The following is a 72,089-nucleotide window of genomic DNA, read 5'->3' as shown; positions in this document are numbered from 1 at the left end:
ACTGAATTCCCCTTTTTTTCAAAGAATTACAATGCCACTATTGGCCATGATTGGGATTTCGAATCTGGACTCTGGCTCATTCTTGGGTCCGGGCATTAATACCGCGAGACCATTGCATCGGCAAACAGCTCCACTGACGATAGTGGCGTTGCTGTTGGTGTGGTTGTGCTTGAAGAGCAGATTTTCTTAAGGCAAAGAAATGATTAGGCAAAAGTACCACCCTTGTGATTTTGTCTATGTGACATTGTCAAAGGATCAGAAGAACACTTGGCGAAAATGAGCTGTGTGTCCCTGGTCATGAGTCACGAACATAATTCATACCAGGCAGCAAGTAATCAGCACAGTAAATGGTATATTGCACTTCTTTGCAAAATTATTAAAGTTTAAGAGTGAAGACACCTTCCTGCAGTGGTCGAATGTTGTTCAGAAAGTAATTGGAGAAATGTGTATAGCTTGTCTCTCCTTTATAAGAAATGATCTTCTTGCCACAGAGATACAGTGTATAGGAATTGCTGGAGATAATCACTGCGGTGATGGTGCCATGAGGAGAGTTTGAAGGAAATAATCTGTATCGCTCGATAAGAATAAAAGGTGATTGCATTAAAACTTGAGGGTTATGAAAAACATTCATTATTTTCAAAACAGAGCAGTAACAGCTCTGAAGTATAATGTGTTTTCCCGTGCTACATTGTGACAAGTATATAGATAGGAAAGGATTAGAACGACATGGAACAAGTCCAGGGAAATGGCTGGATTCCTTATCTTCCTGATTAATAATAGACAGGCACGGGCTGAAAGACCAGAGCAACTAAGGCAATATTTATTTCTCCAATTTCAAATAATCTCCCTTTCAATGTCCCAACTTCTTCCGAGCCCCTTGGTTCCCTTCAATTCCTCTGATCAACCATTCTTTCAGCTACTAATCGGGTTCATTCCTTCCATCGAGCAGCCGGGTGGTACTCTCTTCCTGTGTTCACCGATACCCACCTCACCTCCCTGCCTCCTCCTCCATCATTTCGCCTCTTTTTCTGTAGCTCCCTTACCCCGACACCTAAAAAATACTTATACCCAAGGTGGTGACTTCTCCACCTCCTGACGCTGCCTGACTTGTTGTGCTACTCCAGACACCTGCCTGTCTATTTTGAAGTCAAACATTTGCATTTCTTTGAAGAACACTCTTCCTGTATAATATGCAGGAGACCCTGCACGGGCTGTGCGTCTTCTTATCCAACAGTTTCGACAGGCTTAATGGATTTGTAATGTCTCGTGAAACCAGTTTGAGATGCGGAATGAGCTCCTTTTTTAGACAATTGAAATGTGCAATGTCTCGTGGCACTGTTATTGGCATGTTACCGACATATTAACAGCACAAGATTGAATGCTGTTCAGGATTTAATATTTCAGCACCTGAGTGGGTGACAGATTGTTTTGAACATTGTGCGATCTTCACTGAACATCCTCATTTCTTTTGGAATGATGTGGGGAAATACATTAATGAAGCAACTGAAGATGTTTGTGCGGACGAATCTACACCGAGGAATGCACATAGCTATCTGCAGGTACTGAGAGGATTGATGTCCACCAGTCACATTGTGTTCTGAATGATCCAACCAGTGATGACTGTACAACCGATGCCAGTTAAGATCAATTTTGTTCAGGCTCCTTGACACATTGCTTTGTGAAACCCTGCCGTGATACCATTTACTCTTATGCTGTGTTCATATATTTTGTTCATGTCAACAGGACAATGTATATATGTTGGGAGTGTTTCATGTTGTCGGAGGGTTGTGACTGTTGGGGCCACTTTAGCCAGATAGTTAGGGGAGCTACGTCACTTAAATGTTGGGGAGCGTGTCAACGCATTTTGACACGTCAAAAAGTTGAGGTTTACAAAGAATTCGGTATGAAAAAGAAATTGCCTACAGGCGATTATCAATAATCTTCCTGAAGTGAAAGGTAGGTCTGAGAGGCCTGAAATAATATTCCGTTATTCCCCATACTCCAGTCATTTGTTCGCCCGTGTTACTGAATTGAAGAGGTTGAATGGACTGATCCTGTTGCTGTGTAACAGGATACGGGTATCTCATGGCCGAGACTTGGTCCAGTGTTCTCGGCTTGAGAGGTTGACTAACCCCCTCTTGTAACTATATATTAGTGTCCAGGGCTGAACCGCCTCATCCTGTTCTGTTGTAACTGAAATCCATAAACTAAACCTACTGCTCCCGGTGAAAGTGAAGACAGTAGATGCTGGAGCTCAGAGTCCAAAACTTGGCGCTGGAAAAGAAAAACAGGTCAGGCAGCATCGAGGAACAGGAGAATCGAAGTTTTGGACATTCCTGATGAAGGCCTAAAGCACGAAACGTCAATTCTTCTGCTCGTTGGACTCTCCCTGACCTGCTGGGCTTTTCCAGCACCACATCTCCGGACATCCTCCGCGCGCTAGTAAACCATTCTGGTCACTTTATCAAACTTCAAGAAATCTGTCAGGTATGAAGTTCCACACACAAAGCCATGCTTACTATTCCTAATCAAACTTTTTCTTTCAAATGCATGTATATCTTATCCCTGGGAATCTTCTCAATTAACTTACCTACCACAGATGTTAAACTTAGTGGTCAAAAACTACCAGGCTTTTTTTTTTCAGTCTTTCTTGAACAAGGTCATTTTGCTTCCCACCTATTCGCTCCACTCTCCGACCTATCACCCCGACCACAGGATTGACAATGTTTTTGGCATAAACCCTTCATCGGAAAGGCATTGGTGCCTTCCCATTCTTTACCACTATTACAATATGCAATGGAATTGGGAACTGTGCTTGCTCAGGAAGGCGGCTCTGAATGGAAAGCGGTCTACCAGATGTTTGAAGGAGGCATTATGGAGTAGAGAATTGGAGATGAAGAATAGACTGTTTGAAGTAAAAACTCGAGGATACATAAATCTTCTGGGCCAGACGGGATATAACCCAGATTATTACAGGAAGCAAGGGAAGAGATTGTTGCTTCTTTGTCGATGATCTTTCAGTCCTCACTGTCAACTGCAGTAGGGCCAGATGATTGGAAGGTGGGAAACGCTCTTCCCTCGTTCAGGAAAAGGAATAGGGAAAATCATGGGAATTATAGACGAGTCAATCATACGTCAGTGCTGGGCAATTTATTGCAGATAATTCTGTCAGACATGATTTATAATTACTTTTAAATTGAGAGGTTGATTAGGGATAGTCAGCATGCCTTTGTGACGGGCAGGTCATGCCTCACAAACATTATTAAATCATTTGACGATGTGGCAAGACACATGGATGAAGGTGGTGCAATGATATGATGACCATGGATTTTAGCAAGGCTTTTTATAAACGTCCACTGGTGGGTTCATTCAGAAGAAATGACGCATGGGATATACAACTGGTATGGAAATACACGTTGTTTGGATACAGAATTAGTGGCCATAGAAGACAGAGGGAGGGGTAGATGCAAGGTATTCAGCCTGGAGCTCGGTGATCAGCGGTGGTCCGCAGGGTCGATTTTGGGACATCTGCTCGTTTTGAGTTTTACAACTGAGTTGGATGAGTCGAAGGATGCGTAGTATGTTTGCCGATGACACAAGCGTTTGTCGAGTTGTGGATAGTGTGAAAGCCTATGGTCTGTTGCAACGGGACATTGTCAGGATGCAGGACAGGGCTGAAAAGTGGCAATTGGAGATCAAAAGGAAAAGTTTGAAGCGTATGATTTTGGATGGTCGAATTTGAATTCAAAACACGGGATTAAAGGCAGGATTCTTGGCAGTGTGGAGGAATACTAAGTTCTTGCAGTCCATCACCGCAAATCGCATGAAGTTGATAAGATTATTTAAAATTTTGGATTAGTGGTGCTGGAAGAGCACAGCAGTTCAGGCAGCATCCGAGGAGCAGTAAAATCGATGTTTCGGGCAAAAGCCCTTCATCAGGAATACAGAGAGAGAGCCTGAAGAGTGGAGAGATAAGTGAGAGGAGTGTGGGTGTGGGGAGAAAGTGTCATAGAGTACAATACGTGAGTGGGGGAGGGGATGAAGGTGATAGGTCGGAGGGGGAGCGTGGAGTGGGTAGGTGGAAAAGAAGAAAGGCAGGCAGGACACGTCATGGGGACAGTGCTGAGCTGGGAGTTTGGAACTGGGGTGATGTGGGGGAAGGGGAAATGAGGAAACTGTTGAAGTCCACATTGATGCACTGGTGTTGAAGTATTCTGAGGCGGAAGATGAGGCGTTCTTCTTTCAGGCATCTGGTGGTGAGGGAGCGGCCAGGAAGTAGGCCCTGGACTTCCATGTCCTCAGAGGGGGAGTTGAAATGTTGGGCCACAGGGCGGTGTGGTTGATTGGTGCGGGTGTCCCGGAGATGTTCCCTAAAGCGCTCTGCTAGGAGCCGTCCAGTCTCCCCAATGAAGTGGAGACCGCATCGGGAGCAACGGATACAACAAATGATAATGTTGGATGTGCAGGTAAAAATGTGATGTATGTGGAAGGCTCCTTTAGGGTCTTGGATGGAGGTGAGGGACGAGGTGTGGGCGCAGGTTTTGCAATTCCTGCGGTGTCAGGGGAAGGTGCCAGGATGGGATGGGAGGGTGAGTTGAAGGGAGGCCTGGACCTGACCAGATAGTCACGGATGGAACAGTCTTTGCGGAAGGGGTAAAGGGGTAGGGAGGGAAAATGCCATCCCGTATTCCCAATTCCTCTGCCTCCGCCGTATCTGCTCCCAGGAGGGACCAGTTCCCCCACAGAACACACCAGATGGCCTCCTTCTTTGGAGACGGCAATTTCCCTTCCCACGTGGTTAAATTGCCCTCCAAAGCATCTCTTCCACATCCCGCACCTCCGCTCTTAGACCCCACCCTTCCAACCGTAACAAGGACAGAACGCCTTTGGTGCTCACCTTCCACCTTACCAACCTTCGCATAAACCAAATCATCCGCCGAAATTTTCACCACCTCCAAACAAACTGCACCACCAGGGATATATTTCCCTCCGCACCCCTTTCTGCCTTCTGCAAAGACCGTTCCCTCCGTGACTACCTGGTCAGGTGCAATTGCTCTTTGTCTGCCATGCTCGGTGTAAATTGTGGGGCAGCTCTGAAATGAGAAAGTTAAACTCTATGCACATTGGAGTTTTAAAGATGGTACCAGTGCCACAGATCACAAAATATTCCGGGGCATCGGGGAGATGGTGAGTCCCTGCAGCCATGATGTGTAGGAGAATCGGGCTGGCATTGAATGAGAGGGACACTATGGGGAATGCGGGAGGTGGTTAATGAAGTGAGTTCGATATGGTAGCACTCGGAAAATAGCTCAGCCTCTGTCACACACAATGAAAATGACACTGAGACAAATTATTGTTAGATTAAGCGAAATGAGTCCAAGACTCTGGTGAGCACATCCACAGTCACAACCCTGCAGAACAAATGGTTATTCAGAACTCTCCATCAACTGACCTCATACCAATATCCCGTTCACCTATCAGTTCTGGAAACAATCATTTCTGTTTTAGGATGCTATCGAAATGTCTGTATTTCAGCATCCTGAAACCAGAGAACATATTCTTGCATGACATTATCTCGTAATCACCCCTCTGTCTTGAGATTGCAAATCCCTACCATTTGTTGGTATTTAAACTGGTTCCCTCGTCATCTCCCTCTGGCGGTGCATTTCATACCAACAGCAGAACTTGTCAGGGCACAAAGCTGATAATGGGTGTGACCTGCAAATCCAGCACGAGCTGCAAGTTTCCCCACTTTTGACAGCGATCAACACAGCATTATTGAGCAATACACTGGGGTGGAATACAATGCTCCATACCTTTGGTGGATAACTGCTCCTGCTACTCACATCAAATCATTGATGTGAAGAAGAACATGAAATCTCGGAGCATGAGCATGCCATCTGGCCTTTGGAGACTACTCTGAAATTGAAAAAATATCTTTGCTGATCTTTTCATGAACTCAGATGCACTTACCCGTTCTTTCACTTAATCCCTTAATTTGTTTATTGGTCAACAACGAATCTATCTTTAAAGTCTTTCACTGAGCTCGCGTCAACTACTTGACTGGGAAAGATATTCCATAGAGTTTCAACCCTCTGGGTGACAAAGTTCCTTCTAAATTCATACCCTCATCTGTTCCCTCTAATTCTGAGGCGATTCCCTCTTATCCTAATTTCAGCTGCCACTGGAAACTTCATCTCTACTTATATATTATCTGTTCCCTTCATGGTTTTGTACATTTCTATAAGATTCTTCCGCATTCGACTGAAATCCAATAAATATAATCCCAGTCTGCTCGGTCTCTCCTCATAGGCAGTCCCTCTCATCTATGATATTAAGCTAGTGAAACACCTCCGTACCCCCTCTAGTGCCAGCATATCCTTTCACAAGTAAGGAGGACAACATACCATGCAGTACTCCAGGTGTGGCCTTACCAGCACCCTGTATAGCTGTGGCATTATCTCCTTGTTATTAAACTTAATCATTTTCACAATGGAAGACAAAATTACATTTGTCTTCCAAAGTAATTATAGTCCCTGCAGACCAACCTTCCGTGACTCATCACCAAAACTCAGGTCTCCCTGCACAGCAGCATCCTGCACATTTTTAACATTCAGGTAATAATCCTTTTTCCTGTTACTCATATGAAAATGGGTGACCTCACATTTATTATAATTGCACTCCATGTGTCAGACCTTCACTCACTCATTAAAGTATCTATGTTCCTCTGCAAAGTTTCACAGTCCTCTGTGCACTTACTCTGCCACTCATCTCAGTGTCATCTCCAAATGTTCGCACACAAGACGTGATCCCCAAGTCCAAATCATTTATATAAATTGTGAATACTTGCGGTCACCACACTGACCCCTGACGGACACCACTATTGACTGATTGCCAACAAGAATAGCACTCATTTATTGCCAAACATTTCTGCCTGTTCGTCAACCAATCTTCTGTACATGCTAATACTTTCCCCGTAACACCATGCATCTTTGTCTTATGCAACAACCTTTTGTGCGTCGCCTTGTCGAATGCCTTTCGAAAATTAGTTACACCACATTCACTGGGCCCACGTTGTCTACCATCCTTGTCATGTCTTCATATCATTCCAGAAAATTTGTTAAGTATTACATACGCTCCATGATCCCATGCTGTGTCTGTTAAATGGGACATTTTCTATCGAAAATACCTGTTATTTCTTTCTTGAAAATAGACGCAAGCTTCTTCCCCACTATCGAGGTTAATATAACTATGCTCCATCTTTTGTGTAGCTCTCGTTTTAAACAATGGCATCGCATTTGCTGTTTTCCAATCTGCTGGGACTGCCCCAGAGTCTAGAGAATTTTGGAAAATTACTGAAAGTGCACTTACTATTTCTCCCACCACTGCTTTTAGTACATTGAAATTCATTCCATCAGGACCATGAGTGGGCGGCACGGTGACACAGTGGTTAGCACTGCTGCCTCACAGCGCCTGAGACCCGGGTTCAATTCCCGCCTCAGGCGACTGACAGTGTAGAGTTTGCACGTTCTCCCCGTGTCTGCGTGGGTTTCCTCCGGGTGCTCCGGTTTCCTCCCACAGTCCAAAGATGTGCAGGTCAGGTGAATTGGCCATGCTAAATTGCCGTAGTGTTAGGTAAGGGGTAAATGTAGCGGCATGGGTGGGTTGCGCTTCGACGGGTCGGTGTGGACTTGTTGGGCCGAAGGGCCTGTTTCCATGCTGTAATGTAATCTAATCTAATCTAATCTACCCTAATCTCCATTAGTTTGCCCAACTCTACCTCTTCAGTAATAATGATTGTTTCCAGGTCCTCCCCTACCTTTGTCTCTTTATTAATCACTGGCATAGTATTGGTGTCCTCCACTGTGAGGATAGATTCAAAATGCTTAGTTAACTCCTCAACCACTTCAACATATCATTAATTAAATGTCTTTTCACATCTTCTGACGTACCAACTTTCACTTTATCCTTTACCTTTTCATTTGATTTATTCATAGAAACGTTTGCCATCTGTCATTATATTCAGTACCAGTGTTTTTTCTCATGTTCCTAATAGCTCTGTTGTGACTTTCTGTTGACTTTTTAAGTGTTCCCAAACTTCTTGTTTTCTGATGTTCTTGGCAACATTGTATACCAGAACATTTCAATTTGATATTCTCACTTGCTTCCTTCCACAGCCATGGCAAAATTACTCATTTTGTTAGTCCTTCCTTTTCACTGGTCGATATTTCTGTTGAGTAGTTTGGAAAATTCATTTGAAAGTGCTCTCCTATTCTTCAGCTGTCCCACCATAAAATCTTTGCTTCCAGTCTACTTTAGCCACGTCCTCTCTCATTTTATTTAGTCCCTCTTTATTAAGCACATGACCTTTTATTCGACTGTATGTTCACACTCTCCATCTGTGTTTGAAATTCAACCATTCAGTGATCGCTCCTTCCAAGTGCATCCCTGCCTATAAGGTCATTAATTGTTCTGATCTTATTACACAGGACCAGATCTTGGATAGCTTCTTCATTCGTAGGTTCCATTACTTTGTGGTCAAGAGGATTATAACGGAAGCATTCAAGGAACTCCCCCTTTAGTTTACCCTGACCAAGCCGGTTCAACCAATCGACATGTATCTTTAAATCTGCCATGGTAATTGCCATACAATCTTTACAGGCAGTAGTTATTTCTTTGTTTATTACCTGCTGTACGGAGATCTTATTATTTGGTGGTCCATTGACTAAGACTCTCAGTGATTATTTTCATCTTCGGAATTCTAATTTTCACCCAAATGGATTAAGTAAATTGAATTGAATTGAATGTATTGTCACGTGTACCTATGTCATCGCTCAGCACTGCCCTGATATCGTCCTTGAAGATCAGAGCTACACCACCTCCCTTATATTTCTGTCTGTCCTTCTGAATAGTCTTTTATCTCTGGACATTTAACTCCCAGATGTAATGGACTCGGTCAGACCATTCAAAATATTCTGAAGCAAACAGACCAGGCCAGAACTTTGCAAATTGTTTCCTTACGTTTACAAGATTTTAAAATAAGCAAACATTTATTCACGAAATTGCACAATTCAACATAAAATAACCACAGCAAATAACTCCGACAGGACTCAGTCTTTCCAAATTTACTTCATTATGCTGTTCCGAATATAAATATATCTGCCAATACGCAAATCCCCTGAAACAACAGTAAAAATAGAACAAATGATTATAGATTGAAGTTACAAAGTCAGAAATAGAGAGTGCAGCTGTATTTCATCACAAGGCCGAGTGCTTAACTCCTGAACTAGTTCTGGACTGAACTGCTCAGCTAGAGAGCTGACCACTCCCCATTCATTATCCTGGTCACTTCTAAACCATGACAACTTTGGCCTGAATTCTCATCAGTTGACACTTAATCAAAAGGCTTCTCAAAATCATTCTTCACCTCTGTTCCAAACTAATTTAATCGGAGCCAGGACCTGTTTACGCCCCAACTGAAAGAATACTGAGGGCACAGTATACTTGAGAAAAAGAACAGTTTTTAGAAAAAATTCCAGCTTTGTGACACAGTCATAACCATTCTGTAACCGTGTCTCCATAATTGCTCATAAATCATATTCATTCGCGATGATTCGTGTTGTTAACTCATCGACCTTTTTTACGAATGCGACGAGCATTCAGGGAACGTGCCGTTATGATAGCTTTCGTAACTTCATGATTTCCAAAATATCGAAGAATATCTCTTGAGTTATCCTTCTTTTTTCAGTCGTTTAATCGTCTGCCTTAAACACTGTTGCACACATGCTAACCTGCTGCCTGCCTTTTTATGTACCATTGCACTTTCTGTGAATTTTTCCTTTCCCTTCCCCTGACACTGACTAATTGAAAGATCGATTGATCACCCTATTTATCCTTTTCACATGAGAACTAATTCCACATCGGAGACCATCCCATCTGTACAGATCCAAAACAGATGTCAATATCCAATGAATTGGACCCCTTTTCCCACATCATTTCCTTAGCCACGTGTTTAATCCCACAGTATTCTTATCCCTAAACCAATTTGCACGTGTCACAGGCAGTAATCCAGAGATTATAATCTTTGAGGCACCGTTCCCTAATTTTGTTCATCGTGTTTGATAATCCCCAAACAGATCTTCCATCCTCGCCATGCCTGAGTTGTTAGTCCAAACGTGGATCACAACATTTGGATCCTCATCCCCACCCCCCGACCCATTACACTTTCAAGCCTGTCAGAGGTGTTCTGCATTGTGGCACCGTTCAGGCACCACGTATAAGGGGCTCTTGATCTGGCTCATGCACCCTGTAGCCATTTTCCTCATCCAAAAAGGGAGCAAGCATTTCATAGCTCGCGGATAAGTTCAAAAGCTGAATTTCCTCTATTTCTGAACTCAGAATATCCTTACTTGCCTCATTTGCAACCACACCCTGTTGTTACTGATCACTAACTCAAATTCAATTGCGTATTCGACTAGGTGTGACTGCCTCCTGAAATAAAGTTTCCAACCAACTCTCCCACGCTTGGACCTGCTGCAGTGTCTGATGCTCAGATTCCAGATCAGCAACTCTGAGTTGGAGTTACTCCACCAACTACCATTTGCTGCAGATGGTGTCACTGCCATTCATATTGAGATTAGCCCGCTCCCACATCCGACAGCTGCAACACATCACATGCACAGCCACCTCTACTTCGTTAATTACGTTATTAATTTATATAACTGTGTTGGTTAATTGTTTTCTAACACTTCCTGGTCACACTCTGTTTCAAATGTTCTTGAATAGATAAACAGAAAAAGTAATCAAAAAGTAATTTTTAAACCAATCTCACGATCGAACAGAAATAGAAAACCCTTGCCCTTTCAACCCACCACTGTCTTAATTGTTAGAGGAGAAGGGTGGGTAGGAGAAAGTGCACGTGTCGTGTGTTGGCTTCAGCTGCTGCCAAAATATAGCATTTCATTTACCTTCTCAACAGCTCCTGTTCCCCGCTCTCACCACGACCGCTTCAACTGCAAAATGAAACTATGTTCCACATACTGAATACTTGTCTTCTTCACATTTATAGAGAAAAGCACTGCTGTGGTCTGCATATCTCCCCATGCCAGAGAGACCGTTTCGTCCTGCTTAAGAATTGAATGTAGCCGTGTGTGCTCCACTGCTCCCCATGTTGGACAGATAGCTCGTCGACTGGTGAGCACTGTACAGTGTTCCTGAACAGATGGCTGGGTTGCACTGAGCCTGATCTGCACATTGTTCCATGCTAAGCAGATATCTCATCTGGCCATCCATGTTTCTGAACAGAATCTGTGAACTGGATTGAGTATCGGATATAACCCTGATATCGATATCACTCCTCCATCTCGACCCATTCTGCTGTTTAGCCCCATTATTCTGCAACATGTTGTCCATTAAGTAATTATCCAATTATATCGTGAATTTAGGTCCTACTCGTTATGGACCAAGTAGAGTCCCTCAAAATGCATGCAGATGGTAGACTTGACCTGCACGCTTTCTTAGTAACAAGGTAGATGTGACGTGCTGAGTTTCAGACAAAATTCGATTGGTCAAAATATTCGACATTAAGCAAACCAAAGTTTATTCAAACATTGTCGATAAATTAGAGCAAAAGTAAGAGGAACATTGAATAACTTAATTCTATTGGAAAACTTAACAGAAAACTACGTAATTGAACTACAAAACAGTAAATGAGGGAAATGAAAACAGGCTTAGAACAACAGGCTGAAATGTTTTCAGAATGGATCAGAATCTGAGAACGTTGACTGGAATTTTCGAAAAATGGATCAGAATCTGAGAACATTCGACTGGAATAATCCAACAATGGACTGGAGTTTATCCTTGGCTCTTTCCTGGTTTTCTCCGGGCTGGACATGTTTAGAGGAGAAAGTGAGGTCTGCAGATGCTGGAGATCAGAGCTGAAAATATGCTGCTGGAAAAGCGCAGCAGGCCAGGCAGCATCCAGGGAACAGGAGAGTTTAGAGTTGAAGACAGAAGCTGTACTGATGATTGTTCACGCCCTCGTTAGTATCACATCCTCTCTATTGTTGGTGTACCTGGTGAGTCTATCTCTGCCAGTTCAATAAACGACGGTGACTGTTATTGCTATTTTACATATGTATATTTAGCACATACATAAACTGTTATCTTAAGTTTTACTGACAAACTCCCCCTCATTTCCATGAATTTCAGACTCCTCGCTCACTCATTTCAGAAGGAACAACACTGGTCCACCCCTTCAGTCTCCCTTTTCCCTGATGTTTTATGACCCGTATACTATCTGTCATCAAACATGCCGACACCCAACTCTATAATATCGACAGTCTCCAGTTCCGCCTCAGTGCTGTTGTTGCATGAGCCATCATCTACTCATTTGTTAACCTCAGACATTACAGTTCCAATTCTCGTCTGACTACGTTTCCATTTACTTATGTTTTGACCACAAACTTGCTCTTAGCAAACTTGCAAACTTGCTCTTTTTTTTTTGAGTGGGAGCAGCGGCCGAGTAAAGGCGAACCCGGGAGACTACAGCTAAGGTAAAACAGTTTGTTTCAAAATTACTTACCTGTAGCGGGCAGCGGTGTTTTTTATTCTCTCTTCACAAAAAGAGCGGGAGCAGCAGAGGAAGTGACGGCAAGCAGAAGGGCAGCCGGGAAGGAGAACTGTGAGTATAAATACTCACCCTTTAATCACCAACGGTCATTTGAGTGGGAGCAGCGGCCGAGTAAAGGCGAACCCGGGAGACTACAGCTAAGGTAAAACAGTTTGTTTCAAAATTACTTACCTGTAGCGGGCAGCGGTGTTTTTTATTCTCTCTTCACAAAAAGAGCGGGAGCAGCAGAGGAAGTGACGGCAAGCAGAGGGGCAGCCGGGAAGGAGAACTGTGAGTATAAATACTCACCCTTTAATCACCAACGGTCATTTGAGTGGGAACAGCGGAAGTGAGGTTGGAGCGCATAGCTGGGCGGGAAGGTAAGTGATTAGTATTTGAGTGGGTGTGTTCGAAAGGCTGAGAGGATGATTGATAGAAGCTACAGGGACATAGTTACGCCGGAGAACAGAGGTAGCTGGGTAACAGTTAGAGGTGGGAAGGGGAAGAAGCAGGCAGTGCAGGGTTCCCCTGTGGTCGTTCCCCTAAAAAATAAATATACAGCTTTGGAAACTGTTGGGGGGACAGCGTTGCAGGTGTAAGCTGCAGTGAAGGGGTCTGTGGCTCTGAGACTCAGAAGGGAAAGTGGGAGAGGAGGAGAGCGCTAGTTATAGGGGACTCTCTAGTTAGAGGGACGGACAGGCGGTTCTGTGGACATGGGCGAGACTCACGGATGGTTTGTTGCCTCCCGGGTGCTAGGGTCCGAGACGTCTCAGACCGTGTCTTCAGAATCCTTAAGGGGGAGGGTGTGCAGCCAGAAGTCGTGGTGCACATTGGCACCAACGACATAGGTAGGAAGAGGGGTGGGGAGGTCATTCAAGAGCTCAAGGAGTTAGGCTGGAAGCTAAAAGCTAGGACAGACAGAGTCGTCATCTCTGGGTTGTTGCCGGTGCCACGTGACAGTGAGGCAAAGAATAGGGAGAGAGTGCAGTTGAACACGTGGCTGCAAGGCTGGTGTAGGAGGGAGGGCTTCAGATATTTGGACAATTGGACTGCATTCTGGAGAAGGTGGGACCTGTACAAACAGGACGGGTTGCACCTGAACCAGAAGGGCACCAATATCCTGGGGGATAGGTTTGCTAGCACTCTTCGGGGGGTTTAAACTAATTTGGCAGGGGGATGGGATCCGGACTTGTAGTCCAGCAAGTAGGTTAGCTGTTTGTCAGGATGCCCAAGACTGTAGGGGGGCTGTGGAGAAGGTAGCACTGACAGGGACTACTAGCGGACACAGAGATGGGCTCAAGTGCGTATACATCAACGCAAGGAGTATCAGAAATAAGGTGGGTGAACTTAAGGCGTGGATCGGTACCTGGGACTACGATGTTGTGGCCATCACGGAAACGTGGATAGATGTGGGACAGGAATGGCTGTTGGAGGTTCCTGGTTACAGGTGTTTCAGTAAGAATAGGGAGGGTGGGAAAAAAGGAGGGGGGTGGCATTGCTAATTAGAAATGGTATAACGGCTGCAGAAAGGAAGTTTGAGGGGGATCTGCCTCTGGAGGTAGTATGGGCTGAAGTCAGAAATAGGAAAGGTGCAGTCACCTTGTTGAGTGTTTACTATAGGCCCCCCAATAGCAGCAGAGATGTGGAGAAACAGATTGGGAAACAGATTTTGGAAAGGTGCAGAAGCCACAGGGTCGTAGTCATGGGCGACTTCAACTTCCCAAATATTGATTGGAAGCTCTTTAGATCAAGTAGATTGGATGGGGCGGTGTTTGTGCAGTGTGTCCAGGAAGCTTTTCTAACGCAGTATGTAGATTGTCCAACCAGAGGGGAGGCCAAATTGGATTTGGTACTCGGTAATGAACCGGGACAATTGGTGGGCTTGTTAGTGGGTGAACATTTTGGTGATGGTGACCACAATTCTGTGACTTTCACCTTGGTTATGGAGAGAGATAGGTGCGCACAACAAGGTAGATTTTATAATTGGGGGAAGGGAAATTACGATGCTGTAAGGCAGGATTTGAGGAGCATACGTTGGGAGCATAGGCTGTCAGGGAAGGATGTGGTGGAAATGTGGAACTTTTTCAAAGAGCAGATACGACGTGTCCATGATATGTATGTACCTATCAGGCAGGAAAGAAATGGTCGTGTGAGGGAGCCTTGGTTGACGAGAGAGGTTGAATGTCTGGTAAAGAGGAAGAAGGAGGCTTACATAAGGTTGAGGAAACAGGATTCAGACAGAGCAGTGGAGGGATACAGGATAGCCAGAAGGGACCTGAAGAAAGGGATTAGGAGAGCTAAGAGAGGGCATGAAAAATCGTTGGCGGATAGGATCAAGGATAACCCCAAGGCATTTTATGCGTATGTGAGAAACCAGAGAATGACGAGAACGAGGGTAGGTCCGATCAAGGACAGTAGTGGGAGACTGTATATTGAGTCGGAAGAGATAGGAGAGGTGTGAACAAGTACTTCTCTTCAGTATTTACGAACGAGAGGGACCGTATTGTAGAAGAGGAGAGTGTGAAATGGACTGGTAAGCTAGAAGAGATACCTGTTAGAAAGGAAGATGTGTTGGACATTTTGAACAACTTGAGGATAGACAAGTCCCCCGGGCCTGACGGGATATATCCTAGGATTATGTGGGAAGCAAGAGAGGAAATTGCAGTACCGTTGGCAATGATCTTCTCGTCTTCACTGGCAAAGGGGGTGGTACCAGGGGACTGGAGAGTAGCGAATGTTGTGCCCCTGTTCAAAAAAGGGAATAGGGATAACCCCGGGAATTACAGGCCTGTTAGTCTTACTTCTGTGGTAGGCAAAGTAATGGAAAGGGTACTGAGGGATAGGATTTGAGTATCTGGAAAGACACTGCTTGATTAGGGACAGCCAGCACGGATTTGTGAAGGGTAGGTCTTGCCTTACAAGTCTTATTGAATTCTTCGAGGAGGTGACCAAGCATGTGGATGAGGGAAGAGCAGTGGATGTAGTGTACATGGATTTTAGTAAGGCATTTGATAAGGTTCCCCATGGTAGGCTTATGCGGAAAGTCAGGAGGCATGGGATAGAGGGAAATTTGGCCAATTGGATAGAAAACTGGCTAACCGGTCGAAGGCAGAGAGTGGTGGTAGATGGTAAATACTCAGCCTGGAGCCCAGTTACAAGTGGAGTTCCGCAGGGATCAGTTCTGGGTCCTCTGCTGTTTGTAATTTTTATTAATGACTTAGATGAGGGAGTCGAAGGGTGGGTCAGTAAATTTGCAGATGATACGAAGATAGGTGGAGTTGTGGACAGTGAGGAGGGCTGTTGTCGGCTGCAGAGGGACTTAGATATGATGCAGAGCTGGGCTGAGGAGTGGCAGATGGAGTTCAACCCTGCCAAGTGTGAGGTTGTCCATTTTGGAAGAACAAATAAGAATGCGGAATACAGGGTTAATGGTAGGGTTCTTAGTCAGGTGGAGGAACAGAGGGATCTTGGGGTCTATGTACATAGATCTTTGAAGGTTGCCACTCAGGTGGATAGAGTTTGTAAGAAGGCCTATGGAGTATTATCGTTCATTAGCAGAGGGATTGAATTCAAGAGTCGTGAAGTGATGTTGCAGCTGTACAGGACTTTGGTTAGGCCACAGTTGGAGTACTGTGTGCAGTTCTGGTCGCCTCACTATAGGAAAGATGTGGAAGCTTTGGAGAGGGTGCAGAGAAGATTTACCAGGATGTTGCCTGGAATGGAGAGGAAGTCGTACGAGGATAGGTTGAGAGTTCTCGGCCTTTTCTCGTTGGAACGGCGAAGGATGAGGGGTGACTTGATAGAGGTTTATAAGATGATCAGAGGAATAGATAGAGTAGACAGTCAGAAACTTTTTCCCCAGGTACAACAGAGTGTTACAAGGGGACATAAATTTAAGGTGAAGGGTGGAAGGTATAGGGGAGATGTCAGGGGTGGGTTCTTTACCCAGAGAGTGGTGGGGGCATGGAATGCGCTGCCCGTGGGAGTGGTGGAGTCGGAATCATTGGCGACCTTTAAGCGGCATTTGGATAGGTACATGGATGGGTACTTAATCTAGGTTAGAAGTTCGGCACAACATCGTGGGCCGAAGGGCCTGTTCTGTGCTGTATTGTTCTATGTTCTATGTTCTATGTTCTAGCTCTTCACTTATTTCACAATAGGAACTCCGTATCAGATTTATAACGTCACTGAACGGATAATTCAGTGGCTCAAGTTATGACTCTGAAAGGCATTGTTTCAAATCCTACCGCAGCCGCTGACATAACTTAAATTTAAATGAGAAAAATTGGAACAAAAACTCATTTTACTAATGGCGACCAGAAACTATCGGGATTCATTTTATTATTTCACTGATAACCTTCGGTGAAGAAACTAAACATTATTGGCCAGTCTGGACGAATTGTGAAGACAGATCCGCAACACTCTGGCTGGCTCCATATTATCTTGACAAATGGCCTCACAATCAAGGGCAATTAGTGATGGACACGAAATGATGTCCTTGCCAGTGATGCTGACATCACGTGTCAAAAAAAAATACTAGAAGTGAAATAAGCCAAGGAACTGTGGATGCAGGAGATCTGAAATGAAATTCTTCAGCGTTTGGAAATGTTGGAGAATGTCATCTGATATGGGAACCTCGGTCGGGAGTAAAACAGATAACGTATCGAGTCCAGTGACCCGACATCGGAAATGTAAGCAACTGGGAAATATTCTGATTTATATGAGCGATGGCTGGATGACAGATGGAGAGGTTGGGGTTAAATGGAAGGAGAAATGTCCAGCGAGAAAGAGAGAGAGAAATATAGATAGATACAGACAGAGAAGAGAGAAAGAAAATGCAGGCATTGCTGATGGTGTACTGGAAGAAAAATGAAATAGGAGCTTATTCAAACATTTTTTTTCCCATATTCCTGAATATCGCATCAATTTATGTATGCCCCTATTTGAAGTGAGTTATATTCCCTCTCCTCTCCTTTCTGTATGTGGTAACGAGGTAATCAACGCCATTGTCAAGATTGTGCTGCTGTCATAGTTGCTGAGATGCAGAGGATGATAATTTTACATTTCAACTGTTTCTTTGGAGGAAGGAACTGTTACTGCGCGATCATGCAGTGATGCCAAGGCATTTTTCAGCCAGAAAGGAAAACATTATCAACACTGAATGGATGCAGCATATATTTCGGAATTTCACTTGCTCCTTTCATTGGAAAATATGCCGAGGTTCTATGGACGCTTTTTCTCGGGTTTGTGTTGTCAACTGTTGCATTCATTCAGGGAGAACCGAGAGTCTGTTGATCACACTCTGGACCCTGCACCTACAGTGTATTTGGGTCCATGACAAACAAATACAGCTGAGATCAACACATAAGGGAAGCCCTGTCCCAGGAAGGAGCAGGGCACTGCACTTCACGCACAGACACCTCCACTTCCCGAGTTTTCCACGAATATTGTTAAAAGCTGAACCAATTCCAAGTGTAAAATGTGAACCCAGCTTCTTTAGAAAATGTGGTGGTCAGTGTCTGTGTCCCATCCTTCAGAATAATGTAGTTTCACACGTGGGGCATGACTGTGCCGGGACTCGTCATGAAGTGAAATACATTGAGTTTAACCTTTCCAGGCAGGAGTGGGTGACACATCCATCTATTCCAAAGTGCAGCCTTTGGATGTATTCACGACTTGACAGAAGCCACCTGACCACTGAGAGGAATACATTGTTTCTATCTCCCACAAGGAAGGTGCAGCAAGTAACTTCCCGAAATACTAGGGAATAGAGGGACTGGTGAAGATGTGGAACTGCAGGCAGATAGAATTAACGAAGAGTATGTTTTTATATTCGAATTTACTTGAACCTTGGCGAGTTGATGCATCTGATGAGCTACATCCAAGAGTACTTTGGTGGGCGGCACGGTGGCACAGTGGTTAGCACTGCTGCCTCACAGCGCCAGAGACCCGGGTACAATTTCCGCCTCAGGCGACTGACTGTGTGGAGATTGCACATTCTCCCTCGTGTCTGCGTGGGTTTCCTCCGGGTGCTCCGGTTTCCTCCCACAGTCCAAACGTGTGCAGGTCAGGTGAATTGGTCATGCTAAATTGTCCGTAGTGTTAGGTAAGGAGTAAACGTAAGGGTATGGGTGGGTTGCGCTTCGGCGGGGCGGTGTGGTCTTGTTGGCCCGAAGGGCCTGTTTCCACAGTGTAAGTAATCTAATCTAATCTAAAATAAGTACTGAGGAGGTGGTAATAGAACTCGTGAAAGAATGACTCATTGTTCATTAAAGCCATTTAGATTCTGGAAAGGATTCTGCAGACTGGAAAGCAGCTATTGTGACACTAAATATCTGAAACAGGGCAAAGTGGGAAAACAGAAAACAAAATGGCTTGGTGTCAGCTGTGTGAAAAAATGGAACATTTGATTAGTAATATGACAACTAGACATGTGGAGAATAATAAATTATTTGGTAGAGTTGGCCTAGATTCAGGAAAGGGAAATCATACTTTATATACCTTCTAGAGTTGTGGAGATTTTTCATTGTAACATCGAATATTGGGAACCACTGGGATTGGAGTCTTCGCATATTCAGAAGATATTTGAGTTGGTTGAATACAGGTGAGTGGAGAATGTTAGAGTTCATGGGATTAGAATATATACTGTATGTATGAAAACTTGGATCATCGAGTGAATGTGAAGAGTCGTATTTTTCACTGGACTGAAGGCTTGTGTGTCATGAGAGGAATCAGTGCTTGGGCAATAGCTGCTCAAGATATAAAAATGATATGAATAACAAATATAATAATTCTCATTTATGTTAATTAAATGGTGAAATGTTGGGGAGTACTGTTGTTGAAAAGGAGTGGGTGCCCTTGATTATAGGTTACTAACAGAATTCATGTGTGACAGTAAGTAATTATTACTGTAAATGATATGTGTTCCATCATGCAAAATGATTAAAATACCAGGTTAAATGTATCTTACTCAATGGTAGCGTTTTGTTGAAACATTGTTTGGGATCTTGTGCACAGATGGAGTCTGCTTTAGAAATAATGACCTTCATGTGACCGAGACAGTTCAAGGAGTTTCACCAGACTAAAACCTGGCATGATGTCACCATGAGGAGAAAGTGTTTAATCTTCAGCGCTGTAAGAGATAAGAAGTTGAAACTTGACCGTTATGGACTACACTCATTATATCTCCAGCAGCCATTGATAAGGTGAGAAATTCCATACTTTCCGTAAGATGCTCGATTTCCGCTAATTTACATGCCTGTGTAGTGACCTCATGTCGAATGACAGAGTGATACAAGGTCTGAGTGAACTCGGGGCATTTTAATGCACAGTTACTGTGTGACGCTGCACTCAACGTTACATTGTTCACAATCCTGTCAGCAGCCACTATACCTGAATTCTAAAACAGTTAGCCACTCCACACAAGCTTCTGACCTCCAGAAGGAACATGGGTCTGCTCTCTCGGAGATGAAGATGTATTTGAGAATGGCGAAAACAATGGCTTTATTCCCAATGCCAGAAAGGCATGATAAAATAACACGGATGCATTATGACTAATGAAGCCACGAGGAACAACATGGAGCAGTCCATCTGTGCAGTACTTGCTCCATTTGTTTTTGACATTAAAGCATCTCTGACACTTTCCTGTTCATGTGTTAGTGAGAAGCTGAATGACCTTTATAAATGATTCCAAGTTTGAAATTCTCTCTTTCTGATCTCGCGTACGTGTTTTGTGGGGCTGAGCACACTCCTTGCCTTCATGTGTAATCGGCAGGAGGAGCTAATTGTGCTGTCCCGATTCTTGTCCAATAATTTTGATGGACTGAATGGCTTCTCCACATTCTTGTGAAGCCAGATTGAGGTACTGAATGAAAGTGACCGGACACGTTATTAGATTAGCTGAGAAATCACCAAGACATAGATTGTGTTCGTCGGAAATGTGCAGTGTCTGACACCGCTGTTCCAGGAATGTTACCAACACTTTAACAATAATGGTTTGAATGACGTCCAGATCTTTTTGCACACTGATACAGAATGTTCGGGAGCTGAAAGGGTCAAATTGTTCTGAACATTGCGTGTTCTTTAGTGATTTGGATCTATGTTGACTCAATAGGGGGAATGTCCTGCTTCCACTCTGCGGTCATTCCCCAATGACAAATTGGGAATGCTAGGTTGACGAAGCTACCCTGAGGATCCTGCAGGGATGATAAATGCCCACCGATGATAAACAACTGCTATTGTGCCCTGAATGACTCCAAACAGTGGAGAGGCCATAATCGATTCCCATAAAGTGACATTTTGCTCAGGCTCCATGATGTCATTCTCAGTTAAATAAAGCCTTGATGTTAGGGACAGTCGCTCTCACATACGCCTTTGTATTCACCTTTTTTGGCCGGGTGATTGACAGGAAAGCAGAAAGACTTATGTTACAGGATGATACAGATGGAATAGTCAAATGGGCAGATCAGTGGCAGGTGGGAAGCAAAAAAGTATAAATATGTGATGATGCACTTTGGAGGAAGGAAATAGACGGGGGAGTACAATGAATGACAGCACACTAGGTAGCTCAGAGACTGTTTTTCGATTAATCCCTGAATGTGACTGGACATGTTAATTGGTTAGTTAAGACGTCACACGCGAGTGTAGGCACAGCCTTTATTCATCGAGACATAGAATGTGAGAACTAGAAAGGACCTTGTTTAGGCCAGCTATTCCAATTACATTTCAGGGATTTGCTTGAGGGAATCAAGCAATGTTTCCAAGTCTGCTGACAAAATTAAACAATATCGGATTACGAGTGAGTGAGGAGGACGTAAGAAAGTTGCAAGTTGATGGAAACAAGCAGAGTGAATGGGCAAATACCTGGCAGACGGAGATCAATTGAGGGAGATGTGACGTTGTGTACTTTGGGCGGGGGGAGGGAATAGAGGATGGCAGCTTAATAGGTGAAACGGCATTGATTGTAAAACTTTGATCTATAAAGGGACCGGTGCTCCTTTCTTTTTGTTTCCTTCTGCGGAGACCTCTGAGAACCATACAGGGTATTATGTTCTGAAGCCAGAAGTCAATTCTGGGAATGGCACTGGCACGCTAAACCGTGTACATAGACCCACCTAGTGGGTAGCTGTAACATTGAAAACGATCTGGATCTCTTGGTATACCAGTCACTGAAAGCAATATTGCAAGATCAGAAAATAATTGGAATAATTAATGTTGTGTTGACCTTCATTTCAGGGCGTTCTGAGAACAGGGATAAGCTGTACAAGGCTTTGTTGACACTTGATCTCGAACATTGTGCAGTACTTGAGTAGTTTAGATCTCCTTATCTAATAAGGGACAAACTTGATACTGAGGGAGTGCAGCGAAGCATGACCGCACGGATCTCTGGAATAACAGGCTTATTGTTGGAGCAGCATTTGGTTCGAATGGGCTTTCGGAAAATGAGTTAAATATATAAAACGCTGACAGTCAGAGAGAGATAGGACGTAGGGGTGATAATTCCCCTGGCTGGGATGTCTAAAACGGGAGACTATATATGAGTTAAGGGCAGGTCACTCCGCATTGAGTTGAGAATACGTGTTTGCACTCAGAGACTGGGGAAACTGGGGAGCTATCTGCAACGGAAGACTGTGGAGGCCAACACACAGAATTTAAATCAGGATTTCGAGACACAAAAGTTATACGGAGAAATCAGGGGTACGATATGGAGATGGAGGGTCAGTCATCATTATGTTGGATAGAAAAGTCGACGGAACAAGGGGACTATTACAGTTCTTTTTTTTTCCCCCAAGCTGAATCCCACTAAGGGATATATACTTTGTGCGGGAAAACAGAATAATGTCTAATTATCCTAATAACAGAAGGATGTCTCTGCAGGGTCGACAGGACTGTATTTCCCATTCCCTTTTCTGCTATCGAGGCTGGTGCTGTGTGTTCTGTCCGGTTTATCCTTTGGACCTCGGAGCAGTTTAATACAATTGGGTAGCTTGCTTGGCCGTTTCGGAGACCATTGAAGAGTTTATCACAAATCTGTGTGTCTAGAGTCAGTTTTAGGTCAGACCAGTAATGCACGGATGATTTGCTTCCTGAACGTACGTTGGGGAAGAAAGTTGATTTTTACTACAGGCATTGGCTTTCGGGTCACTGTTACTGATACCAGATTTTAGATTTCAATGTTTTATTAACTGTGTTTGGATTTCCACCGCTGCCAGGCCATTAGCCTGATTTGGATTAGTAATCCAATGACATTTGGCAACAGTACCATCCCCACATGGGGACAAAACTGAAACCACACTGAACGGGTTTTTCTGTGCTTCTTTACAGCTCTGTCAAAATGAACACCCACCAATTTGAGTATCGTAATGGGACTGCAGGGGTGGTCGTCTCCTCTGCGGGGATTGGACAGAGTTGAGTAATGTTGCATATTGCCAGGTAAATGTCAGAGTTGAATATGGAATGAAACAGCTTCCACAGGGACACGGTTTGCTGTGCAACACAAATCTTCAGTCATGTTGGAGGAATGGTGCCAGGGACCATAACGTTAGTGGTATCTACTGTGTTCTGCAGTTTTTTCATGCCATGTGCAGCGAATCGAATTGATTGAAGTTTGACATCTATGATTCTGTGGGCATCATGGAGAGAGTGAGGAGGATTATCGACTAAACAATTCTGGCTGAGGATGGGACAGACACTGCATTCTCGTCTTTTACATCGATGTGAACGCTGTTTTCTTTTATTTTTGATGGAGAAATTTGTGGCCACATATCCTTCAGTGAATTGTTTCTTTATCCATCCACATTTATGACTGGATGTGGCAGGACTGTAGAGCTGTTCTGTTACTGTTGGGATGATTTCCCCCTCACCATCAAATGTTATTCCTGTTGTTTGTACTTTAACCAGTCAAGGGTGGTAGTTTTAAAGTTTTGTCATCAGACTTCTGCACACATGTGTCTGGCTTGTTTACCCCCACTCATCACTGAACCATAGGTGGGCTTGATGGTAATTGTTGACTGAGGGATTATCCCTGAAATAAAGTTAAAGTTTGTCGTTGAATGCAATGCTGCTTCTGTCCTGCTGTGGTCTACGTCACCACATCAATGTCTGGAATACTCTATTCAAGAAAGTTCGGAGAGTTAAAACATTGACAATATTTATACAAGATGTTTGACTTGGAAACAAATTGAGTGCAATGAAGAATTAGAGACGCAAGAGGAGTTATAGAGTCATGGACACGTTGAGTCATGCAATACATAAACAGACCCTTTGGCAAACTCGTCTGCGCTCACCAGTTTATGAAACTGAACTAGTTACTTTTTTCTGCATTTGGCACATACAGCTCCAAATGTTTCCTATTCATGGCTCCATACAACTGTCTGTGAAATATTGCAATTGTACTCTTCTGACACCACCGACTGTGAGAAACAGCTTCCCCTTAGTTCTCTTTTAAACCTCTTCCCATTCACCTGAAACATACCTCCTCCGGTTTTGGATACTCCTACCCTGGAGAAAATTCCTTAGCTATTTATCCTATCTATGCCCCACATGATTTTATAAACCTGTTTAAGGTCACCCCCCACCCTCCTACGCAAAGGGAACAAAATCCCAGCCCATCCTTACATCTCAAAACCTCCGGAGTCCGTCACATCATTTTAAACATTTTAGTCCCCTTTCCAGTTCACAACATTGTTCCTGTAGCAGGGCGACAAAGATTATACTCAATACTCCCAAAGTGGTCTTACCATTCTCTTGTACAGCAACAACATAATGCCCTTATACCTATACCCAATGCTCTCAGCGATAAAGATAAGTGTTCGTAATGCCTTCTTCAATTTCCTGTCTACCTGTGACTCCACTTTCACGGAACTCTGTACCTGCACCCCTGGGTCTCTGTTCGACAACACACCCTGGGGCCCTATCATTATCTATTACCTCCTGTCCTCGTTTGTGCAACAAAATGCAACATCTCGCATTTATCTGTTTAAAGATCCATCTGACATTCCTTGCCCCACCTGTCCAGTTGATCAAGATCTCATTGTCCTATTAAATGACACTCCCACCATCCTATATACCACCAATTTTGGTTTTGTCTACAATTGTACTATCCATGATTCCTATATTCTCATCCTTAATATTTATAAAAATTACAAACGATAGCAGATTGGTCCTTGTGGTGCACTGCTCGTCACAGGTCATCAGTCAGAACAACAAAACTCTCCAAGCATCCTCTGTCTAATACTGTCAAGACAATTTTATATATAATTGGCTAGGTCTCCCTGATCCCCTGTGATCTCACTTTGTAAACGAGGGTATGATGCAGAAAAGTGCGGGGCAGCACTAAGGTGCATGTAGATAACGTATGCCGCTTTCCCTTCATCTATCGCCTGGGTCACCTCTTGAAAACTTGCAAACACGTTTATGAGACATATTTTGCCATACACAAAGTCGTGCTAACTATCCAAAACCAGTTCTTGACTTTCTGAATGCATGTAAATCCTGTCTCTCAGTATCTACTCCAAATCCTTAACCATCCCCTGACATCAGACTCGACGTTTTGTAGTTCCCTGGATTTTCGTTGCAGACTTTTAAAAATTATTGTCTCCACATTGGATTAAATTCCATACCATATGAAAACAGGCCTTCTGGCCAAACAAGTCCGCAACGCCTCTAAGAGCAACCCGTCTAGGCCCATTCTCGACTCTATTTATTCCTGCTACTGCACCAAACACTATTGGCAATTTAGTACGTCCAATTCACCTGACCTGCACATCTTTGGATTGTGGTAGGAAAGTAGAGCATTCGTAGGTATCTCACGCAGACACGGGGAGAATGTGTAAATTCCACACTGACAGTCGCCCGAGGCAGAAATTCAACTCTTGTCCGGAGTACTGTGAGACAGCAGTGCTGACAACCGAATCCCCGTGTTCCAATCCTCCAGCATTTTCTCCGGATAAAAGAAAACAAAACTGAAAAAAATGTAGATGATAAATCAGAAAGAAAAACAAACATTTTCTGGGAAAGTTCAGCTGGTCTGGCAGCATCTGTGCAGAGACATCGGAGGTAAAGTTTCGGGTCCAGTGATCCTTCCTCAGCACCCTGAGGACTGATGCAAATATCTCAGTGAGGGTCCCCACAATTTCTTTGCAGCTTCCCACAATGACCTGTGATATCCTTGAACAGGCACTGGCCATTTCTGTACGGTGATGCATTTTAAGACCTCCAGCACTTCCTCTTCTGTAATGTGGCCGCCTTTAAAAAGTCATAACATGGATTTATTTCTCCCAGTTCCCCCATCTCCATGTCTTTGTCCACAGTAAGTACTGATACGACATATTTGTGTTGGATCTCACCCATTGTGCAGGAACAGGTTGTAAGGTCACGGAATGGTGGAGGTCGAATTCTTGTGAGTAGTGTGAACCCAGCATGAACAGGCACTTATGGACTGTGTTGTTCAACTTTTAACTGAGTTTCTGTGTTCTTCCAAATTTACAGGAAGGAATGTAATGTTTTGCATTTTAACTTTGCTTCCTTTTTTTCTGTTTTACACTGAGATTCTGTAACTGGTGGGGATTACAGTTGTCCATAAGTTTGCTTCACATGTGGCAACTTGTAAACTTTTCACTGTTCTCATGTGAGTACATGTGAAAATAAACCTGGTAAACCTAATTCATCTCGTCTGGAACTACACGCGGAATGCAGTTTTATTTTTATGGGCCCTATTATCTCCTTTTTTGTTTTTATTTTTATCGTTAATGTGCTGGCAGGATCTCTGTCCATTTGCCATAACCTTATCAGACTAAGCTGCCTCAGAACTCCTTTTTGTCCTTGTGATGTCGCTGCTAAGCGTACTCTTACAGCACGTACGCTCAAGGGATTCCCTTGATCCCGATTACTGCGCCTGAAATATCCCTCCTTTTTTCATTGATCAGAGCCTCAATATCTCCTGTTGTATCCTGTTCCCTACTCCTGCTAGCGTTGCCATTCATACTAACAGGAACATGCTGCCCCTGAACACATATTACCACGCTTTTGTAAGACGCCTACTTGCCAGACGTCCCTCTATCCATAAACAATTTCTGTCTACCTGTACCTTTAAAGTTCCTGCCTAATAACATCAAAATTGCGCAAATTTACAAACGTTAACTTGTGGACCAGTCTTATCCACTTTCAGAACTGCCCGAACTACTTTCAAAATGAGATAATTACATTCACTGATTCCAAAGTGCTCCCAGTCTAACAGCTCAGTCACTTGCCCTACCTTATTTCCCAAGAGCAAATAAAGTTGAGGCTTACATCAGCTCAGCCATTTCTTAATAAATTGCAAGGAAGGAATGAGAGAACGAATGTCTGCGTATAATTGTTTGTTTATGGGTGCGTTTGTGTGTGTGTTTGTGGGTGTGTGTTTGTGTGTGTGTGTGTGTGTGTGTGTATGTGTGTGTGTGTGTGTGTGTGTGTGTGCATTTGCATATGTTTTACTGTATTAATGTGTGCACCTTTGCATCTGCTCCTCTGAGCATTTGGTTTCTGATGTTATGAGAGTGAATACATTCAACTGAGAATCAAAATATCCCTCCTCGCTCTCTCACTCTCTCTCCATCTGTCCTTCCCTCTTGTGCTAGTGTGATGTCAAACCACCCTCTGCTCGCCGCGCCATTCCACTGCATAAGTAGCGGCCTTATTTCGAAAAGGCATCAAAGACAGCCTTTAAGAGGCCTTACACTCTCCCTCGTTACCCTTCTTCTCTTAACGTATTTGAACAATATGATTAGATTACCCTTAACCTTTTCACCTCATACTATCTTATATCCGTTTTTGCCTTCCTGATATTTCTCTCAATAATGATTAAGAGGTCAAATTGAACAAAGTTGTTTTTATATAAAGAAAGATTCGCTTTTATTCTGAGTAGAACCGCAATAAATTTCTTCATCCGTTGTTCCTTAATGTAACCAGCCTTACCGTTCACCCTAACAAGAAGATAATACCTTGCAACTCTCGTAATCACACTGTTGAACGCTTCCAACTTGTCAAACCTTCTTTTAACCTTTTACCAGTGTACATCAATCAAACTTGGAAAGTCCTTGTCAGATGCCATTAAAATTTGTGGTACTCCAATTAAAAATATAACGCTAATGGAAGGCTTATTCTGTTCCATAACCATATTAAAAGTAATAGAATTATGACTTCAATACCCTATGTGTTCCCTCAGTTTGACTTCAGTTACCTTCCCCTGCTTATTACAGGAAAAGAACATATAGTATTGCTCCTTCTCTCTAGAAGCATCCCCGTATTGATAAAGACAATTTTCTTGAAAACATTTGACAAAATCTTCACCACAAAACGTTAATACTACGGTAGTCCTAGTCAATCTTTGGAAAATTAAAATTTATTATTATGAAAACCTTACTGTGTTTATGTATATCTGAGACCTCCCTACATATCTGTTCCTCAATTTCGTTTTAATGCTGGGGAACATTTGGTGCAATCCCGTCAACGTGTTCTTTACTTTCTTGTTTTTTAATTTCTACCAATATATTTTCACTGGACGATTTGTCACAAATGAGCATATTGTTCAATCTCTTCAGCGTGATCTTTACTTTCATATCTTCCCTCGTTACTGCAATACTTTATTCCCTAATCATCCTCTGGGTGCTTCGGGTTCCTCCCACAGCCCAAAGATGTGCAGATCAGGTCAATAGGCCATACTAACTTACCCGTAGAGTTAGGTGCATTAGTCTGAGGGAAATGATTTGGGTGGGTTACTCTTTGGAGCGTCGGTGAGGACTTGTGGGTCGAAGGGCCTGTTTCCACACTGTAGGGAATCTCATCTAATCTACTCTAATTATGATGGCAGCCCTCCAGCAAGCCCTCTAAACCAAGCCAGCCACCACAAGTCTCATTTTCTATCCTTTTTATGGCCCCTAAATGCCTGGAACATTGAACTGCCACTCTTGAACATCTCTTATCCAGGTTTTAGGAATAGCTTTTATGTCCCACGTTCTTAAACCTGCCCTGAGTTCATCTGCCTTCCATGTAGGACCCTTGAAATGAACTGAATGCAATTCAGTTCTTCAGACTTACTATATTTTCTGACTCCCTCGTCTGTTTTTTTTTTCTATTTGATGTGCTTTCATCTAATTCATAACCTTCTCCATCCATCCTACAATTTGCAATGCTACGTAGAATAACTCCTATTTCCTTCTCTAAAGATGTAAAGTTTCCCTTGAAAAAGTGAGCAAACCTTCTTTCTCAGATATTGGTTGCTTTCCAGTTTAGATGAGACCAATCCTTTTTGGTCTTTTCTATTCCAAAAAAAAAATTTCCAAAAAACTCATATGCCTGAACAATCAATCGTCTACGATTGTTTTTTTTCTTCCTACCGTTTTCTTCTTTCCCTTGGTTTAGTTTAGAGTTAGGACCAAACAAGAAATTACCACTTTTAACTTATTTTTTAAAATCTTCCACCACAACTCTTAAATTTACTCTGTACTAAAAATTACTTTCCCGAAAAATGGTATTCTTACCAATATGTGCCATACTTTTGACTTCTCAATCTCATGTTTAACAATATGTTTCAAATGCTTAGAGACGTTCTTTATCTGAATAACGGAACAGTAACAAGCTATTCTTAATTTACGCTTACTGCCACAGAAGCCCGTGTTTTGCCCCTGTCAGAGCAATCCCCTGTGGCAACAATTCTACCAAACATTTTCAAACGCTTCCAAACATTAGAATCGTTCCAAGTGTTCAATAACTGAATGCTCTTCCATTTTCTTCGGAGATACTACCCCTGCAAAATTTCCAATAACTGAATATCTGTTTGAGGAAGGAATAACCAACCGAGACATTTCAACTATCTTTTTATCTTTCCCGAGTCACCAACTTTCTGAATGATTTTGCTGGATAATAACGTTCCTAAGTGTTATAGCCATCTCTTTCGCTACTTTTTATATGGTCTTAATAACATTATGCCTAAAAGCAGGATTTTATATGATACCTTTCATTACTTACAGACAATAATGTTTAAATGTATAGATATGCAGACACACACATACACACATACACATATCAAACATGTAAGATTAAATAAAATCAAACATTTAGCTAAATAACTCAATAAATCGACCCCTCATCAATACATTCCTCGAAGGAAAAATGTCCTTTCTAGAGATGAACATATGTTGGACTCTCCAGAATTAAGGCATAACTTCTTATTTAAAGCTAAACTGTTTGGTTTTCCAAAACAAAATGAAAACTTCCGCAATGAAAAAAGAAACGTTTCACAAGATATCCAGAATTTGCTAATCTTATTATATTCCACCCTTTAAATCGTGACTTATTTTTATCTTTTGTTTGTTTTTTGCATATTAATAAAACAAATAGAAAAAAACCCAGTATTAATAGACTACCATGTATATGTTAACTGCAATAAAATAATAATTAATATTTAACTATGCTTGTAATCGCATGAACAGCTGTAAGATCCATGATGCTCTGAGAACGTTTTTTTACAAACTTTCTTTTCCAATAAGAAAAACAGTGGGCATATGTTCGAATAAATTGCTTCCAGTTGTGGCAATTCGTGATGATATGGTTTGGTCTCCTGCCTTGTGCTATAAATCCAGAATTTTAGAGTATCCTTATATTCATCACTCTGGCTCTTTCAAACAAAATGATGGATAGAAATGAAAAGTTTAGGGATCCATGAATGACAGGTGAAATTGTGAGACCAGCTAAGAGGAAATAGAAGCGTACATAAGTTTGAGACGACTGAAGACAGACAAAGCTTTGGAAAAATATCAGGTATGTAGCACCAATCCGAAAAGAGTAATTTAGGAGGTTAAAAGGGGTCACGAAATAACTTTAGCGAGCAGGTTTAAGTATAATTACAAAGCCTTTTATTTATCTTAAAGAAACAAGAGGGTAACAAGAGAAAGGGTTGGCGCACTCAAAGTCAAAGGATGAAAGTTGTCCGAGGAGTCAGAGAAAACGAGTGAGATTCTTCATGAGTACTTTACGTCGGTATTCATCGAGGAGAGGGGCATGAAGGATGTTGAGGGGAGAGATAGATGTTTGATTACTCTCAGTAAAGTCAGCATAAGTAGGGAGGAAGTGCTGAGTATTCTAAAAGGCATTAAAATGGTCAAATATCCCGGCCCGAATGTGATCTATCCCACTTTTCTGAGGGATGCAACAGAGGAAATAGCTGGGGTCTTAACAGATATCTTTGCAGCATCCTTGAACACGGATGGGGACATGGAAGACTGGAAAATTGCGAATGTTGTCACCTTGTTTAAGAACGCTCTCAGGGATAATCCAGGTAATTATAGACCGGTGAACCTGACGTCAGTGATAGGGATTCTGCGGGAGAAGATAGTGATGGATAGAATCTATTCCCACTTTAAATAAAATGGTCTTAGCATTGATAGGTAATATGCTTTAGTGCAGGAAACGTCATGTCTTCCGAACTTCATAGAAGTTTTTAAAGAAGTGTCAAAGTTGATGAATGTGTGAAAGGCCTGTATATATCATTTACATTGTTTTCAACAAAAGGATTAGGTTCCCCATGGTAGGCTGATGGAGAAGATGAAGTCGTATGGGTTCCTCGGTGCACTGTTGTGGAAAGATCACTCAACGTTCAATTAAAAAATACCAGGAGACACAGAAAATAATTCAAGAAATTAAAGTTTAACCTTGTGAAATCAAAGCTGTGGCAGCTAGACAATCGCTCCCCTGTCTGCCCAAGAGCCTTCTGTTCCTCTGTACTTTATGCAGTTTTCTTTCCTGCGCTTATCTGATAGCTTTACCATACCCAACCATACTGGCTTGCTTTGTTTCCCTCACCTAATAATCCTCTGCCACACTGGTTCGCTACATTGCACTTAACCTGTCAATTTACAGTACAATCGTCTTCAGTACTAGATCATCTCGTGGTGACTGAATTACCCTATGACAATTTGAACTACCATTATTAATTACTGGTGCTCTGTAAAATGCATGCATTACAACAGTAAGTTATCGACATAACTGCCAAATTAACATCCAGGCATTTACCCCATTGAGATCAACAACACTCATACAGAGAAAGAATACAAGGATGTTGTATGCACAAAGGCCAAATCGATTGCATAGTCCCAAAAGCGGGCAACAATAATTTCCAGGGATTAGAACTCAAAAGATTATCCTTCTGCACCTGGAAGCATAGGCCAAAAACTCGCACCACTCGCACTGGAAGAGGAAAAACAAAATCTAAAAACCCCACACAATCTAAATTCGTGTGCAACACATGAAATCAGGCGTCTCCATCGGAACAAGGCTTCAGCACTGCACCGGACATCAGATCATAGCAGTCAAGCAGCGGATCCAGAGCGGAACAGGGGGCTGGGCCAAAGATTTGTCGCGCAGCAAGACACATTAAAACTATATAAATAGAGGTAGATCACAGCAAAAGACAAATACAACATCAAGCAACATGACACCCGCAACAATCACAATCTTACTGAACAAAGTCCCCAATCCACACAAAATAGTATTCAACCAGACAAAAGAACCGATGGCCGGACCCTTAATTCTTATTAAGTTGCTTCCGTAAATTCTGCAGCCTTTCCATCGCCCGAGTATAGGATTCCTCCAGGTTAGAAATGTCCTGAAAACTGTACACAGACCCCACCTTTCGCAACTAACAAACAGTCCAAAGCTTACCTATTCAGCCATGCAGTATGACTGGTCACATCCAATTGCTTAACTCATGTGGAGAGGGCATCATCAGAGTATTAAACAATTCCCTGCTAATTGTAATAGTTATCATTAGTCCACTCAGTATTCTTGCTAATACCAATGGGAGGGAAAGCGATTGACTTGGAACATATTGGAGTTACCCCGTGGCTGACCAGTACCTTTCACAGGCAAAGCAGGATCAGGGGCACACTCTCATTTCGGGTGGCGCAAAGTCGGCGGGGCAGAACATCAACTGAGCCCCTTGCGAGGCAAAAGTCTCATTGAAGAGCAGCACACGAGTGCAGTTGCCATCCCAACTAAACGGAAGTGTTGGACACAGCCCCCTTCGAGGCCACACAGCTACCAGGTAGAGGCCAAGGGAACAAACTGAAAATTTATACCGAGCTCATCATGTATCACACGGACACGAAAAGGAGCGGCAGTTACAAATCCAAATGTAAGTGTACAAGTACCCTCAAAACGGCCCACGGAAACATTTTTCCTTGGCCTGGAATTTTTAATTAATCCTTTCATTTCATCGCAGAGATTTTCATCAAAGCTACCCTCTTTTGTCCATTTAATTAGTAAATTTTGAGTTCGTTTTATCCATTTTTTAGAATTGTTTAGATATCCTTTCTTACTACTGGAAATTTCTTATGCAATATTTCAACCTCAGTCCCTTTGTTCAACTTGACATATATTCCAATCAAGCTGATCGATTGCCTCTCTTCTCACAATTCAATCCCTATTGCCTTACATATCAGGTAGCACCTCGTCAATTGTTGTGAATATTCCATAACTCTACAATTTGCAATCGTCTCTTATCAGTTTAACAGTCTTGAAACTCCCTTAGTTTCAACTAATTAAAAAAGACAATCTATTCTCGTTTGTTCTGCCTGTACAATTCGATGAGTGCATATGCACAATACTGTAATCACTGATGCTTCTTTGAAATAGGTTTTAACAAAAGCTCGATCTTAAATTCCTACAGTGCAACAAAAAATCAAATCACTCCCGGATCTCGAGCTCCGAGGAACAAGACATAAACATTTAACCACCAAGAATAAATTGTGCGTACAAACCAGTCTGTCTCTCTCTCAAACACACACACACACACACACACACACACACACACACACACACACACACACACACACACACACACACACACACACACACACACACACACACACACACACACACACACACACACACACACACACACACACACACTGTCTGCAAGCCAGAGCCTCAGTCTGATTATCATCAAGGCCACATTAAGAAAAAAAAAATCAACAGTCCAGTAACACTTTAGAAAACTTGCTATTCTCTGCTATTTGACTTCTAATCGTGTACTTCCAATCTGCCGGCTTTCAATTCAATTGAAAATTAATGATACCAGTTCTGCCTATTCAGTCAACTAATTTTCCTTTTCTTTCTTTTTTAAAAAAAATTCCTTTACTATTTCAGGGCAGAATCCACAGAAGTTATTTACACGACGTGGAATTTTGACTCGATCTCTTTAGTCTGTGCCTAATCAACCCCCTGCACAGTTTTCCTGAACATCTTCAACCTTTGATTTACCATCCAGCTTTTGGTTCTTTGGATCAGAGAGACCCACCAGAAGCTTTCTTTACACTTATGTGTTTCCGAGAACCTTCCTTATTTGACAAAATATAGCCCAGACTAGCAGCAAAATGTTTACCCTTTCTTTTGTGTGTGGCAAACACTTTTATTCTGCCCGTCACAGGAGAACTCTCGCTAAACCTCCGATGCTGCAGCCCCTTTTTAAAGGGAAACATCCCTTCCAAGTCCCATTGGACGTGCCAAGATGGTTGTGGAAGAATCACTCAATATTCTGGAAAAGAAATTCTGGAGACGCAGACAATCTCTCAACAAGATAAACTTTAATTAGCAAAGAAAAGCTGTGGCTATCAGCTAATTGCTACCCGATTGGCCACTAAACCTATGTTCCACTACAGTATGAACAAATGCAAAACTCAGAGGACCATTGACACATGAAGAGTCTTTGGTTGGAAGTCCGTTGCTCCTTCAAAGTTAAATTACTATAGTGGAACGAGGTGACAAAGGTGTACAACATACTTACCTTCATCAGGTTAGGGAACTGAGTACAAAACTTGGCAGGTCACGTTGTTGCTCCATAATACTTGGCAAGTGTGGCATTGAGCACAGTTATGCTCACCACAGTAGAAGAACGATCTGAGTGCTTTGGAACGAGTGTAATCGAAGTTTGCCAGGTCATTTCTTGGAAGGTAATGGAAGACCTATAAGGAGAGGTATGAGAAATGTGGATTATCTTCGTTAGGAGTCGGAAGCTGACGGGCGAACTGATAGCAGTCCGTACGATTTTGAGAGATTTGGACATTTTCAATCTTTTATCCGAGACGAGAAATATCAAATACAATGGTTAAGGTGGAAGAGGCAAGTTTATAGGAGATGCGAAAGGAAAGTGTTCTTTTTTACACAGAGATTGGTGAGTGTGGACGCCGCTTCCAGGGGAGAGGTAGAAGCAGATAAGGTCACGGTGTTTAAGGAGCATATCAACAGACACCTCAAGAGTGGATGGCGGGCGTGGGCGTGATCGTAGAGGAAAATGAACAATGTGTGGACATATACGATTAATTTCAAACTGCACCATTGACGCCACAGACCCGATGCCTCAAGCATCCTGTCTTTGCACTAAATTCTGTATGTTCTGGAGGACTGACGGGTCGTGTTGTGAGGAATAAAGCACCGGAACGGATACTTGTCATAAGTGATGCACCAAATTATTTACAAATACAGAGAGACTGACGGAGAGAGGGTCCAGGCACATTAAAGGACACCGAGATGCAGTGACAGAGGGATAAAACACAGAAAGAGAGAGAGAGCGGACAGGCAGAGAGATTCAGAGTCAAACAGCAATATACATGAAGAGAAGAGAAGAGTGACATGCAAGTACTTTGCAGTTGCAGAATTGGCTGGGAAGGGATAAGGCGAATACTGGAAAAGGGCGTATAATGATGTAAGAGGGCAGTCTTCTAAGAATTGAAAGGGCGTATAATGTGTGACAGAGGAGCAGAGTTTTAATAACGATGTCGCAACGTTGTGCTATAGGAGCACTCTCATTTTCAAAAGGGAGGGCGTTCTGGGAGGCAAACTCAATCACACTGCAGAAACCATTATACAATTCTCAGTCAGGATTGCCCTCACTCCTGACATCACTTCCAAAGCTAATTGCAACGTCATTTCCTTCCCTATTATTGCTGCCCGAAGACAGTTCCACCCCATTGAAGTCAATCAGCACAGCCGGCGCTGAAGACACCACGAATGTCATGCGTAAGGACACTTCCAATCACGAGGATGCCACTGAATGCAGCACCTCTGCCCTCCAAACAACATGGTTAATGGCACTTCGTTTCGTGACAGTCTCTGCCCCAACTTCCAACTCCAACTCTGTGCCAGGTCCTTAATGCCAGCCTTGCTGAGTAGTTTTATCCATCCCTCACACTTGCCATTACTGAGGATGAACGTTCAGTCCTCAGTTGAAGCCAGGTGCCATCTACGTTCATGGATCAATGATTTCAACAGCTGCTGAGCATCACATTTTTCTTGTGCTGCCACTGACTCCGTGCTTATTTTATCCTTCCGGAGTCCCATGCAACATCCGAGGATCCCTTCTCCTACTTCCAAAATACTCCATCCACTGGATACCCTGTACTGCTCTGTTGCCCGCCCAGACCGCTTCTGCAGCAACTGCCAGTTCATTGCCCATCTCAACTGGTCCACCCCTTTCACGCTCTCCAACCTCACTCTCACAATGCTCAGTCCTCAGTTCCCTTCACTTCAAGCCCAAACTCATCATCAACCCGCGGGACTGGAAGTTGGGAGTGCGCTGTGTTCGTTTGGTACAATTACTTCTAAACAGTTGAAGCCAGGCGCCATCTCACGGATACCTCCTCCTGCTGCCCCCCAACCACAACCTCATCTTTTATCAACAAACCATGATCTCCCATATTATCCACAACTTCATCATCTCAGTGATCTCTCACGTACAGCCTTCAGCCTCATCGTCCAGAAAACCCACACTTTTTAATTCTACCTCTCAACCAATATTCACAAACCTTCTTGGCACAATCGAACCACTGTTTCTTCCAAATCATGCCCCACAGAACCTATTTTTTCATATCTTGCCAGTGTCCTATTCCCCTCGGTCCAGGACCTTCCCACATACATTGGCAACACAGTTCACGGCCTCCACCTCCTCCATGACTTTCGTTTCTCTTTTAACCGCAATATCTCATCTTCACCATGTAGAAGCGTTCCCTACACTCATCCATTCAGCACGGTGCAACCCTCTAAACCCTCTCGTTTTCAAGGAGAGCAACATCTCACTCCACGAGTCAGCATGCCCTCCAGCGCAGCTCTTCCATTTCCCGACCCTCGCCTTTGAATCCCATCCCTCCAACCACAATAAGAATAAAAATCCCACTGGACCTCGGCTTCCAACATCAAATATACGGACAGAGCGCATAATCCTCCGCCACTCCCGCCACCAAAGGCAGACCCAAGCACCAGATATATGTTTCCCTCTCCACGACTCTCAGCATTCCGTGGAGAAAATTCTCTCTGTGACTCTCTCGTTATGTCCACGCGCCCTTCCAACCGACCCTCTATTCATGGTCGCCGCAGGACGTGTTACACCTGCTCCAACTACCCCGTTACCTTTATCCATGGGCCTAAATGATCCTTACATATCCAGCAGAGATTATTCTGTATTTGCAAACACGTCACCTACTGTGTCCATTGGTCGTGATATGGTTTCCTCTACTTTGCGGAGACAAGGCGCCAACCTGTGGAATGTTTCAGCTAACACCTCTGGAACACACGCAACAAGCAGCCCCACTGCCATGTGGCCTTATACTTCAACTCCCCCTCCAACTCTGTTAAGGACATGCAAGTCCTGGACCACCTGCACTGCCAAATACTTGCCATACAACTCCAGGAGGAAAAACACCTCACCATGCGCCCTAGTACTCTCGAATGACACGCATCACAGTCGACTTCGCCAGTTTTCCCATCTCCCCTCCCTCCATTTCATCGCAATTCAAACCGCCAACGTGGTACTGCCCGCTTGAATTGTTCTATGTCTCCATGTTCCTGCCCACCTTCTGTTCCGACCAATCACCACCACGCCCCAACTGCATCTTCCTATCGGTTGCCCAGCTAACCTCCACTCAGCACCACTGCCTCCCATTTATCTCTCAGTCCCCTTCCCTGCTACAATCCTGATGAAGGACTTACACCTGAAACGTCGATTCTCCTGCTCGTTGGATGCTGCCTGATTTGCTGTAGCTTCCAAACACCACAGTTTTCGACACCCAAAACCATGCTGACTATTTCTACTCAAACAATGCTTTTTACGAACATTCATAAATCCTAACTCTCAGAATCCTCTCCCATATTATGCCCACCAACGATATAAGAGTGACTTGTCCGTAATACCCAGACTTATCCCTATTCCTCTTTTTGAATAACGGAAGAGCACATGTCAGCGTCAATCATCTGGCACTGCACAAGCGGACTAAAAGATCATGGCCAAAACAGGCATGTCTTCCATCCCTTCTCGTCTCCTTCTCGTCTCCCCACGGGATTTATATATTGACAAACTTTCCAGCGCATCCATCTTCTTAACATCAACTTTTCGATAGTATCAGTCCCTTTCCCTCCTCTCTAAACAAAATCCAGCTATTCTCCAGCCTCCAAATGCAGCCTCATGAAATTGAGTCTGCACTAGAGGATATGAATAAGTAAATAATAAATGCGGAAGTGACTGGACAGAACGGGCTTATTATTTATCGAGATAAATATTTAAGTCATTGTTTAAGTGTGCATATTATTCACTACAACAAAAAGAATTAAGGAAATAATGCAGAGCCGAATGTACGGCGCACTAAATGCAGTACCAACGCTGCAGGTTTCAATTCACAGCTTGTCCATTCAAAGAATTCACCGGCTCATACTTGTCACTCAGTCAGACAGTACACTGTTGATGACTGAAGAGATATGTAAATTCACTTGCACATTGAGGGTTATTCTGTTCTGGACATTGTTCCAGTGTTGTCGTCAGCATATTTGTGCCAGGAACAAGTCCACAGTCGCTCTAAATAGGCAGAAGCCATTACTAATTTTGCAGTCCATTCTCCTTGGTATTTCACAGTGTGGTTGAGCCCATTTCCGAATTGATGCTGTGTTACAGTCTAAAAGAAAGTATTGGCAAATATGCTGAGGAGCTGTATCATGGCAGATGCGCGTTCTGTTGTCATGTGGTGATCTGAACCGGAGGTATAAAACTCAATGTTTTTAGTTCGCACATATATATAATAAAAAAGCCCAGTAGCCAGTGAAACCATGAAAGTATCAGATATACTAAAGAGTAAAATAATGGATCTCCTTCCCTTTACCATTTCTCGTTCTTTGTAATTCTCTCCAATGGTACAGTCCTGGAGCCCATGTCATTCTCTAGTTGTCACGACATTGCGACTGTCAGAATATTGAACAGCAAAACAAGAACAAACGGGAGAAATGAAACATGATAAATGCGGTCCATGACGCGTCAGCAACAAAGCTGAGTTTCAAACCGCATTTCCATGGACCAATACCAATAATAAATCGAGCTTCCTGTGTAAAGCCTCGATGATGAGGTTACAAACAGCCCAGTACAGTCACTGCTGTTAGAACCAAAGTTGGTGTTTTGCTTTTCAGTGTAGTGCATTGTTTTATGCTTTTCACAGCAAATGGCCAGAAAAATAAATCAGAGGGGAAAACTACAGTGAGCCAGTGAAACATCGCTGGCTGCAAATTTCAAAGTGGCCATGAGAGAACAACCACGTGTGATGAGCCGGCACAAATTTTGGAAACAATTTGCAGCTATCCATCACAATATGACTCCAGTGAGAACGACCATGCGATTGTAAAGAATGCTTTTGAAGAAAGAACAGTTGCTGCGGGGGAGAGGATGACAAATGAAATGCATTTAACGAAAGGAGACGAAAGAATAATCTCAGAGCTTTCTTATCAGATACAAAGACAACGACGCAATTAACATGTATAGACGGATTTTTTTTACCGTTTCCTGCACATTTTCAATAAGGAAAGCAAATTTTGCTCTATACTTCTGTTCAATTTCCTTTGCTAGAAATGGGAAATCACTTCTCATTGATTTACTCAATACCGTAATTGAGAAAGAAAAGCACGAGATCCATGTGAATGGCCGAAGTCAGGTGCAGTGAAGTCAGGAAGGGATGAAATGTTTTGTACATAAAGCTATCCGACAGCATCAGAGCACACTTTCAGTGGGACAGGATCAAGTTTAAACTGAGGTTAATCGAATGAGACAAAATATACTTGGATCGTAAGCAGAGTCCAAGTCGCAATTAACATTTCTAGGATGAAGTTTTAATCGTTTTCCGCCATTTCTATGATGGAGGATGATATTTTCTCTCTCTATTTCTGTACAATTAACATTGATTTTTGAGAAAAGCTTATCATTTATTTACTCAATACAGTAATTTGATAAAAGAATGCATGGGATCCACTTGAATGGCTGAAGTAAAGTGCAGTGAAATATGCAACTGGCAAAGTGTTTTGTCAATTAGAGTATCCAATGGTACAAGTTCGGATCTGGCACCAGTTTGAAAGCTGGTGAAGTGTGACGGCAAAATATTCCTTTCGACATGTTAAGCAGAATGAGAGACTGTGCTCTACTCAGGCAGGATGCATGAGAAATGTGGGAATTGAATTAATATTTTCTAAGACGTTTGGAACTCCACAACTAGCTGATGAAGAAGCAGCGCTCCTAATGCTAGTGTTTCCAAATAAACCTGTTAGGTTAGATTAGATTACTTACAATGTGGAAGCAGGCCCTTCGGCCCAACAAGTCCAACACCGACCCTCCGAAGAGCAACCCACCCGGACCCATTACCCTACATTTACCCCTTCACCGAACACTACGGGCAATTTAGCATGGCCAATTCACCCAACCTGCACATTATTTTTGACTGTGGGAGGAAACCGGAGCACTCAAAGAACACTTCCTTCTTCATAAGATCAAAAGGGCCCATTCGAAGATTTGCCCAAAAGTTCCCAAATGCTGAGATTTCAAAAATTGTTCCTTGACACTCGAGCTATTGTACAATATATAACTGTCAACAGAATGATGACTTCCACCTTAATCCTTGTTTTTATATTTAAAATATTTATTTAAAACAGTTATTCTTTCCCTGTATTAAAAAGATTACACTTAATTTTAAACCATGATTATGTAATTTTAAGGGATTGGGGCTACTATTTCTAAAGTCTCTTAGTAGCCTAAACAATGTTAGAACAGATTTATATGAGTAGATAAGGATAATTCAACATGATGCCAGAGCACACAAGGGTTAATCTGAAAAAAATGTCAAAGCATAATAGATAGAAAATGAAAAATGCCAAAAAAATATCCTTGGTGCCGACTAAACACCACTTACCCCAGACTTCTCCATTTCTTCTTCCCGTAATTGTGAGCCATGAATATTGAAGCGTGGATTTAGGAAGAAAGACAGAGAAGGATCACAAGCTCAGACAGAAAAGGCAAGATCTCAGACATGCAGTAACTGATGCCAAGGGACATAACAGTCATCACAACATAAACTGACAGAGTCATAAACAGAGTCTTAAATAAAAATGTTTTTCAATCCAGTACAGTGACTTTCATCACTGTAGAAAGTACTTCATAAAACTTTTAGTATGTTAATATTGAAAAATTGAAGGCGAGAATGAAATTATATTTTGTCAATGTTCTCTATAAAGAAAAATGCAGAAGTTATTCTATTCATGATATGGATAATTGATATGGATAATTATACATGAATAGGAAAAGGTCATCTAATAATTAGAATGGACCTGTTGAACTAAAGCTTGGCGTTGTGTGATTTCTAACTTTGAAAATAACGTTGGGTTTCTCAAGAGAGCAACGGTTATGAAACTCAAGTGACGACAGCGTGACAGAATAAGGTAGTTTGGAATAATTGAAGCAAGAATGGAAGTGTTCTATTAACAGTTCATGCATTTACTAGTACACTATGTCAGTATTTTATCACACACCACAACCGCTCCAGAGCAGTTAACAATGAGGCACATTGCAGGTGTCACACTTGGTCCATTCCAGACATCAACCTCCTCTGTCTTGACATCTCCATTTCTATCTCGGGTGCAATCTCCAGGCGGATGAGTGCTAGAAAACCGACAGACTCTCATGCTAGACGAACGACACCCTTTCCCTGCCAACAACAGGCAAGTAGTCCACTGCATTCACGTAATACTTCAGCCGATACTGCATCTGCTTGGATGAAGAGATATTCCACTATCAAGCATCATAGATGTCCACCCATTTTGAACAAAGTGTTTTTCTGCCTTGTCAGTCAGAGAGACCTCAAGCGCACCTCCTCCATTCCCCACTGCACTGCTCTCAAAACCCCTTTACACAAATTAAGATAAGTTCACCCTTGCGTTCAGACAACGGCTGACCAGTCTCTACATTCAACCAATAATCCTTAAACACTTCTGACAACTCTAATTGAACCACAACTCCAAGAATACGTTGCTCTCCCCACCCTCTACCCCTTATGAGTACATCAAGTCTCGTTCCAGTCCCCAAATGTTTGGTGACATTGCCCCGTAAACGCACCCGAACCCAAAGGCACATTCCCATATGACTTAAGGCATGGAAAAACTATTGGCACATTACTACTCACTCACCTCTATCCCGGGTCCCAAACTGTCTTTCCAGTAGAACTGATGTTCACCTTCTCCTCTCCAAACTAGTTTACTGTATCCAGCGGTTCGTATGAGGTCTACTCGTCTTCAGCGAGAGCAAGAGTAAACTGAGGCCACGTTTCACTAAGCATCTCAGCCTGGCCTGCAGGAGCCGGCCTGACCTCCTAGTCGTTCACTGTTGTAATTCGTTTTCCAGCATGTCCATCCTTCGCCTCCTTCTTTGCCACAGCGTATCTGACTGCAGGTTGTGGGAAACGGCACCTCATTCTCTGCGTGCAGAGAATATGGACTGCATTGAGTTCTCTAATCTCAAATTCCTTCATTTCCTATAACCCTATCGCACCATTCCAGCCCATCCCCGTCCCCCTCTTCCATTCCACTAACCAAGCATTTTTTCCAGAAATAAAACGAATGCATTGTTCCCATCAACCAACCAGGCCGTCCCCTCTATTTGATTTCACGTGTCCCGAACACACCACACTGCGATCCTCAAACACTACCCTGCTTAATCTATGGATCCACTTACACCCATCTCCAGGACTGAAGGAAGGTCACACCCGAAACTTTGATATCTTCACCTCCTGATGCTGCCGGACTTCCCTTGTTTTCCAAGCCTCCTCCTTGTCTGCCTTGGATTTCACAATCTGCAGTTTTTTTTTCTCTCTTCTGATTTCACACGTAGGCCGACTGATTTCCTCCACTAAACGAGACAGGGAGAAAACTTGTCATGATGAGAGTTTATTTAATCATTAAATTCAAATTTATCGACTATGATTGGATTAGAATCTATATACATATGGTGATGCTGAGATTACGATATCTGAGCTTCTACCAGAATTCCTTACATTTGCTTATAGTTCAATGCAATTTTAGCTCAGTGGCCTTGTGTCTAAGTTGTTCGCACTGCTTCCTCACAGCGCGAGACAACCAAGTTCAGTTGCAGCCTCGGACGACAGCTTGTGTGGAGTTTGCACGTTCTTCCCATGTGTGAGTAAGTTTTCTCCAATATTCAGAACACGTGCACATCAGTTGAATTGACCAAGCGAAATTGTCCATAGTGTTCAGGGATGTGTAATTTAGGTACAATCGTCAGGCAAAATGCAGAGTAATCGGGTCGGGGTATGGATCTGAATGGGATACTCTTCGAAGGTTCAGTGTGGACTTGTGAGGCCAAGTGGCCTGTTTCCACACTGTAGGGATTCCATTTTAAAAAAAAAGAGAAAGAAGAATCTTCCCCGTGTGTGTGTGAGTTTCCTCCGGGAGCTCCGGTTTTTGTCTTTAATCCAAATATATGCAGGTAAGGTGAATTGGAGATGAAAAATTGCACATCGTGTTCAAGGTTATGTAGGTTAGGTTCAAAAGTCAGGAGTAAATCTGTAGCAATAGAACAGGGAACTGGTTACTCTTCGGAGGGTCGTTGTGGTCATTTTGGTTAAATGGCCTGTTTCCACACTGTCAGCAATCTGTGAAGGATTCCACTGCAGCCGTGCTTCTTTAACAAACCTAACAGTAAATGGTTCAAGAGCCATATGAATTATTAATCCCTCTGGCCTTTGAAGTTAGTGACAGGTAAGCGAAGGGTGAAAACCAAGTTTAATAATTCCACACGGCCGATTTTTATGCAACTAAATTAAATTCCAGACCATCAGACTTGTGCTTTTGCAATTTCTGTGAGAAAGGCTTTTTTTATGTTCAGTTACGAAATACTGGGTTCTGAAGATACTGATCCAACATTGGACTCAAATGCGGTTGAGAATTTCGGAATGGTAACAGGTTTATGGAAGAAACTGTTATACTGAAACTAACATAGTTGCATCAAGTGTGGCCAATTTGCAATATCGCTGAATAAGACAGAATTCTGTCAAGAAACAAAAATCAGCTTCTCCCGTGAATTATAGTGCACGGTTTGTTAGTTTCACAGCTTCTCCCATCCATATCAATACCTTTTCATCCCTATCTGTCGCTCTAATTTACTCTCCATCCCTTGCTGTCACTCTCTCTCAGTCACTCCCAACTGCCATTTTGCGTCTCCATCTCAACTCTGCAAAATACAGTCTCCTTTCAAACCCACAGTTGCTTCCTCCTGTGTCTTTCTTCACTCGGTCTGTGTGATCTCTTCATCCTTTGATCTAACCTAATCTGTTACCGATCATGCTCGCTCTACCCACATCCATATCTGTATTGACTTCTTCCTGATCAATTTCTGTGCCTGCATGTGCTCGATGTTATTCGCTTTCTAAATTACAATAATCTCTGATCTTTGTCTCCCCTAATTTAAAATCTTACTACCATCTGTTTTAGGCTCGGTTATGCACAATATTTTACAACATCAGACTGACAGTCAATATTGTAAAATCCGAATAAACATAAACCTCAGAATAGGGTGAGACGATGTCCAACTTCCTCTACGTATTATAGGGACTGGAAAACAGAGTTGTCCTCCTGAAAAGATTTATATCAAACGGTTTTTCTTGGCACAGTGACTCAATGGTTAACACAGCTGCTTCACTGTGCAAGATACGTCGGTTCAATTTCATCCTCAGGCGACCACAGGAAGTTTGTACATTCCCATTCTGTCTGCATGGCTTTCCTCTGAGAGCTCCGATTTTTTCTCACAGTACAAAGATATGCACAGAACGTGGGTTATACGTGGTAAATAGCCCATAATATCCAGGGATGTGCAGTGTCGATGTGTGAGCCATGTGAAATGCAGGTTGCAGGTTTTGGGTAGCTGGATTGGACATTCTTTGGAAGATTTGTGTGGATTCCGTGGACTGAACGGCCGGCCTCCACAAGAAAAGTATTTGGTTATACTTATTCTGATCGCCAGGCTCACAAGTAAACCCTGGTAAAAATTGATGACTGTCCACTCCCATCTCTTGGCCAGAAGTCTTTTTCTCAACAACAACACTCAAGGAAAATGACAATTCGTTATCCCTTTGAAGATACAATCAAAAATACATAAGTTGGTCATTTATCCCTTAGAGCCTGCATTGCTAATAAATAATTTCACACACCTTCATCCTCATTTCGACATGCATGAATATTTCTGAATATCCCTGCTTTTCTTTCACTTCATTGGTCATCAAGGAACTAGCTCTGCCGTCATGACTTCTTTTCATTAAAAAAATCATTTATTAACCTTTGATGCCCATAATTCTGCAGACTCACAACTACCCCTGAGAGAACAAAAACACCACACTTTTTAAATATACATGCCCCGTTTTGTTAAAGTAGGACTGAATGCTAGAAATTAACAACAAAAACTCGTTGCAGATTCAACGCAATCTAAAGCAGTGTAACACTGTGCACAGACTAACTCACTTTGCTCATTTTTTATACGCAACAAGATGTTCTGAAATAAATCAATTTGAACTGTATCAAGAACATACAGAGCTCACATTGATGTTCAACATCAGCAATTTACAAATGAGATTACCAGGGATCTGAACAGCTGCTAGAATCGGCTAGTGACTTCGCTCTAACTCATCAATTACTGCTTATTCAATTTCTTAGATAAGAAGCTGTTTTAAATATTCTGGAATTGATAGTTCAACAAGATCCTCTGAACTGACCCATTCAAGTGGGCCCTGGAATACAATTGAAATACATCCTCACTAACATGGTTGTGCATCTCATCATTGATATTCGTTGAACTCACTTGAGCAAAAGCCTTACATCAGCTGCTATGATACCGTTTTCAAAAACATGTTATAACTGCTCAAGAAATAAAATCACAAATTGATGTCAACACTTCTGACCAAAACGCACATCACGGAATTCATTAAGGAGTGATCCCTCAACAATGAAGGGTAGCTTCATGGCCTTCACTTATCTCAATGACGTTACTGATGAAGAGTTACTGGACTCGATAGGTTACCTCTGTTTTTGTTTCACAGATGCAGCCAGAATTGCCGAGTTTCTCGAAAATATTTTGTTTATTTTGTATATTTTACAGACAGTGCACACCTTGTGTATTTCATTTAACATGTTACTGTTGTATTTACCAAATGTAGAGAAGTCACTCACAGAGTGAGACCGATTTGGAGGTGCCGGTGTTGGACTGGGGTGTACAAAGTTAAAAGTCACACAGCACCAGGTTATAGTCCAACTGGTTTAATTGGAAACCAACTAGCTTTCAGAGCGACGCTCCTTCATCAGGTGATTGTGGAGGGCTCGATCGTAACAAAGAATTTATGCCAAAAATTTGCAATGTGATGATGTACCTGCAATTATACGTTGAAACATTGATTGTCTGTTAAGCCTTTCATCTGTTAGAATACAGTGATAGATAGTTTCAGAGTGAGACCGATTCCATTGACTTCCTGTAGTTTCTCATTCTGATTCTGTCTGATGCACGTTTGATGACATTGAAACTTCAGAATCTAGTCCAGTGACAGCTGTGGGAATTGTTACGAACTGGACAAGCTCCGTTCACAACTTTTCAAGAAGATACCCCCGAACCTAAACTTTATTGATTTAAAGGCATGCAAAAAGTGCAGTGTTCCAGATGTGATTGATTTCTTCAAGCTACTAGGCTTTAAGCAAAACACACTTTCTTCTTTAAAAAAAAGTTAACACACCGCAAAGAATGCAAAATTGACATCACTTCCACTCCATTAAATGATTGACCAAACGTATACTTTGTGCAACTATTAATCCTCAACTGTTAAAATGTAGCAGCACCACCAAAAACCATGATTTCGGAAGAAGTGTGACAGGAGACGCAACATTAACTCTGGTTACTCTCTCGAGATGCTGCCAACCCTGCTTTTTTTTGCTAGTATTTTTTGGGTGTTTTTCTCCCATAAACACAGATTCTTCATTTTAACCTTCTATCTTCAGTCATGAAGAAAGGAAAAATAAAAAAAAAGAAAAACGCTGGAGCAGCAGACTGAGTATGCAAGTTTTTTTTCAACAAAAGGGGCAGATCTGTGTCTATGAGCTTCAATCTCTTTCCAAATCCCACCCCAACTTAAAATGATGCGAAAACTAAAAACCTGTTTCCCGTTGAGAATGAGTCCACCCATATATGCTGCTTTTGTTTACTTCAACAAAAGGCAACAATTCAAGGATCTCAATGCTGTTTAGCGACTGTTTCTGAAGCAGACATTGCAACAACATGCTGGCAAAATAATTTTCGCAAGTGAACCAGTACACAGTTATTAGATTAGATTCCCGACCGCATGGAAACAGGACTTTCGGTCCAACAAGTCCACACCGACCGTCCAAAGTGTAACCCACCCGGACTCATTCCCGTACCCAATAATTACACCTGACTAACGCATCTAACACGATGGACAATTTAGCATGGCCAAATCACTTGACCACCACATCTTTGGATTGTGGAAGGAACTGGAGCACTGAGAGGAAACTCCAGCAGACACGGAGGGAATGTGCAATCTCCACATAGACAGTCGCCCAAGGAGGGAATCCAACTATCTACAAAGCACAATAAGCAAAGCTTACTAGGTGGAAAGCTTCCTCAATAATACTCAAGAAGTCTCATAACATCCCTGGCTAAGTACATGTCTTATTTGGCAACACTTAAACTTCCTCTTCCTCGAATGCCTGTGCACAAGTCGCAGCCGGAAATAGTTGAGAGAATAATCAATATTGATCAAAGAACACCTTCCAAACTCACTATCTATTCTCTACAAGAGCAAGGACAGTAGATATTTCCGAACATTATCGTTAGGATCCGCATTAAGCCTTCGTCAATCTCATTTACCAAAACAAATTCTGTTCCTTAACCATCACTGAATGGGGAGATGCTATGGCTTTGGCAGGTGCATTTTATGCTCTATTTTGTTTTTGAAATTCGTGGAAGTTGAGACAGAATTGGCGAATGTTCTACCTGAAGCCTTCAAAAACAAAACGTTTATGAGCCCTTGTATTTAATTTGATGCAAGAGAAGAAGCCAGATTGTGAGGTATCCCACAAAATCACAGTTTTAGTTTCAGCTTTCTGTAGCTGTTGTGGTTGTGAAAGCTACAAGTCTCACCCTCTCTCTCTCCAATTCTCTCTCTTTGTCTGCAACTCTCTCCCTCATCTCTCTCCCTTTCTATTCGTCTTTCTGTTTGGTCCAGTTAAAAGTTGAGTTGCTCATTCTGGTGATACAACTGCAAGTGAGACAATCAGTGCAACTGAATTAGGATTTTTGTCCACGTGTGGTGCTTATGAGGCATTTATACGTTTGAATTGCTAATGGTAATTGTTTTGTAGGGATTCAAACTAGATCAGACAGGTGAACTTCATAGAATATTATTTAATATGATTCAGCCAGGGATTATTGACTGACAGATATAATTAAAATGTGGGAGGTTCTTTCCTCTCTAAGAGCTGTCTCTGAGGAAGCCGAACTTATGTCAAGTGTTACGGACTTGTCCTAAACAGTGCCTGGGTAATGGGATGCCGGCGTCTATGGAGTAATTTTAATGCACAGAAAAGTAAAACAAAAGTTTGACTGAAACATTGGCTCACAATAATAGTCATTGATTTGGAGTAAACGTTTCAGGCATATAGCCAATCTTTGGAAAACTGAACACATTAGATCCAAAAGTTTAAAAATTGGCCAAGCATGACTTAAAATAGATTCTTGTTTCTGACATAGTTTTGCTAGTTCCAAAGTCAACCTGAGTTTGGACGACGCTCTGTCATTTTAAATCTTACCTTTCCAATATCTGCTCTCAATGACTTTCGGAGATACATTATCAAGAAACTAGCACTTTTCAGGACGAATACAAGTTTGTCCATTCCACATGGGAAACAAAATGGCAGCTTTTCCAACAGAATGAGGGGCTGTGGGGGTGGGGGAGATTTGAACGAATTTGATGTTATCGTTGCCAATTGAATTCACGCAGTAGCACCTCCCATGAATATTTTCACCTTGTCCTCTGGATCTCATTGCTGGTTAGAAACGTAATTCACTCGCTGAATAAAATTTTGCAAACAGACGACATTGCAAATGGATAGGGATCATCGAAACATCTGTCAGCAATTCTGTTCGACAATTTGCTCAATTTGCTGTTCCTCATGCGAATGACTTAACGCTGAGTGAGAGAGGTTTAATCCCGCAGTGCCTTACTAGGCCATGCACGTTGAACGCTGTTGCATTGCTTATGTCCATAGGCAGATCCGAACCACCGCAGCCAACGCCAGCGTCACTGCTCCAGCAAGCGGCCTCACTCAGACTTGCAGGCAACGATTCCCGATGTTTCAGCTCCAGCTAGACTGAAAACAAAGGTCATGGCCTCGATTTCTCCAGATCGTTGGACTGACACTGAATACACAGCAGTGAACTGCTAAACTCACATTATAATTTGGCATTGTTAATCACAGTCCGCATTAAAACCAGGGGATTATAAGTGGAACTCTTCAGAGCTGCTTCCAGCATTTTATGGAGCAAAATGTCCAATTTCCTCTGAAATCCTGTCTGTTTGCTTTTTCACGGCCATTCTTACCAGGTTTGCTAACACTGCACACACTGCCATTCTAGCTAAACAGTCCATGTATATGTCTGGTTGAATGACCAACACACCGTCCCTCCACCCCAATGATAACGTATGCGAAATGAAGATGAGTGCACGGTGTTTCCGTCAATGTGCCAACTTTCCAAATCCAAGTCATTGCCAGTCACTGATAGTAGGAACAGCCAGTTCTTGGGATCAGTCACCTACCTGTCTTCAGATCCGCAAGCGACTTCCTGGATGGGATCGTTGACTGGTCTTTTTTTTGGCACACGGTATGCCCGTTGAGGGAAATGCACACCATATCCAACGGGAACTCTGCTTCTCTCTCTCTTTCTTCGAGAATTTATTATCTTACTTTCTAGGCAATAAGGAAATGTGGCACAATGTTCAACCCGGACAAACGTCGATGAATCTGTCGGTGTCAGGGACAATTGTCTTGGACAAAAAGCAGCGCTCCTATTGGGCTCCTCACCTGTTTTGCTATGCTCGCTATTCTGTCATTGGACAATGAACCCTTTGTTGAGGGCTATTTCCTGTTGTATAAAAACAGGAGTTCATGTAGTTTCGATAGTCAGAACACAGCGATGGTTCTCTTTGAGCTCCTCCTCCTTTTCTGCTAATCTCCAGGTAAGATGCGGACTTCTTTGTAAAATTTTCCTCTTTTGTACGTTGACAGAGAAAAGGAAATCTGAATAGGTGTCTAGGAAACGCCGTGACAAACAGCGGCTGTCGCTTCCCACTGCTCTGAAGCTGATGGGAATTCACCGCTCTTTTGCTGCTCAAAGTGTAATCTGAAATGTTCCCTGCTCAGTGACAGCGATGGGAAAGTTGCATTAATTTATCGATTCTATAAGATGCTTAGATGTTTGTATTCATATAATGCGAAATTCTGAGAGAGCTTAGAAAGCTTCCTCGGTTGCGTGGTTAGAGAGAAATCGATTTAGATTTAATTGGAACTCCTCAATTTAAACGGGGCTATCGACAAAATTGCACTTATGCTGAGGAAGTGAGTGATCGGAGACTGTGTCAGAATGTGACAGGGCGTGGGATCCACTCCACAACCGGACCCTGCATTACCCATGAGGGGATATACTGTGGATTCTGAAAGTCGTCAACGCAGGGTGGCACAGTAGTTAGTACTGTTACAGGACAGCTTCACGGAACGGTTTCAATTTCACCATCGGCGACTGATTGCATGGACTCTCCCCTGTGTCAGCTTCGTTTTCATTTGGTGCTCTGGTTTCCTCTGACAGTCCAAGGATGTGAAGATTATGTGTGTTGTCCGAAAATGCAGGGTGACAGGGGAACTGCGGGATGCACTGCGGCAGGTGTGACGGACCAAATGGGCTCGCTTTACACTGTTGGAAATTAATAACAACCAAAACTGTTTTATAAAGTCAGCTGGTCTCGTATCATTCGCAGAGACAGAAAGCTGAGTTAATAGTTCATAACTGACACAAATGTCATTGATCTGAATCCTTGTCAAAACTGTCGACAATGCAGTCAATAGTGACAAGCACTCTTGTATTTCTTTCGACATAAGGGGTAATGAGAACTGTGCCTAACAGCTATCCTGATTCCACATCTGGGAGAGATAATATATCCCTTTATGGCGCGGTTTTACCAACAGCATTTCAGTAAAGCAAATTCTCATTATGACCTGAACAGTATCTCTGGAAGCATTTTCCAGTCCAGAATCTGTTGAGTCCCGGGCAGCCACAGCTCCTGTGGCCAGTTGTGTCCTTATTCAGGATAGACAAGAAACACATCAGTTCAAATGGCACAAAGAATCCTGACCATTCTGGTCTGAGTGTCCCACACTGAAAAATCACCACAAGACATTGTCACTATTCAGATGGTAACTAAGGGGAATGATATTACACCTCTATGCAATCCTGGATTGTCCTATCCTTCTGGATCCTCCAACTCACGTCTCTACAGTCAACAAGAAATTCTTCCACCTCTGAGCTTACATTTAAAGTAAGCTCGGAAGAGAGGGAGAGAGAGAGAGAGATAAAGGCGAAAACTACTTCTGAAATCTTTATGAAGGACCTTGCTGCCCAGTGTTGCCCTTCTCAATCCAGTTCTCTTTCCATCAGCCTCAATTCGGTTAATCTGATTAACCAGTCAGGGCCAACGCTCATTGATGCATGTCTTGATGGAAGAGTTATTGGAAATGCTCTGTGCAAGAGGAAATGTGTTCTGAAGACGGTTACAGTGGACTCGAAACATTGACCGTACATTCTCTGACTCCACAGCTGCTTCCAGAGTTGCTGAGTTTCTAGAGCAATTTCACTGTATCTTCTCCACGGGTCTTGAAATTGCACGCACTCCCGAAGATACACAGTGAGAGAACCATTTTTGTGCTCTTTAGTCTGAATCTCTTCTTTAAACAATTGTCCGTCGCCACAACTCCACACTCAACTAAAATATGAAAACTGGTTCATTCATTGTCTGCAGGGAAACATTCCCTATTTAATCAGAATCTCTCCCATGTCTCTGAATTTTAGTTTGGGCCACAATGTCATGTCACCTGTGTGAGAACATCTCCCTTAAGCTCCAGTCGCAATGGAAGGAAGGTGTAGACATGGAAACACTGCAGCAAGAAGTCTGCAACTCGCTGCCTCATGAGTCCAATTTGGTGGTGAGTTTCAGTAAGAATGAGATGGAATGTGCTGGGAAAAAAAAAACATAACTGGAGGAAAGTGTGCTTATTTAAGGAAATATATCATTTCCTTGAAGGCATTTCAGGGAAGGTACTCCAGGATAATCCTTTTGTATGGAGGGATTGATAATGAGCAAACGCTAAACAGGTTGGGACGTGAGATGTTGGCAATACAATCCAGGGTGGACTTACACAGTTTGTGCTAGTGTCTGGGGAATGTTGTCGAACAGAGAGACCAAGGTGGACAGGTATATATTTACTTGAAGTGACGTCACAGGTCGACAAGGTGATGAAAATGTCTTTTTCGTGCCAGGTCCCTACATCGGTCAGAGCATTGAACTCAGGAGATAAAATGTCATGTTAGAGCTGAATGACAGTTTGGTGAGACCACTTTTCGTAAACTGTGCATTATTCTGCTCACTCTGCTGCAGGAAGGATAATATTAATTTTGAAAAGGAGAAAGGAAAGATTTACAAGGCTGTTACCGAGAATGGAAGGTATGAGTTATAACGCGAGGCTGGGAAGGTTGTGAAGTTTTTTTCCTGGAGTTTAAGAGGATGAGTGGGTACCATAAAGAAATGTAGTAAATCATACGGCGCAGAGATGAGGCAAATTGCCATTGTCATCTCTATCAGTTGGATGGTCTAAAAATCAGCCAGCGTAATGTTAAGCTGAGTGGCAAAAGACTTAAATGAGAAGAGAGGGGTAACCTTTTCATACAAAGGGCGGTGTGTGTGTCCAGCGAACTAGTCGTGGAAGTGGTGGAGGCTCGTACAATTCGAATATTCAAATGCATCTGCATGTAATCAGCTGAACACTTTTCTCTTTTGTCCACATCTTGTTCTGACAGTGCATAGATTTTGTCAAAGAGCACATGAGGTTGATCACTGAAGCCGTGAAGATTCCGGGCACTTACGATCTGTGTGGGGTGAGTATCACAGAGTAGTCATTCATCACGCTATTTGACGCTGATGGCGAGCAATTGCAGTCCTCCTATTTCACCACTCTGTGTACGTCAGAGAAAGAGCGAGCGAGCGAGAGAGAGAGAAGGTGATCTCGCAATTCAATTAAGGGAATGAAGAGAGTCAGTGGGCCAAATTGCGCCGACTGCTCTCTGCTCCTTCACTTTTAGGAACTTTCTATTCTCAACCTCTGAATCAGTAACAGAGTGTGCAGGAAAAGTTCAGTCATTCCATTGCAGTTTCCTGCTGAGGCAGAGCCTGAGAGTTTGGCGCTGTCCCTTATGGTAAAGAATACCTCCAGCCACAACTCCCCTACACGCACACACAAACACACACACACGCTCTCACGTCCTCTCCTTAAACCCACGCTCTCTCACGCGCAGTCAGATACACACACTCGCAGACACACACAACTCACTCTTACACACTCATACACAACTCATTCGTGCACGCACTCTGAATCCATTCGACATGCAGTTTCATACTTACACTCTCAATCACACACACACTCACACGAACATGGACACTCATGCACGCCATATACACACAGAGAAGCACCAGCACATACACACTCACTCGCACTAACACAGACACAAACACGCACACAAACAGGAAAGAAGGGTGTGTAGATGTTATAGAATTGACTTGCACAAACCACAGTAGACGCTCCATAAATTTTCAGATTGAAATATCAGAGAATTTTTCTCGTTAAAGGAGGCCTACGTGCAGACATGTGCTGTTAGGCAGCAAATGATACTGTTGAAAGGTGAGAGAGGTTCCAGGATTTGAATGGTCTTCTCCTGTTCCTGTGTTTTACTCGTGGATATGAAGAGTTAGTGTTACACCAAGTGGAAGATGAATCATTAAAGACCAATCGCTTGTCTTCCTTATTAAATTGGAGATGAAATTGAGCGAGGCTTCTAATTAAACTAGACAAGTCGATCGAAGGATAAATATGTTATTACCTAAGAACATTACATCAGGGAGGAAGCTGTACAGAGAGGGAGCCATGCTTTTTAAAGAAGTTGAAGATGTTGTCCAGAGGAATGGGAAATTTTATTTTAGAATGAGACGTGAAGGCTCAGTTCCAGCGCTTGAGAGTTAAATGTTAGCAAGGAAATTCCGAATCAGAAAAGTAAGAAGTGCCAAGAGGGGACATGAGATGTCGTTGGTAGATTCGAGAAAGGAAAAGTGTACGGTTGTCTATAGGTATATCGGTTTAAAGAATGGCGAGAATAAGATTAGTGTCAATCAAGGATAGTAGAAGGAAGTTGTGGGTGGAGTCAAAGGAGATTGGCAAAGAGCTAAATGAATATGTCTCCTCTGGAAACATGTTGTCATGGAGGAAACTGCGATACAGGCTAATAGACAAAAAGGGTTTGAGGTTCTCAAGGAGGAGGTGTTAGCAATTTTAGATACTGTGAAAACCAGTATGTCCGCCGGACCGAATGAGATTGATCCCAGGATTCCCTGAGAAGCCAGGAAGGAGAGTGCAGAGCCTTTGACTTTGATCTTTATGTCGTCATTGTCTGTAGAATTAGTGTCAGAAGATTGGAGGATTGCAAATGTTGTTCCCTTGTTCAAGAAGGGTTATAGAGAGAACCATAGCAATTATAGAGCAGTGCGCCTTATTTCGGCTGTGGGTTAAATCTTGGAAAGGATTGTAAGAGATATTATTTACAATCATCGAGAAATGAATAAATTGATAAGAGATAGGCAATACGATTTTGTGAAGTGGAGGTCGTGCCTCACCAAACGTATTGGGTTCTTTGAGCAAATGACCGAAAAGGTGGATGATGGTAAGGCGACTGATGTGGTGGATATGGATTTCAGAAAGGCGTTTGGCAAATTCGTTACCGTGGCTATTGCATAAAATGCAGAGGTGAGGTTTTGAGAGTGATCGGGCGATTTGAATCAGAAATTGGCTAGTTGCAAGAGACACAGAATGTGGTTGATGGGAAATGTTCATCCTGGAGTTCAGCTACTAGTGTGCACGGCAATGATCTGCTTTGCAGCAACAGTTGATTTTCATTTTTTTCATGAATGACCTCAATGAGGGCATAGTATCATGAGTTAGTAAAGTTGTGGAAGACCCTGTGGTCGTTAGAGTTGTGGATAGTGCTGAAGGATGAAGTAACACAAATGCAGGTAACTGTGCTAATGTTGAGTAGAGGGATCACAGTTTCCATGAACCTTTGCCCATAGGCGTAGCCACCCAGGTTAAGAGCATAGCTCAGAAGGCATACGGTGTGGTAGCTTTTATTATGAGAGGGACTGCGTTTCACAGCCATGAGGTGATGCTGCAGATGGACAGAACTCTGGTGAGGCTGCAAATTGCAGAATAGCTTACAGTTCTGGTTAGAAGATGGATGTGGAAGTTACAGAGAGGGTTCAGAGGACATTTACCAGGATGCTGCCTGGTATGGAGGGAAGGCCTTCCTAGGGTAGGCTGAGGGATTTGAGGCTGTTTTCGTCAGAGAGAAGAAGGTTGAGAGGCGACTTATTGAGACGTATAAGGTAATCAGAGGGTTAATCGGGTGGACGGTAAGAGCATTGGTATGTGTATGGAATGAGCTGCCAGAGGAAGTGTGGAGTCTGGTGCAATTGCATCATTTTAGAGGCATTTCCATGGTACATGAATAGGAAGGGCTTGGGGGCATATGGGCCGGGTGCTGGCAGGTGTGAATACATTGTTGCTCACATCCAGGAAAACAGTGTGGTGCTTGCTCTGTGTGGTTGACGAGAGAGTTGTGCTTCCATTAATGTCACTTTGTGAATTTGCTTACAGGAACTGCAATTCTGTCCTTGGCTGGTCTGTAGACGTCTAGGTGGATGTATCGGTGAAAATGGTGACTTTCCTCCTGAGTTTCGTCCATAGAAAACCCATCCAGTGTGAAGGAAGTTTGCACAAATTCACTGCCAGTCGTTTTGTCGAAACTGGAATATTTATAGGCCGCAGGGACAGGGAAATTTGACCGTTTCCAATCAACAAAACATCTTTCTTTAAAATAAAATGATATGGGAAAACTGCAGGCAAAGTGAATTGCTTCCATTTCGTAAACAATGTTCGCATGGACAGGAGGGGCCGAAGCATCTGTTTCGATGCTGTATACCCCTGGGACCCTTTGAACAATTCTCTATTCATTGAGCTTGACCTTTCAGTAAAAGGAGCCAAGAATAGAGACCTCCTTCACCCTCACCCACTTATTGTGCCTTCCTGCCAAGTTGCCCATCACCCGAGACCCCAGGAAAGCACCATTCCCTTCCATGCTCCTCGAACTCAAACCTGTGATGACTGATATTCACTGAGGTCATAACCAGACTGACTAATTGTCTGCACTTAATTTGGATCCCTCCTCATTTTTTGTCACTGCATTCACCCCCATAATAGCTCAGGGATAAAACTGTGCATCATCTCAACCTTGTCACCGTGATTCCAGCGCGATTACCTAAAGTGTAAGACGCTGGTTAAATGTTCACGCAAATTGATAACCAATGCTGAAAATAGTGCCCGATGACGTCGATACCACATGTGCAGATGAGTGGGTGAATTGCTTCAAACTCCCAGCTGACTTGACCTTTCGATCTCTTTGCATCATTTAGAGTGCTTATTTCTACGATGTCATGGCACCTCCCAGCCCCGTCTTACCTTTACAGTGTCGTCAACACCATAACGTTTTACGGATGGCTTATGTCTCTCAAATCAGTTCTGCATTTTCCTGACATGTCTGCATTTTGTCCATTCCTCCGTCTTTAAGAAAGCTTGCTTTTATATGTGGCATGGCTGGATCGAACAACATTATGCAAAATTAAAAATGCACTTCCACGGCAAGGTATCACAACGACATTGAAGCAGAATAAAAAGTGATTATATATTTGCTTCGAACTCTCATTGAGGAACAGCTCCAATAGTTCAGTCTTTCTGCCTGTTGTAAATTTTTATTTATGCTCTTTTGCCTGCCTTTACAGTTTGTCAGTAATCACTCGCACATCACACTCACTACTGTTATGTGCAGGTTGGTGATCAAACTAGATTATTGCCTCGCCCTTACCGTCCACACTTATCCATCCTTCTGGGTGTCCTGTGTAGAGTTCTGGGAAGCACGTTGTTGGAACTGTATTGGAGAGAGTGCAATGGGTGGTCCACAGATCGCTTCGAAAGCGAGTTTTTAAAATGGGAGTACTAAATTTGGAGGGGAGTGCGGAAGGCAAGAGAGGTTGAGATTGAGGATTTCAAGACTTTGAATTCGTAGCACAGAATAACATTAAAACATTGTCTACCTTTCTTTAAAAGGCCAATGAGTGAAATTTCTCAGTTTTATAATTATTTTCAACGCAAGTTGTTGAAAGAATAACTTTCTCATCCAGCCAGTAGTAACGTGGTGGAATTTTGTGTCTGGAAATGTTGGGAAGGCACGTTCTCTTGAATACATTCAGGAGAATGATTTGGATGGGAAATGAGAAGTAATAATCCTGAGTCATCCTGACATCACTGCTTTTGGGATGCAACTGCTGTGCTTGCTGCCTGATACCAAACCGTCTGCTTTGAGAGCCATGTCCCTGATGTTATACACACTTTGTTGGTCTGAATGTACCCCTTGGGTATTGGCTGTTCACCTTCTCCCTGATCCACACAGTAGGGTCTTTATAACCTCAAGGCTTCCGTACATTTGGATCATGTCTTTCGACACTTCTTCCCTTTCCCCCATCCAGCAGAAACTAACATGATCATCGATCTTGATTGACCGTTGCTGCTCCTCCCTCCCTCTACAGCCTATTGGCAATGGAACAGGATCTAAAGCAATATCTCTTTCGATAGTGAATGGCCAGAAACTGGCAGTATTCTTGCCTCGTCATCTCACTATTACACTCCCCTTCCTGCCCGTGCAATCCTGCACCATTTTTTTACTGCGACCCCTCTCCAACCTCTGCATAAATTGCAACATCTACCGACATTTCTGCCATCTACAAATGGAGCCCATCACCAGTGATGTATTTCCCTCCACTCCACTATCTGCTTTCCGCAAAGACCGTTTCCTCCACGACCACCATGTTAACTTCACGCTTTGTAAAAAAAACCGCCCTCCCCTCCTGGCACCTTCCCCTACCGCCGTAGGAATTGTAAAACCTGCGCCAACTCCTACCCCCTCACCTCTGCCCAAGACCCCAAGAAGCCTTCCATACCCATCAACATTTCACCAGAGCTTCCACACATGTCATTTGCTGTATCCGTTGCTCACAATGCGGTCACCTCTACACTGGGGAGACTGGACGCCTTCTGGCAGAGCGCTTCAGAGATCTTCGCCGGGACACCCGCACAAATCAACTGCACCGTCTCCTGGTCAAATATTTCAACTCTCCTTCCCACTTACAGGCCCTGGGACACCTCTATTGCCACTCCCTCACGGCTCCACGCCTGAAGGAACAACGCCTCATCTTCAGCCTCGGGAACCTTCAACGCCAGGGCATTGATGTGGACTTCACCATTTTCCTCATTTCGCATCCCGCATTTTACCCCAGTTCCGATCTTACAGCTCAGAACCGTCCATAAGTCATATCTCTCCTGTCAATCTTCATTCCCACCTATCTGCTACACCGTCGTCTCTGACCTATCACCATCAACCCCACTTCCATCCATCTATTGCACTCTCAGCTGCATTACCCCTTCCCCCCACACCGATTTTATCTCTCTACACCCGAGGCTCCCAGCCTCATTCCTGATGAAGGGCTCCTGCCCAAAACTTGTCCTGCTCCTCGATTGCTGCATGACCTGCTGCGCTTTTCCAGCACCACGCACTCTTGACAGGCTTCTCTTCATCCACTTTAACCAAAACTCCCTCAGGCTCACGAACGTCCTGCGGCCCCGTTCCGAATGCCCACACGTCCAGGAGAGTGCACTGGAGACATTTACTGCTTACATGCTGAGTCCCAAGCGCCATAAATACTCCCGGATTTCCCCTCCGAAATTATTAGACTGGGAAGAGCAACCCATAGCTTTGAGGTCACCTGTGAGTTCCCCACTGTGGTTAGCCTTTTTATACATCAAGTAAATTCAAACCATGTCGACTACTTTGGAGCCCCAACTTTTCTTGACTGAACAAACGATGACTCCTAAGATAAAGACCTCCCAAACTCTAATTGCTAATTGTTCTTTATATACTCAACAGCCTTGTTCCTACAACCTGAAACGTCCACTTTCCTCATGATACCGTGGAACCAAGATTTCCCTCAGGATGTCTGAACCTTACAGTTACTTAATATTCCTTTAATGGAGTGAGTACCCTAAGTCTGCTCCTATATAACAGACTTAAACATGCTTTAAATGTTTCAGTGTTTTCAGTGCTCTATACTATAACTCAAGCAGAGGGCCCATGTCACCTCCTGGGTTTAATTTATTTTCCGTCCTATCTGACAATTTTAATTGAACAGGGAACACACGGGTGCTTTTGCCAGTGCAGAACTCTATGCCACTCTCTCCCACCCCCACCCTCCTCTAGCTTATCTCTCCACGCTTCAGGCTCTCTGCCTTTATTCCTGATGAAGGGCTTTTGCCCGAAACGTCGATTTTGCCTGTCCTCGGATGCTGCCTGAATTGCTGTGCTCTTCCAGCACCACTGATCCAGAATCCAGTTACAATGCAGACAACAATGAGTGTTATTGCATGTAGTTCACAGTTTGCAAGAACGGTTACAAATGCAGTTGGCTGACTGGGGCATTAAAATATCTCCCTCAGTGAGCAGAAAACGTCACGACGGCAAGGTTGTGAAAGAACATGCATTGTTCAAACGTTGATATAGCCTTAAATTCATGTATATCATTGTCACAGGCTGCACAGTTATAAACAGATAACTGAAATTAAATGCTGAATAAAATCTTCCAGGGAAATATATAATCTAGAGTACAATTCATACATTGTAAGTTGACCAAATCGCTGTGTATTATGCGCCTGTGCAAATATCTAAATGAAGATAGACCAATCTTCAAATAAAGAGCAGAGAGAGAATTGTCCTCACTTCCACACCGTTTACAATGGAACGTAGAGCGTTATTAGAGAACGTGGTAGCTCTTGTCAGCGGATCAGAAATCATTAATGAGCTCAGATGGCCTGGCAAGATGTCAAAAGGATAAATTGACACCAATTTTCTTCACGATGCAAGATCGAGACTTGGTGAAGAACACAGCGTTGAAATTGAATGTGAAATGAGCAATAGCAAGAAATACTTGAAGTATCGTTGTGGGACATGTTCTTGGCATCTGGGAGGATAAAAAAATTCAGGTTTGGCAATTGGTACAGGTTATTGAAATCCCCCTCAGTCTAGAATCCAAGCTTCACTAAATATATTGAAAATCAGGGCCTTGGATAATGTTAAATGAATATAATCGGAATACTGCAATAAAATTGCAATAAGTATACCTTGTTCGCATAATCTGGTACGATCCATCATATTTACTAATTATAATTGAATTGCAATTAATATAAAATTTATTATCACTATCCTTCCGCCCTGACAGAGGATATATTGCACAGTGATCAGTCAGTTCAGATTTAGACGGCTTTTTCTGTGGACAGGATATTGTGAATAGAACACTGCACATTAATTTTCCTTGTTATTGAATAAATATAGTTTAGACTGAGTAAATAGTAATTGCTTCAGACTGCGATTTAGAGCCGTGGTCATCGTTACATTTCCAGCCTGTTCTTAGTGCTGCCAAACGTTTAAAGGTTTCAGGATCAAAAGATATTCCTTGGTACCTTGTAAAGAAAAGATCTGAAGCATGGATACAGTCACAGTTGTTGATTTTACCGAGCACTCCCTGCATGTGTGTCAAATTTCTAGTTTGCAAGTTGTTTGTTTTCATTTGATGTCAGCTGGAACTTAATTCAAACGTCATATGGAACCGAAATATTTTGAAAATTACATCATCATTCTCAGAATGCATGAGATGAATTGTTTACACTGTCAGACAGATGCACAGGACGTTAAAAATCACTTCAGACTTGTGTTATGAAGGTGGATGCGTACTGTTCCTTTAAGAGAGTTGAAGGACTGAAAGAACCACAAAAAGTCCGGCAGAAGGTAACATTGCAGCATTTCTTCGAAATCACTTGAGGAGCTGGATTACGTTGAGACAAACACAAATTCAGATTCGTCCAATCAGTTTGCATTATACCCCAAGACACAAACTTCAAACACTTTTCAATTGAGTATTCTGATAATATTAAAACATAAGTAATGATCTGGTACTTGGAGTGTAAACAGATATTTTGAACAGATGGTTAGCGTGACAAAGATAATTGTCAAAAGACCATGAAATGTCGGCTGCGAGTAAGGGGTCTCTGAGAGGTATCTGCCTGGAGAAGGATTTCGCACAGAAAAACATGGAACCCGACCGTGCTTAACAATCTGCAGATTAAAATCGACTGATGACACTCGCCACGCTGACTGGTTATTCAACTTGATTATTTTTCAGCAAGTCGTAATCAGATTTTTAAAATAATCGGACTCGTATTGTACACGGGGAGTTAAAAGATAAGTTTAAGACAAAGGACTTATAAAATAGTTGTTAGTTAATACTACCGAATGACTTAAAACAACTAACCTTGTTCAGTTTTGCTTTAAATAGTGATTTAGAGGATAATTCGTTGCCTCTCGATTTTGAACAGATTACAGCACGGGATGAACCATTCCTGTGTGGCGTGTGTAAGTCAGCAGAGGGGTTTACGCCGTATCATAACAGTTTGGGGCTAATTTGTAGATTTTGGCTCTTGGATTCATGCTCTGAACAGGTCTTGACAGATTCAGTCTGACATTTGGACAGATTTGAATAGATTTGTGTTTTGAAAAAAAGCCCAATAGATTTAAACACTCACAGGTTAATGTCCTAGATCTTAAAATAAAACATCGGTGAGACGCTTTGTTTAATTTTGGTGAGTTGTGGTTGATTAAATTAGAAGTGCGAGAAGTAGCCCTTAAAATTTGGGTTTAACCAAGCAGAAAATAAAAGCAGGAAGTGTAAGGGAGTTATTCAAAAACTTGTGTGTCAGAGAACGAGGAAAGTGCAGTAGAGGTACAAAAATTGCAATACACCTGAGGGAAATTAAATTGGAAGATAAACAAAGGAAGAGAAAAAGAAGAAATGGGAAGATAGAGCGTAGATAGAGAATCAGAGAAAGAGAAAGAGAAAGAGAGAGGGAAAGAGAGAGAAAGACGGTGCTTCCCTGAGCAAAGATATAGAAGGAAGGGAGAGATAAAGAGAAAGTAGAAAGCGAGAGAAAAAGAGACACAGCGAGAAAGAGAGAGAGAGAGTTTGAACATGAGAGTTTGACACTTAGTCAGCAAAGTCAAATTAACAGGGAGGACTTAAAATAGAACGTAGTGATATAGACAACTATGTCGAACCTCTGCCACATTTTCGATGAGAAAAATGTTGAATTTCTTATTATTTTCAAAAACCTAATGGCGAGGGGGTTCAAGTGATTAGAGGATATGTGGGTAATGCTGTTACAGACTAAACTGGTAGGCAGGGCTTGGGAGATATTTGCGAGCTGTCAGATGAGAGGTCAAATGATTATAAAGAGGTCAAACAGACTATTTGAAGTGCTTATGAATTGGTACCAGAAGTGCACGATAGCGGTTGAGAAACATAAAGAAGGAACCAGGTCAGACTTCTGTTGAGTTCGAAACAATTAAACATCGTAGTTTTGATGGATCAACGCGTGCCGTGAGGATAGATTGGTCATATGAGGCTACAGGAAAGACTATTCTGATGGCGGAGTTTAAAAACTCACTTCCAGAGATGGTAAGAATTCACCTGGTGGAACAGAACTTTCAGGAAGTGATGAATACATTTTGGTATATAAGACGAGATTCTAGGCAGAACCTTGTCGTGGGAGGGATGGAAGGTGGAACAGGAGGAGATCCTCCACTATAAAGCCATGAATAGCGAACACTGGTAAGAATTTACCACAGGTTAAAGAAAAAGTCCATGAGGGGGCGAAGGAGATGAAAGGCCTGACTTTATTTCACTGTGGTAAATTCGGACACAAAATGTCACAGTGCTGGTCGTTAAAGAGAGGCACTGTGGGAAAAGATGCAGCAAACCAGTGTCATTAATGAAGTTCGTAAAGGAAACCCCAATAAAAGCCGAGGGGCAGCAGGACGTTGCACAGCCCAGACATTGGCTGAGAATTGAGTTAGTACCTGATCTCGAAAGAATTCGCCTGTGTGTGTAAAGTTTATGCTGAACGAACTGGGAGAAAATGACAAGAAGTTATAATTTTGAGAGATACGTGATCTAACCGATTGCTGTTCGAAAGGGATGAGTGAACTTTCTGATTGTTCATTTCACTCATATTGTAGTGGTGCCTTAACTTTCATTTGAGTGGTATCTTGATAAAAGCTGATTTATAGTGTTTGTGCATATGTTTATACATACCTAAAGGAATTAATTAATACACCGGAGGTATGTGTCAGTGTTTAGAGGCGTTCCTGGAGTGGAGCGGTTTTGGGGGTGGGGGAGGGTGGTGGGGGTGGGGGCGTGGAACGGTTTGTTGTATCTGATGTGCTTACCTAAGAGTGTGATAAATTCTGGGCTACATGCTCGGAAATTTAGCGTTCCCTAAGTAAGATTTGGTTGGACTGACAACCGAAGACTTAGGAATTTACAGTGTGGCTGATTGACAGAGTCTTAGTTCCAGGAATTCAGTTCTCTGTTGGTAATGAATTAGCAAGTTTCAAGATGTGAGTGACTCCCCTTTTTGTGAAGAAACCCAAGGGAATCCAAAAATATGAAGAGTTAAAGCAGAAATATGCTGATATTTTCTTAGATTGTGTACGAACCAGATCCCACTATCAGAAGTCACAGCGCAAGCAAGAACTAAGAATATAGATGAACGATTTGCCGCAATGGTGTGGGACAAACCTGAACAGGTAGCGGGTCAGACAGAGGTTTTCAGGTTCTAAAAGAGTAAAATCCTTGCAACAGGAAGACAAAACGAAAAAAGATGTATATTGGACGCATATTCTGAAAAGGAGGCCGAATACACTCCTGAGGGTAATTATCGAAAATATATTTTTTAAACAGAAACAGAGACAATGGCAGGATAGTGCAGAGGAGAGATGGGCTGAAATGCACCAGATTGGGTTGCCGGTAATTTGGATAGGGGGTGTTATGTGTAGCACTCGACCTAACTGTAGGAGGTCACATAGTGGTTTGAAAGAATTAGACTCAGTCACAAAAACGTATTCGTTGTGCTAGAATGCACAAGGATGGGATTACCTTTTGCCATACCTGCCATACACGCCAAAATGGTTAGCAAACCCAAGGTTTTACTGAGTCCAGCACCTTTGTTCAAATTCCAGCATTTGAAGAACATTTCACTCGCGTTATATTGATTGTGCAGGTCCACAACCGAGAACTCGAAATGGGAACCAGTACTTGCGATCCATAATGATTGGGGCTCCCGCATTTCCAGAGGCAATTCCATTACGGAGTTTCAAGGCAAAAAGGTTGGTCGTGAAGTTAGTAGCTGTCTTCTCGCCGTATGGGCTATGCAGCGAGAGTCAGTCGAATGAAGGAGCACATTTTACTGCTAGGCTGTTTAAGTAGGCATAGCTCAGATATACAGCACTTTAAATCAAGTGCGTATAATCCTGAGTGATGTTTAGAAATGTGTTATCAGACATTGACGACCATGTTGAGAGCATACTGTCAGGATTACCCGAATAATTAGGATAATGGTATCCCATCCGTATTGTTTTCCATTGCAGATGCGCCAAACGAATCGACACACTCTGCAACCTTCGAGTTAACATTCGGACATGCAGTGAGAGGACCTTACTAATTAATTAAATATAAATTGACAGTAGCAAATTCAGAGATCTCACACTTAGATTATGTCTTGGAGTTGAGGGAACGATTAAATCGAGTATGTAAGTTCGCTAAAAAGTACCGAGCGAGGGCGCAACCCACAATGAAACATGTCGCAGACGGAAAAACTGAGAATCGAACGTTTACCCAAGGGGATGACGTTTTACTGCTTTTACCAGTGTTAGCAGATGCCTTCAAAGCATTGTTTCTTGGTCGCTATCAAAATGAGAAAAATAAATGATACAGGTGAACTATCTCGTTAAGATGCCAGATTAAAAAAAAAACAACAGTGTTGGGTATGTCACGAGCACGTGTTGAAACCGTATTATATGTGAGAGAAAGAACTGGAGAAACACGTTTTAGTTACTGCCCCGCAGAGTGAGGAATCAAATTCAGAAAGTGTGGATTTTGATGGGCCTCAAAATAAGTTGAAAAAAAGCCCTTGACGAGTGGGGTAGATTAGTAAACTATCTGTTGCAGAAGCAAAGAATGCACAAGAACGTATTGTTACTTCAGTGTGAGGGCAGATGTCAGAATCAAATAGGAAACCCTACATCATTGCTCATGATGTAGACGTAGAGTTTGCTCCTCCAATAAAAAAACATGCGAATCGGATTTCCCCTTCAAAGGCAGACACGTCCTGAGTGAGGTGGACACCATTCTCAACGGGGATTGAATCAAGCCAGAGCGATTGGAGTTCGCCGATCGTCTTACTTCCCAAGCCGATCAGGACTCAACGATTTTGCGTCGATTATTAGAAGGTCAACGCTGGAACTGAATTGGATTTATCATCCGTCACCAAGATTGGAGAACTGCATAGAAAAAGCTGTATAAGCTATTAACATCACCAAGTTAAAACTCCTGCGTGGTTATTCGCAGGTACCTTCATCAGAGATGATGAAATAAATGTCGGCTATTTTAATGGAGGAGAAAGTGAGAACTGCAGATGCTGGAGATTCAGGAAGGGCTTATGCCCGAAACGTCGATTCTCCTGTTCCCTGGATGCTGACTGACCTGCTGCGCTTTTCCAGCAACACATTTTCAGCATCCTCTTTCGTTGCTCAAGTATTTTCGAAAACAAAACATAATTTAAAGGCTTCTCCATCTAGAATGTTCCATACGGAACGGAACCTCAGCCTTTATGACCCCTGCGGAAAAAAAGCCAACGACAACTTTTCCTTAATAAAGGAGCAGCATTGCCACAATAGAAAGGATTTCGATGGAAAACGGTGAACTGTAACTGATCGTGCATTGACGGGAGTTAAAGTCAGTCTGCATGAATCCTAATTTTCTCAATAGCCGGATTCCATCTTCTGTTAAAAGGGATGCCTATGCGTGTGTTTTCCCAAAGTAACAGAGGGAGCATTATGTGCGACACAATAAGGAATCTTCAGCTGCACAGTGAGGGGCAGGCAGCCAGAATCTGACAGCAACAGACTGAAATATTAAAGCAATGAATCGAAGTTTGTTTTTGGGTCTTTATGGTACTTTTTAAGTTTGGCCATTCTTAGCAATGTGGATAAGGCTTATAGTTTGGGTGATGCAAGCTGGTTGCTGTCCTCGCAATTGTTGGTCTTCCTGGTAAGTTACTCCTTCTGACTATTAATTCATTAACAATTGCACAACGTTAATTATTAAGTTATTAAAACTTTGTCAACATGGGAACAATTGCCAGCATATCGCCTTGCAAACCCCATTCTTTGTCAAGCAAGTATAAGTTAATGATCTGAAGAGAAACCAGACTGTTCAAACGTGATACGTGTTATTGCTCTGAACTTATTTAATTTTTATCAGCATATAGTAGCCTGCTCAATTCGTTTAACTATCTGCTCTCGACACGAATGGTCCAATTCTCCTCTCACGATACGTGCACTTGTGAGTAAATCGACTGGAAGCTTCAAATCTTCAGGTAGCGTTAGCAACGGATTGCGATAGTATACCTGTCCAAGTAATCCAGATCCCAGGGCAAGTGCAAAATAAATGGACTCAAAATCACCACGTCGTTGCTAGCTAAAATTTTATACATATTATATGTAAACATACTCACAGAGACACACACACATATTCTCACACATGATTGCATACATATATGTAAGCATGTGTGTGTAAGTGTGTGAGTGCGTGCGTGCGCAAATATACACGTATGGGCAGTCTCTATTAGTTTGCAGAATCTACATCACAATGCAGTTTTTTTAATTCCCTTCAGAAAAGGCCTGCCTTGCTTACTCTGTCCAATATCTGAGTACAGGGCCGCACAAATATCAGGTTTAACTGTTACTTGTCCTCCAGTTTGGCGAAACCAGCCACTGATTTGGTCGAATTCGGAATGGACAAAACATGCTGCACCGCTCGTGTTGTGCAAAAGCTATTATGAAACAAAACTAAAATACACGAGTACCCTTCCTCTGACATTTCCATTGTATCAAAAAAAACACTGTCACTTCCGGATGCATCGAATTCTCTGCCTAAATTGATTTTTATTTCTCTCTGTGTATCCCGCCGCTCAACTTTGGTTGTTTGCTTCACAGGCATCAGACATTAGAATTGCGGATCAGAAGGAAATGATGCGAGCTCCACTATCAACCACTTCTTTGGATAAAAGAACTGTCTATTTTGGAGTTTGAGAGGAGCAACGGCCATGTCTCTTCCGAATAGAAGACGAATAGAAGAAAGGGAAGCAAGAGCAAGTGAAGTTTATCATAATTACCAAGGTGGCATCCCGTGCATGTGCAGCAGTTGCTGTCCTTTTCACATTGGAAATTTTGGGGAGATGCTGTGAATGGTTTTCTGCATTGTTGTAGAGCTGTGACGTATTTTCAAAGAAGATCTGAACGTTAACTGACAAATTGAGCAAACAATGCAACTGGGCCAAATTTTCTATTAAAAGTGAGGAGGTGGAAATTTGATGGTGGACGTACTCTAAGATTTCCAGTGTCACTTTTCAAATTTATCGATAATCCCGGAGTCCATTGTAACAGATTTGTCATCCGAAAAAGGTGTGCTTTCGAAGGTGTGCCGTGCTGTTCAACAAACTTGGAGTCTGACACAACGGTGGGGATATTGATGCCCAATCCCACAAATGTCACTGCTTCATTGACTTTCTATGCGCCTCACATTCGAAGGCAGATGTGGGCTTATTGCAATATGATGTCCAATAATGTTTCAAATTGTTGGATCTCATGACGCTTGGAAGAGGTGAAAATATCGTTTATATCTTCGTGAAGGGCTGTCAAAAATCTTCCAGTAGCATCAGTGCACTAAGTAATTTATTTTTCAATCAATTTGTTCATGGAATGTGAGAAACCTTTCTGGGACAGAAGTCAGCCTTCGTCTCGAGTTGCCTTAAGAAAGCTGGTATTTGGTGTGATCATTATCCACTGCCCTTATCCAGTAGAATGGATGTGTCTGTCGGTTCAGACCATGCTGATTTATTGTTTGCCAGCGCATTTTGTAAACTGAACTCACAAGGAGTTGCTTGAAGCCTGCATTAATGAAAAGAAGGTAATTTAGAAAGAATTCTGGTAGAACACACATAGCGACTAGGCAATTTGGCCATGGAGATCTGACATTCTTTTGCATTTATATTTATATTTAGATTTTATTGCCATTTGTCCTGAAGTACAGAAATACAGGGTTGTGGTGAAAAAGGGTGCAGTGTAAAAAGACAAAGCACCGGGTTAGGTCAGGGTACCTTGTTATAAAAAGCTTAGATGCAATGCAGTCAGTGTAATAGAGTTAAAAAGTGAAGCATTACGTTATACAACAAGTAGAAAAATGAAGAAACAAGGTAACAGTAAACATTAATGTATTTCTTACTATAAATTGTTAAACTGAAATAAGTGGTTGAATGATCAACATATGTTATTGAGTACTTTTCATTGAACAAAATCTTACTCCTCTGCTTCTGTTATATATGCCGCTGTTTTCTTCTTCCAGAAATAATTCATTCACCTCCTCAACCAGAACCTATCCACATCTGCATTACAAGCAAATGAAGAATCCATCTCTATCAACCTCTGAAGTATATAAGAAGATAATCATTGATAAGCTGAGTGGAACAAGGTATGAGAAATAGAAGATTATATGTTTAAGTGTGAATTTATTCCTGAGGAGTTATCATGAATTAATGAGCGGTCACAGAGAATGAATAAAATGCGGTCGGATCTTGTGTTTTATGCAAAAATCGTGGAACATTTTTGTTCAGATATAGCAAGTAATAAGGAAGTTTTTGTTTATCTGAATTTTTATAAGCAAGACTGAATATAGATTTAGAGGGCATTGCATTATTTTCCAGGGTTCCAGGGATTTAGTGAGCTCGGTTGGCTGGATGTCCGATTTGCAGTGTAGAATAAGGCCAATTGTCCGAAGGATAAAAAGTTATGATCAGGGTAGCATGCCTACATTGGCGCCCATTCACTGGCGAATTGCCAGACGGATCGATGTTGGGGCTGATATTACATTTAATAGAATGACGTGGATGATGGAAGCGATTGTAGTCACTCCTTTTTTGCAAGTTGAACAAAAAATAAATCACGAAAGCAAATCATGAGGATTTCACACGAACTCAGTGTTGGGATGCAACATGGCAAATTATTGGATTATATGCTAGCTAATGGAAAACTATGTGTGAATAAGAACAGAATAGCTCAAAGCTGTGACCGGAGAAAATATCCTCAGATTAAAAGATCCCAATTTATGACTGGGACAATGATGACTCCTTCTTTCAAAAAGCAGTAAATGAAAGAGTTTTCAAGATGTGTCTGTAATTAGAGTCCATTGAGGATCTGCGAAACACAATCCTGAAATCTTCAGTAACATTCCCTGTTCCGTGAAGAAGGGAAGGCCGACACACAGTGCATACTTACATCCAACTTCACTGGGAATTCCCGCATTTTTAAAGAATGCTGCTTCACGCCACATGACTTCATTTTTTATGACTCGAGGCAAATAAATGTTGACATTGCTACTCCTCCAATTTTTCCAACATAACTGTTGGCTTTCACAGCAACAAAATATCTAAAATTACTCAGTCTTCGCTGATTTCTGTGTAAGACGCTTCCTTATACTTCCTTATCTCACCTACACATAATGAAACATCCTTTCAACGTCCACCCTATAAAGTTGTCTCTGGGTGTGTTGTATCTCATTAACATCAACTTTCACTCACCTAACTTCTAAGCGTTATAGGCCCAAACCGTCCACAATTACACGGAGGATAAATCATTTTTTTAAGTACTGCTGGAGTGAGAGGTTTGGGGACTGCATCCAATGTAGTTACCTCCTATCTTCGATAAAGATTCAGAAGGTTACAACGGAAACTCCCTGATGAAGTTGCAGTAGGACTGGGTTCAGTTGCAGCAACACTTCTTCCCCTCAAAGTTGACTCCTCGGAAGAGAGCCCAATACTGTGTTCACAAGTACGACAAACTCTTTATTTCTTCTGAAAAATGTCCACGAGTTCTTATTGTGATGAGGAGATGTATTTTATTTTTCTTCATGCTGTGAGTCCTCGGAATAATCTTGCCCATAGAGCGGTGAAGGCAGACTTATTGATTATCATTAAGGCACAGACGTGTGTGTGTGCGTGTGTATGTGTGTGTGCGTGTGTGTGTGTGTCTATGTATGTATGTATCTGTCTATCTATCTGTCTGTCTGTCTATCTATCTATCTATCTATCTATCTATCTATCTATCTATCTATCTATATGTGTGTGTCTGCGTTATATACATATATATGTGTGTGTTTGTATATAACATGACAATCAAGGGCTAAAGGTGAGGGTGGGGGAAAAAAGGACTTCGGAATGCAATTTGGTTGTGAAACTTGAAAAGGTTCAGAAAAGATTTATAAGGATGTTGCCAGGGTTGGAGGATTTGAGGTACAGGGACAGACTGAATAGGCTGGGGCTGTTTTCCCTGGAGTGTCCGAGGGTGAGAGGTGACCTTATAGAGGATTACAAAATTATGAAGGGAATGGATAAGGTAAATAGGCAAAGTCTTTTCCCTAGAGTGGGGAATTCCAGAACTAGAGGCCAGAAGTTTAGGGTGGAAGGGGAAATATATAAAAGAGACCTAATGGACAACTTTTTAACACAGAGGGTGGTCCGGGCATGGAATGAGCTGCTAGCGGAAGTGATGGAGGCTGGTATAATTGAAACATTTAAGAGGCATTTGGTGGGTACATGAATAGGAAGGGTTTGGAGGGATATGGGCCTGGTGCTTGCAGGTGAGACTAGATTGGTTTGGGATATCTCGTCGGCATGGACGGATAGAACTGAAGGGTCTGTTAACATGCTGTCCGTCTCTCTATGGCTCTATGGCTGAGATGATTGTTGTCACTAATAATAAACATCTTCCCTTGAGCTGTAAATGACTGCAAACAGTGGAGGGATCACAATCGATTATCCTTCAGAGCAATTTTTATCAGGATCCTTGATGTCATCCTCTGTTACATTTACTGTCCTGATATTAGGGTCAATGTTTCTGACCTGAACCCCTGTGTTACCTAACTTGTTCAGGTTATGAGGTAAAGTTTCAGGAGCAGGGAATGCTTTCTTAAAGCAGATGGTAGGGAATAAGAGCAATTCTATTTTCCAGAGAACCAGGGAGTGAGATCACTGAAAGTATTTATAGAGGAGATATACGGATTTTCACCTGAAACAGAGTTGAGGGCGGTGAATAATTGAACAGTAAAGATGATTTGAGAACTAGAGAATGATCTTATTGAACGTCAAGGCAGGCTTGGAGGGTGAAGGAAATGTTCCCGGTTCTGATGAGCTCGCATTCTGTCAATGGAATGTAGTGGATACAATTTTCCTGGAGTTTCTGTTATTGATTGTTGCTGTCAGTGAACAAGAGGATTTTGTGAGCCATCTCTGGGGAATGTATGGGAGCTGTATTCACAGTGAATCTGGGTCTACAAGATCAAAACAAATGAAATAAATTTTACAAAGAGGAAAACCGATAAAACGAGATGAGGGGGTT

The 72,089-nt window shown here is 42.5% G+C and overlaps 2 long non-coding RNA genes across 3 annotated transcripts; one reads left to right on the top strand and one right to left on the bottom strand.

Annotated features, from left to right (window-relative positions):
- Nucleotides 1–41,175: 41,175 nt before the first annotated feature.
- LOC148148212 (uncharacterized) lies at nucleotides 41,176–49,915 on the bottom strand. 2 transcript variants are annotated; one of them, XR_015759351.1, is made up of 4 exons: nucleotides 49,816–49,915; nucleotides 42,663–42,836; nucleotides 42,119–42,405; nucleotides 41,176–41,699 (listed from the first exon to the last, which is right to left on the bottom strand). It is a non-coding gene; the product is annotated as an uncharacterized LOC148148212 (long non-coding RNA). The 2 variants fall into 2 exon arrangements; XR_015759350.1 differs by lacking the exon at nucleotides 49,816–49,915 and adding an exon at nucleotides 48,809–49,383.
- A 212-nt stretch (nucleotides 49,916–50,127) lies between these two features.
- Nucleotides 50,128–56,267, top strand: LOC148148211 (uncharacterized). The gene is made up of 4 exons (XR_015759349.1): nucleotides 50,128–50,235; nucleotides 52,119–52,252; nucleotides 53,124–53,201; nucleotides 56,024–56,267. It is a non-coding gene; the product is annotated as an uncharacterized LOC148148211 (long non-coding RNA).
- The last annotated feature ends 15,822 nt before the right edge of the window (nucleotides 56,268–72,089 follow it).

This window comes from Chiloscyllium plagiosum, unplaced genomic scaffold (assembly GCF_037043375.1).
Source record: "Chiloscyllium plagiosum isolate Xiang-an unplaced genomic scaffold, Cpla_swu_hap1 HiC_scaffold_14, whole genome shotgun sequence".
Classification (NCBI taxonomy): Eukaryota; Metazoa; Chordata; class Chondrichthyes; order Orectolobiformes; family Hemiscylliidae; genus Chiloscyllium; species Chiloscyllium plagiosum.
This window is presented reverse-complemented; position numbering and strand designations above follow the sequence as displayed.